At 39.6% G+C, this 72089-nt stretch overlaps 1 protein-coding gene across 1 annotated transcript; it reads right to left on the bottom strand.

Annotated features, from left to right (window-relative positions):
- Window positions 1-38381: 38381 nt before the first annotated feature.
- LOC122811554 (25-hydroxyvitamin D-1 alpha hydroxylase, mitochondrial) lies at window positions 38382-65403 on the bottom strand. Its single transcript, XM_044083470.1, has 9 exons — window positions 65094-65403; window positions 58085-58275; window positions 51239-51435; window positions 49597-49797; window positions 47778-47941; window positions 46917-47083; window positions 45296-45377; window positions 42962-43159; window positions 38382-42139 (listed from the first exon to the last, which is right to left on the bottom strand). Exons 1-9 carry the CDS (start codon window positions 65298-65300, stop codon window positions 42026-42028), a joined length of 1521 nt encoding a protein of 506 aa, XP_043939405.1. The 5' UTR covers window positions 65301-65403; the 3' UTR covers window positions 38382-42025.
- Window positions 65404-72089: the final 6686 nt, after the last annotated feature.

Below are 72089 nucleotides of genomic sequence, written 5' to 3'. Positions count from 1 at the left end.
CAAAGCTGAAAGCAGTTCTGCACTTTGTTTTTTTTGTGGTCTGCACCATCAGTGAGCTGGCAAACTCTGCCATGAACTTAAGTTAAGAATGTTCCTACATGGCTTTAACTTCACACACACAAAAAAGCATTATCATTCAAGACTACTGCTTATTCATTCCCTGAGTCACAGTGTGCAGTGGCTAATGCTTCATTTGAAATTATACCTAAACGTTAAATAAACTTCTGTATCACAATCGCACAACATAATTATAGGCATGCACTCTATACTTATACAGAAATAAGCAGTGTGAATGGCAGTTTTTTTTACACTTTGTAACGCCTGCCTCAATACTATGAATTACTATTCACTGTTACAAGAGAATAAAATCATTAAAATGGTCACCAATCCAAAATGGCAAATTAAATAATTATTCACGCATTTGCAGTGCTACAGAAAATAAAAATACTGACAAATGAATTAACAATGTCACGTATCAGTTTAGTTATCTGTGGAAAGAAAACATACTGAGGAAGAAGTAAATCTATAGAATCTGTCCAGTAAGTAAAAAGATGTTCATTTTGGGCAGAACTGAATGAATGTTTTACTCAAACTAATACTGTCTGTAAATACTGTTGTTGCTGATTGACTTTTATTGATTGTAAGAGATTATATGACAAACTTTTAAACAGAAATAGGTTCCACCTTTACATACCATTCCATAATCGATATCCTGTAGTTTTAAATATCTTGGAATACATTTCTGAAGTGCCATTTCACTTTGGGCTTTAACTGAGCTGTAGTAATTATGTGGAAGGGTGCTGTCTCCTGTCTTTCATTTCTTTCCTAGAGGTCAGAAGGTATGCTGTACTACAGACTAGACTGAAATTTTATACTGCTGCCTGAAGTGGAAAAAATGTGACAGCATAATTCTGAAATAGCCCCTCCTGGGAGCTGTAGGTACAACTGTGATCGTGTGTGAGTGGTACCCCTAGAGTGCAGCTGAAAGGGACACTTTTAAACACAGTTAGTAGCACAGCGCATTGGCATTGTTGGCAGGAGACTACAGCTTTGCTGCTTCCACTTCACTCTCAGATTGTATCAAATGGCAACAGCAAGAAATGTCAGAGCGATAGGCTGCCTGCCGTGCAACTGTTGCAGCTCCTTTGGGGCCAGGGTTATGGTTCGTTATATCTGCTCGTCACGAAGCATAACACAGAAACTGCAGCTTCTAAATGAAGTGAAAAATACCAATGTATGTGTCCTAAAAGTCAAGTTTTCTAAAAACAGATGGAAAAAAAAGAGACCTTTTTGCAATTTTAGCTTTATATTCTTATGCACAAAATTTCAAAAATGGAAATATAAGCCGTGCCTTCCATGCCTACTAATGGATTGATCTACCATTTCTATACATTCTGTATTTGATAGCTAAAAAGATATCAAACTATTTTTCCTCACCCTGTAAGGGCTTCCTTATGACTGTTCCATAAATCATACGTTGCTAATTTTGTCACATTTCTTTGACCTTTCTACCTCTCTGAGAAGGCTCTGCCAATCTTATACAATCTCATGTGTGAAGCAATACTACCTTCTATGGATGCTACCCCTCTGAACTATCCATTTTGTATTTTTCAGACTGTATTCTCTTGATTTTATTTATTTATTTTATTTATTTATTTATTTGCATTTGTTTACTGGGTGGTCTACTGGGCCAGAGTGAGCCCATTTTTCAGTATAGGCTAGGGCAGGAAAAGCTCCAAACAAACAAACAAACAAACATGAAAAGCTACAGAATCAAAACAAAATCAAACATCCATTATAGAGAATACAAAATTACAGATAGATGATACAATAAAATAGATAGTATACAAGTTATAGAAAGAATAGGTTACAGTTAGTAATAATAAGATGATTTTAAACATGCCAGACAAACACGAGTGCAATTGATGACATAGAAAATGAGTGTGTGTGAACATGCAGTATATCAGTAAAGACGAAATGACAGAGGGTAATAGTTAGACAGGCTGAGAGTAAGGTATGGGCTTAGAGAATCAACTACATTGCAGCAAGATTAAATATAAGATTTAATAGCTAAATGCTGTTAGAGTTTGTGTGGCTGGGTGGCACATACTGTATTAAGATCTAGTAAGTTGGAAGCAGTGACGTACTTCATTTATTTATTTGTATGATTATGTACGAAAGGTCGCTCACACTTGCTCTCCTTACCTTCATTTCAGGTACTAAATCTTTTGATCATGTGCCTTATCTGCTGTCTTTCTGTGCACGTTAGGTTATTCCTGTTGCCCTTTCATATATCTTTAGGTGTATGATGCACTATTTTGGTCACTTACATGCATGTGGGCACTTTACTAACAGAATAATAATAATCTCTAAAGTCTAACAGATTGTTGCAGCTATCAAACCACACTTACCCCCTCCCCACTGCTTTTGTTCAGAATTTTCCATTTCCATTTTCCACATTTTTAAGGCTTTGCCATCTATTCTTGAGCCATTCTAATTGAATATTATCCATTCTCTGAAGTAATATTTCCTTATGTCCAAACTAAACATGGACCACATCTAATTTAAAATTCAGTCCTCTCCTGCCCTCCAATCATTCCATTTCAGCTCATTTCCTTTGTAATTACATCTGAAAGCATGGCTCACCTAAATTATGCCCTCTTTTTCTTCCTAATCTCTAAGGAATTTATTTAATTATCTGTTCATGTTATGCAATACAGTCCCAACCTGTCCAGCTACTCCATATGTTATTCTCTCCATGCCTTAAACAGTACTAGTTACTTTTCTCTATATTGTCTCTGGAAGCTTAGTTTCATTATCCCTGTGTTCTGAAACTTGATTTAGTACAGGATCTGAAGCTTCATCATGAAGTTTGTTCTGTAGAGTTGAATATTACCTCCATGCCCCTGCAAGTTAGTTATTTTATTAAGCAGGCAAACATTTTATTAGTTTTATGTGCTGCTTTTTCAGTCTGGTATCTTACTCTTTATATATTAGTATTATTCACCTCTAATCAGAAGCCCCACACCCAAATACCACCACTAAATTGGTCCTCCCAGGGTGACACCCTATGTTTGTCAACACTGAACCTCATTCAGCCCAGGCTACTAGCCTCCTCAAAGCCTTTCTTAGTTTTGGCTCACCTACCTCAAGTTGTTGACCCTGTCTTCATATAACTTTAAGTGGTTTATGCACTTCTTTTTTTAGTGTCATTCAGATAGAATGAAGAGCATTGGTTCCGGAAGTGACCCATGCGGCATTCCACTACTTGCAGTACTCAACTTGAACAGTTCTCTTCCCTTACTACCACTCGCTTTCCTACCTTAATTCATTTTTATCTTTAATCATTTTATTATTAACATGTTTTGATTTGCTTAATAATCCTCATATGAGGGAGAAAATTGAAGGTATTGTTAAAATCCAGGAAAAATGATCTCCACCAGCTCTTCTATATCCATGTCCTTTGTCACCCAGTTTTATGTAACCCAATTTTTCTGGCCATAAACTCATTTTGGCAGCTGTGCAGCATGATGTTAGGCTCCAAAAACAGGTTCTCTCCTGAAATGTCTCATGCCCTTCTCTACTGTGTAGACCAGGCTTATCAGCCTGTAATTCCTAGGGATACTGTTGGTACTTATTTTTCCAGTGACTCCACTGTGACAGATTTCTTTTGTTTTATGTGTCTTCTTTGGGCTAGGAATCTGTCAAACAGGTCATTATGAAGATCTATCAAAACCTCAACTACTTCCTGAATATCTTGAAATGAGAATTACAAATCTGGCCCCAGAGATCTGTCCTTCTTTATTTGCAGGAGTCCCTTGACTACCTTCCCATAATTTATTTCTTCATTTGTCCATGTACCCCTCTACCCCTGCATTTCCCCTCTCTTGTAGGTACTCTACCTTCCTTCGCCTTTAAAAGCACAAATGCAAAGACTATGTCAGGAGTCTTTCCATGTTCTTCTACTTCCAACTATCATTTAGATATCTTTCCTTAACTAAATTATTTATGACCCCAAATCTTCTTGCCTTCTTCCTCAAGAGTCTGAAGAAATTCTTCTTTACTTCCTTAAACCATCTGTCAATATCCCTATCCATTCAAGACTAAAACTCCTGTCTTTCATAGTTGTTTTTTTTTATTTACTGAACTGTTTACCTTTTTTCACTTTTGTATGAGCATTTTATTTTGCTTTTAATAACACCTTAACTTTTCCTTTTAGCCAGATTGTCCACATTGTTCTTCTGTTCACTTTGGATTGTTTTTCCCTACAAGTCCTTCATTCATCCTCTTCCATAAAGCTCCTTTTTATGATTTTTCATGCTTCATTTACTTCTTTGGCTTTCCTGGTCTGGTTTCTCATGTTTCACTTACCCTTTTTGCTTTCCTGGTTTCTCAGGTTCATTTACCTTTTGTGGCTTTCTGCCATTCTGTCATGATGGAAGTCATTGTTCCTGCTACGTTATCATAGTCTGTGCCCTGTAATCCCCTGCTGATATCTTTGTTTCTGTCCTCACATATGTTCTTATGTTGAATAACACTTTAATATGATAGCTAATTGCTAGAGAGGTCTTCATCCCTGCTCCCTCTAATTATTCCGATTTACATGGTACAATGTTAGTAACTTTTTTTTCTGGTGTCCAATGCACACAACCCTCCTCTTATCTATTATCTTCAATATCTCATTTTCCATCCTTAATATTAGCTTTGGAATAGTCCAAAATTAGAACTTGATATAAGCATTAGTCTGTTCCTGACTTGCCATTTCCCTAGACTATACTTAAACTTGCTCCCTTGTCTAGGACAATTATCTAAGAACATGTACTGTGTCAGTCCAGCAACTATCCCTTTCTCACTATCCATCATAATAGCTAGATATCTGATACTTAAATACTCCCCCCCCTAGTTTTCTTTCCCTCTCTTCTCTTCCTGTTCAAGCCCTTCTTGAAACCCACATTTGGTTCCTTCCCTCAGATACATTGCTGTGCTTCTGCATTTTTTACCCATTCTTTCCCATCTAAAGAATCTACCTCTGGGTACTACCATGATCTAGTCATTTATCATGTTTACTCAGTCCTTCCACTATATACATTACTCCTGTTGATATAGTTGCTTTTAACTCACTCATTAGCTTCCCTAAGCTTTTTGCATTGTTAGCAGCATCACCCATCCTTAGTACCAGCTGCTTTTTCCCTTAACCTGTCCTGCTTCCTTCCTCCTCCTCCTTCTTTTTCTTCCTTACTCCTGTCCTGTCTTCCATTTTATCTGCTACTCCCCATTCCAAGTGCCTTCTCAGGTTTAAAGTTGTCCTTTTGTATCCAAACTATGGCACCACTGCCTGCTGTGGGCTAGATGGTGCTGATACCCCTTGCTTAAGTTATTTTTCTTCCTGTATTGCATGTCTAGTCTACCTCTTCCTCTCACTCCGTCATTGCTCTATACTTTACCTTCCAGACTTCTTTGGGTTCAGGCATTGATGAAAACTCTGAAAAGGCTACTTTGTTTCCTAATTCCATACATCTCACAGCTATCTCCATGAAGAGGAAAGAGAACATTGACACAAGCCAAGAGGCAAAGCTAGGGTAGGTGACCAGGGTGTGAGATAGCAGTGTGCCTTACAGATTTAAGCAGAGGAGCAGGGTGGTGTGGGGTTTGCTAAAGACTGTTTGGCCATTTCTTCTAATTTCCCTTCTGCTGAGTCTTTTGTGCACATATAAATAACTAGATGTGAGCACACCCTGCATTTTGTGGACATTCTGGCTTCCTCTAGATCTACTTTTCCTGTTCTCAGGCCTAGGATCATCTCATTCGTGGTATTATCTCCTCATTAATTAAAATATTTATTTTTCCCCTTCTGCTACATCTAATCCCTTGCATTCTTTCATTCATTGCCAGCAGTAAACTTGTCTTCTCCTGACAGATTCTCATTTCTCTCCCTGAATACATTTTTCCTCCTTGTTCATGCTAAGCTATCTCTGCTTACTTTCCCTCCAGTTTCCTTTTTTTCTGTGTTCTCCTTCACCTCTGCATCTACTGTTCTTCCACATTTGTCCTTCTCCTTTTTCACAGTTCCGTCTTGGCCACCCTCTTACCTGGTTCTTATCTGTATTTTCTTCTTTCCTTCTCCTGATTTCATATTTCCCTTCTAGGTCTTTCCTTTGTTTCTTCTTGTCACGTTTCCTACTCTACCTCACATTCTGTCCCCCTTTCACTACCTCCAACCATGACCTATAGTGTTATTTCTGCTTACCATTTGCCTGTGCATTGGTTTGCCACATTTGTATCCTTCACTCTTTAGACTCTGATGGCTTTCTTGGCCTGTTTCAACCTTCTCTATGGAGCCCTCCTGTCTTGCAGACAAACCTACTCACTCTCTCTCTTTGCTAGTTCCCTCAAACTCCTTGCTCTATTTCAGGGAGTCTACAAGTGTTTCTGAAAATATGGTTATATGTAAAACAGAAGAAAAGAAAGATAATAGTTATGACGAAGTATGTGTTATTAGACAATGTTTTAACATCAGGCATACCCCACCCTCCTCTTCTTCACTAGTCCTTAGGCCACATTGCTGTTGTATACCCTGATATTCTATCTCACCTTTCCCATTCTTCTTCTCCACACCTTGCTCCCCTCCATGTCAACCATTCTCCTTTCTGTGATTTCTTGAATGTCACTGGTTCTATTCTTGTGTATCCTTGTTAAGTTCTACTTCTACCTCATCTTCAGACAATTATCCTTGGTTTTCACATTTTCCTATGCCTACCTTTATTTATATTCTTGAGCTACCAACTCCCTTTAACCTGCTCCTTTTTACCTTTACTTATCTACATCCTGACACACCATTCATCCCCCTTTTGCCTTGTTTCTTGACCTTGTTTTTCCAAGCTTGTTTTTACACATTTTAACTTGCCAGGAGTGAAGTTCTTCCTACTTCCTATGCTCAGACATCCCAGAGGAGCTGTATATTAGGTGATGGCTCACAGAAGGAATAGGCTTTGTTGTTTTAAAGTGGCCTTGAGACCCCTTCTATAATTCATGCATGTACACTTAAGAACTCCAATATGGATGCAAATACTGAATACCATACTTATATGTTGATTACATTAGACATCAAAGTTCTTTACGCTTCTGTTTCTTACAACAATGATTTAGAATCAGTCTTTTTGTTTTTACAGAAAAAAATGTAAAAACACACACTTTTTATTTAAATTGTTAGCCTGGTATATTTGGAGCCTTACTTAAATAATATGTTCATGCTGTGGAAAATTACCTTTTCTTAACAATACACAGCTGTGTTCAACTCTGACTTACATTTGGACATTATTCTTGTTTTTTTTTTTTTTGCAGTATTTATTTGGGTCTTTGTGTAAAATAGGATTGTTTTAAATTATTAAAAGTTACTCTTTGCAGAATGCACTGTAAGAAAAATATTTTATATAGGAATAATATGTATATATGTCTTTCATGCTAAAATTAATATAACAAAATACAGCTTCAAGGGATAATCTTCTTTATTAAAATTAGAATGTAAAAAGCCTTGTTTTGTAAGCAACATTTTTTTGTTTGTTTGTTTTTGTTTTAGTACAGGCTATGTACAAGGACCCAGTGACTCAAGTACGAACAGTGTTTGGCCTCACTGAGGGGTTCCCAGTGGGAGTGAGTGTACACCAGGGTTCAGATCTGAGCCCACTGCTGTTCATACTGGTAATGGACTACATCAGCAAACAGGTTGGAGGGGTCAGAGCAACAAAGCTGCTGTATGCAGACGATGTGGCAGTACAGGCAGACTCTGATCTAGAACTTCAGCAAAGGATAGGAGAATGGAATGCAAATCTGAAGACACATGGGATGAAACTAAGCACAGATAAGACAGTGGTAATGGCAGCAGATTGGGGTAATCAGAAGAGCTGAGAATAGAGATAGATGGGAAGATAGTGGAACAGGTAAACAGCTTCAAGTATCTGGGAGGGGGTTGAGGAGAAGGGTAGTCTGAATGAAGAGGTCAAAGCTAGAATCAGAGGGGCTGCAGCCAACTGGCATAGAGTATCAGGTGTAGTCTATGACAGAAGAATGCCAAAGAAGCTGAAAAGTAAGGTGTACAAGACAGTGGTGCGACCAGTACTACTGTATGTTACAGAAACCTGGGCAGTAAAGGCAGAACAGTTGAAGAAGCTAGAGGTGATGGAAATGAAGTGCCTGAGAAAGGTGGTAGGATGCACACTGCGGGACAGGCAAAGAAATGAGGACATAAGAGCAGAAGCCAAAGTAGCTCCAATTGCAGAAAAGATCAAAGAGAACAGATTACGATGGTTTGGGCACAATGTGTAGAAAAGCAGAAGACAATCTGGTGAAGAAGATTTGGGACAGACAGGAAGAAGGTAAGAGGAAACGAGGATATCCAACAAAAAGGTGGATGGATTGTGTGAAAGAAGATCTGCGACAGTCAGGCATGATGAGTGTTGAAGAAGGCAGGAGAGTGGCACTGATTCGAGAGAGTTGGCGTCAGTTAATACGATACCCCGACCCTATGTAAATGGGAAAAAGGGGGATGATGATGATGATGATTTGTTTTTGTTTTCTGGAGAGGTAATAGGAACCGGTATTAGCCAAAAAAATGTACACACTGTTTTTGCTTTAGGATGTATTTATAGACATAATATACTGCTTCATGAAGTTCCTAGAATTATTTTAAGAAAAGTTTGTAGTCTATTCCTATGTACATTTAGGTATTAGATGAAAACAGATATAAAATTGCACTACAGTTTTAGGTTGATTCACTAATTATAGTTGAATTCATCATAAATATTCGCTACTATGGACAGAAAAGACTTAGAAGTTAGGATAAGTTACATGTGTTGTTGCTTCCTGTGATGTATGGAAAAATGAGCAAAAAATAAAGGACTGTATGACAGAGCATGTGTCTGAATTAAAAAGTTAATTAAGGAAATCCATTTGGTAGACATTAAGTAACCAGAATACCAAAAACAGTTCCCATTTGTACTTGCCGTACAGGAAAATTACTAGATTTATGAACTTTTCAGTGTGCGTTCTCTTGCTTGAATGGTATTTTGAAATACAGTAGTTTCTAGTTAAAATAATATTTTACATGCTCTACAGCGTGCTCTAGTTAAAACATATGATGATTAACACTTTAATGACTATGAATTTTTGCATACTAACATAATGTTAAGAGGATTTATATTTCTGTATGTAAATATTTGTCTTTTTTACCATATTGGCAGATATTCTATGAGTTAGTACTGTTACCCTCACTTGTGCAGCAGAAAGTAAAAATTAGCTTATCAACCCTACCTTCAAGAAATTGTATCTACTATGAATTTTGTATATAGTTTTTCTTTGTTTCACTTTGTTTATTTTGTTTGATTGTTGCTATGGTTGTTTATTTATACAATATACTTATTGTTTTGCTGATGGTATATACCTTTACAAAAAATGTAATAAAAAGTTATTAATAAAAAAGAACATTTATCATTCTCCCTTGTCTCCATCTCAGTGTTCTCCTTCACCATCTCTCCACCTGTTCTATTATATCTCGAATACAACTTTACAGTCTTTCTCTACCATCCATTTCAGGAGTCTCTACCATCCATTTCAGGTGTCTATTCCATGGGTCCATATTTCTATGAAAAAGTGCTTTTGCAGTTCCAGGCAGTAATGAAGCCATACAGTCTGCTCCTTATGGCCGCAAATACTCCCCTTCCTGTCAGTTTATGGTAACCCCTTCCCATTTCCTTGACATGATCCATATCATCCATATCATGGATCCCTGATTCTTCTGTTTTTTAGTGAGAAATGACTCATCTTATCTCATTTATGATCATTCTTGTTCCCCTCCATCCAGGCACATTTGTATTGGCTTTCTTCTGGATTCTTTTTAGTGGCATGATGTTATTCTTCTTGAATGGCCTTCAGAATTACCTTCAGTACATAGAGTGCAGCCTCATTAGAGGCCTAGTGGAGCAGAAACATTACAAATTTGCTTCTGAAGTTTATCCTCATGAGGATAGACTCCACATTCTGTTCATTGCTTTAACAGTCCTGTCACTCTGCTTCAGATGGTTTTGTCAAGTTGTAATAAACCTCCCCAAATCCTTCTGTTTTGCTATTCTTTTGACATCTGATTCGTTCATCCAGCTGATACTTCATTACTAGGTTATTGTGGCAGGAATGTAGTACTTTACACTTGTCTACAATGAATGTCAAATGACATCTTTCTGATGTAGTCAGCCTTTTAAATATGGGCTTTAGACACTTCCCTCATCCTCAGTGCTATACCCCTGTTCCTATAGTTTCTTAACAGCCTCCCATTTGGGCCAAGACTAAGGTCTTTGGGAAGCTTTGGCACATAATATTTATTGGTATTAAAAAGACAAAAAAAAATGGAATAAAAAAAGGTAAGATTACTCCCCCAAAATAAATAAATACATAAATGCATATGTACATACCAGAAGCTAAAAAGCAGGCAAATATTACTAATCACAGTAAGCATTTCATAACACAATGTCAAAATAAGCAATTAAGGCATTAATTAAGTTAGCTTCCATTTAGTCTGTTTTTCATCAACTGTTTGCATCATATGGTTGTTATTGAACCAGTGCGTTAAGAAATGCTTTCACAATCTGAAGATATCCAGTTTAGAACAAAAGTGCTTACTTTTATCATTACTAAAGTTTTTGCTATTGTGACTTCTTTGTTAGCCTCTTTGTTAACCAACCAGTATTCATTCTTAGCCTGGTCCATCTTTTCTATCTCCTACTTTTCCTTACACTCCTTTTTTTGTTTAATAACTTCCTGGACTTCTGCATTCCACCACTTCTGCATACTGCAGTACTGGTCGCAACATGGTCTGTTCTATAGTCATCACGTGACATTTTGAAACACTACCATTCTTCTTTGGCTCCATCTATTTCTTCTTCTTCTTTCTGATGTGCTAGACCCCTGAGTATTTCCTCCAGCTCTTATGCTTTTGCTCCAATCAACTTCCTGGTCTTCAACCTAGTCCCTGTTGACCTGACTGTGAATGACTTTGCAATGTCTAATTCTAAAATATCTTTTCCTTACTAGAAGGAAGTCTACCTGTGTTGCATGTTGGCCACTCTTGCATGTGATCTTGTGACTGTCTGCCTTGTTGAACCATGTGTTGGCCACTATCAAGTAATTTGCCAGACAGAAGTCTAGAATGGCCACCCCTCCTCCTTTATTCCTGTTGCCCCACTCATGTGGGCCCATATGGTCCTTATATCCTGTTCTGTCTATCCTAATATGAGCATTCAGATCCACCATTATCAATATCACCTTACTGTGTCCTGCTTTATCTAGTAGGTCCTGCAACTGCTGCATGAAATGCACTCTTTAACCACATCATCACAGCCATACTGTGGGGCATAGGCTGAGATTATAAATACTGCCTTGTCTTTACACTGGACTCTGCTTGCCATAAGTCTGTCACTAATTCTGATGACATCCTTCACTGTCTTAAGAAGACTTCCCTTCACCATGCTTCCCACATTGTTTCTAGCATGTCCATCCCCTGAGTAGTTGACTCAGAATCCGAAGCCACCTTGACTACTGGATACACAGGATGTCTCATCTTCTCTTTACCATCATGGCAGCCACTTCCAATTTGTATCCTATCTATGTATATAGTTTGACTGGTTGTACATTCAGATTTCACTAAACAGAGCTATCCTAGGTAATGCTGGCTTGGAAACTGGACACTGGCCAGCCAGTAGCTTATTGTATCAGGGCTGCTTGGCTTGTAGTGGGCACAAATAGAGGCACATAGAGCCCTCTCACCATTAATATGGTTTCGTAGCATAGGTCAGAGTATGACATGTTCCCTATCCACTTATCACTGGCAAATATCCATGTCCTTTTTTGTTGACATTAATCAATTTGACCAAACCACCTAGAGCAGTATGTGCTCCATATTCTCCTATCTGTAGGGTACGGGGCACCAAAGCTGATACCTAAAGAGTTTGGTCAACATAACTCTTCCCGAAAAGGCAACAACTAGTGTCGGTGTTACTGCCATAACTGTATTTAACTTTTTGGTGAGTTTGAGTTGGAAACACCCATTTTTAGGAAGTGAGGTCAGGTATGAGGTAAAGCTTGAACCCTAAATCTTGTGCTTGGGAGGCAAAGAACTTAACTGTCAGTCAACTGTATCCTATAGCAGCAGAAGTGAAGACACATATTTGCTTTTAAGAGTTTCAGTGCTTGGAGCTACAGAAATATAACATGTTCCAACTACAACAGCTCAGAATTCTCTCACTACAAGAAAACTTAATTGAAAACTGGAAGCTTTGGATAAAAAAAATTATTTAATCTTCACTGAAAGTGGATTAATTGAATAGCCTAAAAAGGTACCATCTGCTACATTCCTTTGTGTCACTTCGGGAGATGCTTTAACATTTTCTAACTATTTTACTTTCCTAAAAGAGGAAAATTATAAAATAGCAACAGTTAGAGGGAAGTTCTGGAATTACTGTGAGCCCAGAAAGAACTTGTTGCTTATCAGAGATTTGTTCTCTACAACAGTCCTAGACAAACTATAGATGAATATGTTACTGAGCTGAAGAAGACGGACAAGGATTGTGAATTTGGTGAGCTACATGCCTCATTAATAAAAGGTAGAATAGTTTATTCTATAAGAAATGATGAAGTAATTAAGAAAAACAGACATGAACTTAAGCTGCAAATATGTGAAGGGTAATTATGAGTGCTAGCACAGTTATTAGCTAAAGAAAAGGATATGTGTAAAACAAAATGGGAACAAAACAAGGCAATAATGAGAAATAAAGCAAGGATGTGTTGCAACACATCCTGAGGTAGTGTAGTAATTGCTTCATGCACACTGACAACCCTCTCCTCCTAGTCCACACAAACTCAACATGCGACAGATGAAACTATATTAAGAGCCCTGAATCCATGCTCTATCACACACCAGTCAGTACATCTGACACTAAGCAGGTTGTCAGCATGCACACCTCACCACCTACCCACCCAAACCCACATCACACATACCTACATATCATCAGAAACATATCTAAACACCAGAGATCTCCCAAATACAAACACAAGCACGCTACACGTAATACTTCCTCTGCAGGACACAATACACGTAATAGCTCATGCACCAGTGTCTTACCTGTCATGCCCACAAAGCAAAACATAAAAAACAAACATATTAGTCATAGATTACTCCATTGTGAGACACACAGATGTCCCTCTCACCAGGCTGGATACAGAAAACGTCATGGTCAGCTGTCTGTCAGGTGCCAGGATCTGCCACACAACACATGCACTCAAGTCTCTCAACAACAGGCACTGTTATGACTGCATCATACTCCATGTTGGTGTGAATGACTTGAGATGTACCTCACTCTCGGACTATGTGTCTCAGGCAGGAATGTCCCTAGCCTTATTAATCATTTTACCTTGTCCTAGGACGATACCTCAATACAGACAGAAAATGATTGACTTCAACAATCGGCTTAGTTTCTGGTGTCATTCTAAGGGGATCCAGTATCTGCCAGCCTTGGAATATATGATTGACAGACCTTGATGCTTTGCCACAGATGGTCCTCATCTGTCACCCCTGGGATTTTGGCTACTGGCAAAGGCTCTTGCAACCCCCATAGTGCCTTTTTTAGGCAGTGTCACAAGGACAAAATTCTCGATGTAAAAATTCCATCTAAAAACAACCCCAAGGTTTTGCTGCTAAATGCTAGGAGTCTTAACATGAAACTGCACTCACTGGAAGCAGTCCTCATCTTGGAAGACACAGACATCTGTGCAGTCATGGAGGCTTGATTCAAGGCTGTGGACAGCACCCCAGCCATACCACGTTACACCTCCTTACATATGTTCAGACCACAGCCTGAAGAAGTGAAAACTAGAGGAGGAGGTGTATCAATATTCATTAATGCTAAATACACCTCCAGATTGGTTAAACATTATGATTTCCTGGAGATACTTCAGGTGCAATTAACTGTTGGTAGGACACCTATTCAAGTCATTGCCAGCTACAGTACTCCCTCCATGAATCAGGACACCCACTCTGCCTATTTAGATCTAAGTGAGTCTATCAAGATACATCTGAACACCAAGGTAATGGATAACTTTAATTACCCATCCATTGACTGGGGAAATTACTCATGCTCAAACTCACTTGCCCAAAGGTTCCTCAACTTTGTTAACACCAATGCCCTGGACCAGCTGGTTGACACCCCCACAAGGGGTGCCAACATCCTGGATTGGGTGCTTACCAATATGGGAGACTGCTGTAGCATTCTCGCTGAGATGTCTTCACTGGTGGGATCTGACCACAAATCAGTTTAATTCGAAGTAACTATCACACCTGCGCCCCCCCCCCCCCCAGCAGCAACTAGTCTATAAAACTTCTCCAAAGCAGATTATAACCTCTTACAGGATGGTATAAATAGTTTCACTGCACCTCCCCCCTTCAGTTTGAACCGGCAACTATGCCAAGTTCTACACCAATACGTTATACAAATGCCTGTATAACTGCAATGACTTGGCTGTACCTGATAAGACCAAAACAAGCTCTTCAAGGAAGAGCAAACCTGTCTTGTGGACAACTGCCATTGACAGGCTTTACAATAACAGGAAGAAATTGCTGTCTAAGAGAAAGAGGGAATGAGCCCTAAACTGGAAATACTCCCTCCTCAGCTTAAACAAGCAAATAGGACTTCTTGTGAAGGCCTCCAAAGCAAACCATAATTCCAAATTAACTTCCTCAACTAAGGACAACCATAAGGTGTTCTTTAGTTATGTCCATAACCTAAAAGGAACGGCCAAGATTTGCACCAAACTGGTAATTATTGATACCAGATATATTGAGCCTGTGGATATTGCTAATCTCTTAACTGACAGATTCTGTGAAAACGTCACTCCCTAGTCCCCACCGCATGTACCCCATGACATTCCTACCACCTGTCCCCTACCTTGTATCTCTAAAGAGCAGGTCATAAACACCCTCTCTAAGGCCAAAAACACAGCATCTATGGGATATGATAACATCCCAGGTTGTGTCCTACATGGGATCCAACAGTAATTAGCAACACCATTGGGTACTCTTTTCAATGATAGTCTAAGCACTGGCTTCATTCCAGCTGAATGGAAAATGGCCACTGTTACCCCCTTGCACAAAGTTAGTGCTTCCACTGACCCCGGCAAGTATAGACCTATTATAGGTTCATAGGTTCATAGGTTGGTACTAGGCTAACAGTCCTAGGGCCTATACAAGCCTAGCCATAACAATTCCCTGGCTATTTCTTACCACAGTATTTACTTCCCTGGACCCCTGTCTAGCAGGGTGACTGATGTGATCCCCGGGGTGAATTCTCTATCTCCCATCCAACTATCAAGGTTCATTTTGAAGAGGGCCAAAGAGGCACTCTGCTTGACATGTATGGGCAGTCTATTCCAGAGTCTGCAGCGTCTCTGGGTCAGGAACCTATCCCTCCAGTATGTTTTGTTTATTGTGATGACAAGGTTTGGATCCTTGGAGCATGTGGCTCTGAGGGATTGGGATTTCCTTAAGTGTAGCATGTCCAACAGTTCTGGGTTTGACATGGCCTTGTATGTTAAGCAGAGATCGCCTCTGAGTAGACGATATGTGACAGAGTATAGCTGGAGTTTTTTTAGATGGTCAGCATAGGGCATCTGCTTTAGGCCTGTGATTCTTTTAGTGAGGTATTTCTGCGGCCTTTCCAGTTGTTGCAGATGTCTTGAGAGGTACATACCAAATGGGGCATTGTATTCTATAATGGGTCTAATGAGGGATGAGTACAGTGGGACAGTGACCTCCTTTTTTCTGGATGAAAAGCCGTTAGTGATGAGGTGTGCCACATAGAAGGATTTCCTGACTGTTGTGGTGATGTGGTTATTGAAGGTGAGACCACTGTCCACCTGTGCCCCTAAGTCTCTTATCACACTTTCGGTGTTTAGTGTACTGCCACTTATGTGGTAATTCACGGGTATGTGTTTTTTCCCAAAGAGGATAATTTTTATTTATTTTATTTTTATTTTACATTTGTTTACCGGGTTAGTCTGACTGGATACATATCCCTTTTCAGCAGAGACCCGGGGAGAAAAGCTCCACAATTAAATAGAACAAACAATACATAGTCTAAGATCAGAAACATTCAAAATACAGATAGATTGAATACAAGTATATTCTATTAAATTCCACAATTACAATGTTGAGTAGATACCCAAATATTTAGATAGGTTGAGAAGTAAAGAGGTTTGCGCTTTTAAGCACAAGGGAGAAGGCTATATCTACATAGACAAGTCGAATCTATGGTTATAGGAGAGGGCAGTCAAAGAGAAGAGGACATGTATAGAGAATAAGTTTAAGTGAAACCAGTGAGATTTGGGTGAGGAAGTCCTATAGATAATAAAGAGTGGGTTGTAACTATACATTTCTTGGCAATGAGCTTGAGCCCATGGCTCTGGCACCAAGCATCTGATTCTGTAAGGCCCTTTTGTAGAATATCCACATCATTTGGGGATTCAATAATGGCTCCCAGTTTGCAGTCATCTGCGAACTTTGTTAGCTAGAGTCCCTTAGTGTTGGCCTGTAGTTTAGAGAAGTAGATGGCAAACAAGAGCGGTCCCAGGACTGAACCCTGAGGTACTCCACTTGTCACTTGTCTGGAGGTGAATTTGGAGTCGGCTACTTTTACAGTGTGGGTTCTGTCAGTAAGCCAGTTGGCAACCCATCGAGTGACATAGAGATTAATGCCCAGCGTAGTAAGTTTATCTTTGATTCCAGAGTGGGGGATGGTGTCGAAGGCCTTGGTGAGGTCCAGATAGGTTGTGTGGACTGCCTTATCCTCATCCACAGCTCTGGAGATTGATTTGAAGAAGTCAATCAGGTTCAGGCGACAAGATCGCCCCTTCACAAACCCAAACTGGATGGGGTCTAGTGTTTGAAGGTTGCCACTGTCTTTGTTTATAAGTTCCACGATAATACGTGCCATGGCCTTGTAGATCAGGCTCGTCAGACTGATGGGGTGGTAGTTCCCAGGATCCAAGGTGAATCCCCCCTTAAGGAGTGGGATAACTGTAGCTGTGCACCACTCAGTAGGCACGAAGCCTGAGGTGAGGCTATGATTAAACATGACACTTAGGTGAGGTGCCAGTTCATTTTGTAGTTCATGTAGTACACAGCCTGGGATGTCGCCTGGGCCCATGGATGCTGTATTCTTAGCTTTGGAGAGTGCAGTTTTTACATGTGTGGCCATTATTACTGGAATTTAGCAATCTTTCAGTATTGAGATGGGCCCTCTAGATGGTGAGAATGGGGTGAAGTTGGCACTGAATTGATCTGCCAGGATATTGCATATATCCTTGGGATCAGTATATTTAATGCCATTCTGTTGTAGCTCAGAGCAGATCTGAGCATTGCCATTTAGATTCTTGAGATAGCTATAGAATGCCTTGTGGTTGTCTTTGGAATCTTTGGCAATTTTATTTTCATAACTAGCTTTGGAGGATTTTATGAGGGATCTCAGCTTCTTACTGAGGCTGGTAAGGGAGTTTTTGCATCCTGGGATTTTCCTCTTTTCTGCAACAGTTTCTTCCTTTTGTTGTAAAGTTTGTTTATTAGCCTGACTAGCCTTATCTGCAAGGCCATGGAGTGAATCATCATGGATCTTACCAACAAAGATAATGGTAATCTCCAAATACTTGACCCTACTCATTTTGGATTTGTCAAAGGGAGATCATGCCTGTTAAACCTGGTGGACTTCTTTGAGACAGTCACCAAGACCCTGGATGTGGGCAAATCTGTGCCTACAGCCTACCTAGACCTAGTCAAGGCTTTTGGCACTATCCCTCACTCAGGCATCATTGACAAACTCACTCAGCTATGTATCAATCCTTATATCATTAGGTGGGTCACTAACTGGCTCACTGATAGAACCCATATAGTCAAAATAGAGGAATCTACCTCCAACAGCAGACCCGTAACCAGTGGTGTTCCACAGGAATCAGTCCTGGGACCTCTACTGTTTGGAATCTATTTCTCCGAAGCACAAGCAAAATCTAAAGGTCTGTGACCGACAAAGTATGCTGATGACTGCAAACTGGGAGCAGTCATAGAATCACCAGACAATGTCAACATCCTACAAGAGGGTCTTACACAAACAAATGATTGGTGCCAAAGTCATGGACTTAAAGTCATGGACTTAAACTCAATAAGAAAAAATTAATTATCATTTCTTTCTGCAAGAGCAATATTTCTGCTAGCTACCACATCGATAGCAGCGCCCTAAGTACATACTTGTTGTGAGAGACCTGGCACACAGGTTGACAGCAACATTACCTTTTATAACCATGCCTCCACAGTGGTAAGAAAGACATTCTGTATTGCTCATCACATAAGTATAGACATTGCCTCCAGAAAAAAAGAAGTTATAGCCTCCCTGTACTCTTCCCTCATCAGGCCAATAACTGAGTACAATGTCCCTTTTGGTATGTACCTTTCCAAGCACATGCAGCAATTGGAGAGACCACAAAGGTTCCTCACAAGGAAAATTCAAGGTCTTCAGCATCTGTCCTGTGCGGATCATCTGAAATCACTGTCACTTTATTCTATTTCATATAGACTACGCAGAGGTGATCTCTGCCTTGTGTAAAAGGCAATCTCTGACCCTGCTTTACTGGAAATGCTGCAGATCCACAAGTCAAATGGCACATGGGTTACTCACTCTAAAGACCTTAACCTGATATGTGACATTAATAGAACCTAGAACCTGCTGGAGTGACAAATTTGTCTCCCAGAGGTTACCGCACCTTTGGAACAGACTCCCACTTCATGTCAAACAGGGAACCTCGTTAGCCCTCTTCAAACACAATCTGGACGATTGGATAGGTAATGGTAAATTTAACCCAAGTGTTCCACCTTTGTCTGTCTTGGACAGGGACAATAGTTGCTGATCATGGAAACAAGGATAGAACTTGGCTAGGCTTGTAAGGGCACTAGGGCCATTAGCCTTGTAACTTCCTATGAGCGTATGATCCTATGAACAGTAATGGATATGAAAAAGATAGCTATGTGGCAATTCAAACTGGAACCCAGATAACATGTATACAGTTCCAATTCATGCTTCTATATAGTACGGGTGGTTGTAAACATGACAGGAAATGTTGCTCTGTATTTATTAAATTCTGCAGACTTTGTTTTAGAAAAGGACATTTCTCTAGGATGTGTAAATAGAAAAACAGTTGTGTTCAAAGGAGTATACATGCTGAACAGATATTTGAAAACAAACCTATTGTTTATACTATTGAACTGAAAACAATTAATAATACAGCGATGTCTGGAATGCATTTGGGAGAGTAAAACAAGAGTGCAACAAAGACCGATGGCAAGAAATATTGAGAAGTAGTTCAGAGAAGTTTGAATTTAAACTGGGCACAGATATATTAGTGCAAATATTAGTCTGAGGATACCTTTAAAGAATTGGGACTAGAAAATATTCAAGAGAATTGTGTGCACATTGTTAACATATTATGGCCACTGGGTGTGAGCTTTATATCAGAAGCTGATAATGTGTGAATAACAATAAAAAGTACATGATTCTTTTGTAAGCTGAAATACATGTAGTAAATTCTTCTAATACTTTTAAGTTATTTGTCTTGATAGAAACTAGTAATTGTAAAATGAATTCACAGACTAAAAACAGAGTGCATATGCATACCATCAGTCAAGCATTTACAACAACATCTCATATACTGAACAGATCAGTAGCAATGATGTTTTACATGACTATGCTGATTTATTCACATGCTTAGGATGTTTTCAAGGCAAATATTACAAGACTTTATGCTGTGCTAGGGATTTGCCCTTCCTGTTATGTACCAGTAGTTCTCAGGACTAAAATAGAACATGAGCTGAAGTATGGAAAACGTATGTGCCATTAAGAAGCCGTAAGAGCTAGGAGAATAGGCAAATAACATTTTTAATTAACGTTTTGATTACTTGGCAAGTGGACTGATCAGCATACCCTTTTCAATCACAACTCAAGATCTTTTGTTACTATCATAAAATACAAAAATTACATTTATATTCAATCAAAAGACCTGAATAAAGTGCTTAAAAGAGAATTCTTAAGCTAAAGAAGAGAAAATAAAATAAGCGTGTCAAGTATGAAGTGCGAGAGTCATGCTATAGTTTCAGGGGGACTGATATAGTCAGAAGTTAAATCAATGGTACAAGTACCAAGACTGAAAATAAGCAGAAATTGCAGAGGTTTTTTTATGAATGATGCAGTATTTAGTAATGTTTGTAACAAATATGTTTGGGATAACCATACCTCGAGCCATTGTGGAAATGGAGCTATGAAGAGGTAAAAGGTTTTGAAATACTCAAGAAACTGCTTACAACACAGGATGCTACAACATTAATGTACTCGTCCATGAATAAATCGGTTTGAAAGTATTTAGAAATGCATAAAACAGATATACTCACACATAAAAGAAACTATTAGAAATAATGCATAGATGTGAAAAATTCCTTGCAAATTCCTACTGTAAGAAGCTCATGTTCAGAACAATCTTACCATAAGACATCTTAGAAATTGCAGAATATGTTACTTAAATTTAAACTGTATGAACTGAAAGTGAAATACAGACCAAGCAAAACATATGCGCACACACACACACACACACACACACACACACACACACACACACACACACACACACACACTCTAATGTTGCAAAATCAATGAACGTGAACAAATACTTTGCAAGGACTAATCAATAATGGTCACAAATATTCCTTCTAATTGAAATATCTCTATCCTTTGAGCAGAACCTTCATGTTTAGTTAATAATAAATTTTGTTCTAATGACCTGCTTTGAGAATCTTACCTGACAGGTAGTTGCCTACCTCAAAGGAAGCTTAGATCTAAGTGTATAGTTCCACTTTGCTAATGCCAGGACTGCACAAAGCTATAAATATTTGCTCAAATTATCCAACTCAATGTTTCTATAAATATAGACCCTAGGATTAACTAATCTTCCATGCAGAACTAGCTTAGTCCTGCACAGAAGCGACCGTTTAAGAGCAGGACGGCAACGTGCCATGCATATTAATGATGCGCACTGCCCGAGCTCCTAGGTTTACACAAAGCGTGTAAGAGTGCAGGGGGCGTGTCTGGGAGCAGAGCTCTCAGAATAAATACGTCCCTGCAATGTAGAATAGCAGAAAGGGAAATACAATGAGCAAGACCGCTCACAGGTGACCGCATGTCCTCACCAACAGTCCCCCTTGTGTATAACAGCAACAGAATATAGAAATAAAATGAAGAAACCTTTTATTTTTTTTAACAATCTGATTACAGCTAACCGTAGGTGTGCGAGGTGTGCCCATCGCTTAGCTATGGTTAAAGCAGCTTAAAAGGCTGAAGAGGATAACAAGGAAGATATATGCAAATGAAGCAGCACAGCAATAGTGTAGTGGGCAAGCATTTGCCTTATGAGCAGGCATTCCTGGTTCGAGTCCTACTACAGCCAACCAATTTTACATGTCAAAGCACATTATGACCAATATTTTTGTTGCATAACCCACTAAATAAAATATATTTATGAACTGAAGTACTGCAGTAAATGCACATGTGAGGTGTCAGTGTCAGAAGCTAACTGGGTATAAGAAACTGTAACCAGAAATTAGCAGGGCTTACCTCTGCGCAAACCCACTTACACCTGCTTTAAAGTGCCCTAATCACTCTGTATCCAACAGCCCTTGTTCTGCCCAGCAACAAAATAAACAGCATCTGCAAGGTTAGAACCCAGGCCCCTGCACACCATAAATAAAGTGATTTAGCACTAAGCCATGCCAGATATACATAACCCTGAGGATTTCAAAAACATATCATCCAGCCTAGTTATTAAACAGTACAGAGAATGTAGTCCAACATTTAGATGTATGTGGGTGTGTAAATATATTAATATCTAAACAGATGCAACATATCTATATATGTAGACATATATATATATATATATATATATATATATATATATATATATATATATATATATGAACATATATTCATGCGAATGCCTACATCAGCACATATATATGTCTACACCTATATGTCTACATATACACAGCAAGTTACATATATGTAAGCAGATATATATCTATATAGGTATATACGGACATAGTTATAAATATGTATGCAGATATATATAGCCATATAGGTATATATGGGCATACATGTGTAGATATCAATGGGAGATTAACTAAATCATATATGTCCACATGCACCATTAATGGGGTTGAGAGGCCCCAAATGATATACGTCTTGTACGACTAGGTATACCCACCCCCCCACAGCCAAACACGTCCACCCTGCAATATACTACCAAGTGTTGCAGAACCCATAACCAGGTCCTGACATGACATGGGCACAAGATGTTAACAGTACTGCATCCCACCTCTATGATGTCAGGCTGGTATTGGTAACATATCATACAGTACAGTCTGGCTCCCATAGGAAATGTAAAATGTGGAAGCTATCAGCATCCCCAGGATACATATACACATATATATAGATATACATGCAACTACACATACACTTGCAGAGATATGTACAGTAAGATACTTGTTTAGTAGGCACACACAATATGGAACAGCCACTATGCCTACAGTTAACACCCTAACAACTGCACACTGGATGAGCCACCCATAGAAATGACATTCGGTGCCTGCAACATATACCCACAGAGAGGACATAGGATAAAACACCACACACAGGTTTGCAGAAATGGAATACCTTTATTTGTGTACTATTACACATGTGTATGCCATGTCACACAGCTGTTCAGACACTGACATCCATATCAACAAAGTAATGCAAATGTGAAACAGTTATACTAATACAGTAGTCTGGAAAGGTCCACAACTGTTGCTGTCCAGGCCAAGCCCTCCAAATCATACAATAGTGAAGACAGACTGGGCCACAAGATACCACACAATCAACAGTAAGTGATGCAGGTGTACAGTCCAGCGGCCTCTATCTACACTCTGTACATAATCACTAGGTGGTAAAGACTTTAGTTGACCAAATGGGATGTAACTGTTACATAACAAGGCATAACTGACACCATCACAGGCACACTGGCAAACAGAACAGTCTGTATGGCAGTAGGCCTGTGGTAACACACTTTATATAAGTAATGTCAAGATAGGTGAAATATATGGTACTGTACATCCAGATACCTTAAGGCAGCTCACCCCTGATACCCCCACATTTTGTAACAGCCTAGGTTATGTATGATGCATCCCCCAGACTCAATAATACAGGGCCATATACCTCTGTTACATACACTGGCCTCAGGAGTGCATATGGGCACACATGTTATGTGTAGGTGAAGCCCACACATATATGGCCCCAACCCCACTGTATGTGTGGGGGATACAACAACAGTGGACTGCTGGCAGGAATATCAGCGTGGTATACGTATATGTTCATATGTATCACTGTATATGTGTAGACATATGCTCTGTATATGTATATATCTGGATGTGTATATGCATATCTATGTACATATACACAACCATCTATATATGTCAATATGTACATGTGTAATTATCTATATAGATATCTGGATAATAGTATGTACATATATATTCACCATATGTCTTGAACATGGGGTGTAGCCCTACCTCAGCCCCTATAGTCCCAACTTCATAGTGCAAGTGGATGTCAGGTATGTATAGCGGGTATATTAGTAGACTATTGCTACTGTTACTGGGATTGTCTTCACAGACATGGTTTGTGTGGGAGTAGGTCACATCTGCTTTTCACGTGTATGCCATTGGCTATTGACAGACATCCTAAGGACATCATAGTACAGTACTGCTGCAAGCACATAAGCAGATAATGCTCCTCTGGACTACAGCAGAGATATTGGCCAATAGATGTGGACATTCTGACACACTCTGTACAGTCCAGAGGTATACACAGAACTCCTTAGTGCAGAACATGTGGACCAAGCCTGGCAATATGGAAGTTAACAGCCATGTAGATGAGTATAACACATAATGACTGGTATACATTCACCCCCATAGGTTATGCATTCACACACCCCTGTCTATTCTGACACATAATAACTGCTGGTACAGAGGTGCCATGGCTACATACTACCCACTAGATATTGACATACATCTGTACAGCATCCCACCGTCTGACAAACAGGACTGTTAAGGGAGGCCCAGCAGCAGTGCATCTGGCAAGTATCTGGACATGACATCTCACTGGGTAAGTACACTAAGTTGCTAGGCATGTAACAAAGCACTGTGCAGGCTACAGGCAGACTGGTTTAACACTGGCCTACATCTCCTATGGGGAAATGCACATGTACCTACATATATGGCATATATAGACAGGCATGTCACAGCACAGGGTAAGATACACCTGTGTGAAAGTGCATGACCACAACCAATGTGAACACAGCTACAGCCACATATGGTAAGCTAGCATAATATTACAGTATAGGGACTATCTGTTCAACACCATCTTCATATGTGCCACTCACACACTAACCCTACATATACTGGGCCACTACACAGTGTGGCCTGATGCCTGTCTGTGGTATGGGACATGTGTGTATGGCCCTACAAACATGTAAGCCAATATGCTAACATACAGTGGAGCAGCATGTAACATCAGATAGGACGGGACCTAGAATGATGACATCTACCACAGTCTGTACACAGGCCAAGGTACATATTAACAATACACACACTGTCAACATTCACAATAAGTGCACAGACCTCAGTACTGTACAAACAACCACAGAATGTCCAGATTATGTCATCAAATATGACCCCTACCGTACATAACATGTGCAGCAGTCTGATATCTCACTGGCTTGCTATCAGATATAACACTAATTATGGTGTACACACATACACAGGGCCAATATTGACATGTTGCTGTGATAACATTATGCATTTACTGTTGTAACTGGGTTTGTCGCAACATATGTCCTATGAGGGATATGAAGTCAGTAACTGTCACAGCTTCCACTATCTACAGACTGCAATCCTCACACTACTTTTTGGAGTTCACAGATACATGCTCTGTGGGTAATACATGAAACCAAGGGCAACACACACTGCCCAGTCTACAGATGATCCTACAGATGGGGAGTCCTCATAAACGTAGAACTGACATGGCAGGTATTAATACATGTAGGACAGCCATATCCGCACACACCCTGTTAAACCAACATTACTCTGAATGCGGTATAGCAGCACTTACAGTCTGTAGTCAGGTTAGGCACATCCCCCTCCTGTGTGTTGGCCTGTTTTCACAGTGTATGCTGTTAGAGGTAAATCCCCAATCCATCTGACATGCTCTTTGCCAAACAATAGATCGAGTTCCTGCTCATAGTGAATGAAAAGGCGCAACACCAACATGACGTTTCTAGATATTGGAGTGTATTTCCATGCAATTGGCTATGGGAATGTTACCACAGCTGTTCCACATGCAATCAGCTAGGGGAGGGCTGCAATTCATGCAGAGGCCATTAGCTGATCATGAGCATTACCTAAAATAGACATGCTGCTGCCTAAGCAAAGCAGGTGTATGTCTCCACATCCACCAGTGAGGGAGTGAGAGAGGCAGACAGAGGCAAAGACAAATCAGGGAGGGGTGGGAAAGTAAAACTTAAGCACGTTTGTGTCACACACCTACTAGCACAGGGTATCAAACACCTAACAACTATGTAGTGCCATCACAGTTCTATGCAGTTACTGGATGCACAACATAGGTTACCTGCTGTGGAGCCCTCAGAACATATATGTGATAATGAGTGACATCTGCAACAGGGATATGGTAGCTATATGGTAGGTGAAGTACACATGACTGTCTGCATGAACAGGTGCCAGCGTCAACACAGCCACACTCTCACAGGGACGCACACACGGTGACACACATGGCAGGACCAAGATTACAACTCATCACTAGTGAGATTGCCAAAACACATTACTGTGCAGGTATGACATGCACCACATGGGTCATACAGAGGTTATATCGGAAAAGTTTATGGGGAGGTGTCTGACATCAAGACAGCATGCTTCCGTATGCCAATGGGGGTTATAGTGAGTGTGGATGTGATAATATGCATAATCCAACACACACAAACACACAGGGTGCCAGTACTGACATGCATGGGTGCATTTCTGCATGGCTGTGTGGTGGTCAACTCGACTGTGTCAGATGGCTATACAAGGCTAGGTGATGGGTATACCTTGGCATCAGGCTACATGACAATGATCTGCATTGTGGTTCAGGGCTGTAGTTTCTGCATTTGCCCACACAGGTGGGTATTGTATCCCCCATCCAGTCACCTGGGTGACTATTGTGTGTGGCCAATGCTGTGCATCACTTGCCATGTATGTGTTCCTTAGTCCATGACATGGACGGTGTCTGGGATGTGCACAACTCCCACATGTATGTACAGTGACATGTGTAACTGTACCTGGGGTGTCTGGCCCATGTTGTGTACACAGATTATCATCAGATGTGCCAGGCTTGACCACCTGTGGTGGAAACTGGTAATGCACAGCAGGTTTTCCCTGCATCTACATTGACAGCATGCTAATGGCATTTCATAGTGTGAGTGGCATCTGTCCAAACAGGCATGTTTTCAGGCATGGTATGTTCTTTGTGGGTCACATGTGATGGCACCACATGTGTTGCAGGTGTCCAGTGGGGAACATGGGGAAGGTGCACTGTCTGCATGTACGTACCTATTGGACAGATGGACAAGGTGCCATGCCCTATGTAGCCCACTACAATCACTCCATAGTTACTATCAGTGGCCAATATGGAGTGTACTACCCACATATTGGCTGTTGCCTAGGCATGTGTGTGTGTGTGTGTGTGTGTGTGTGTGTGTGTGTGTGTGTGTGTGTGCGCGTGTGTGCGTGTGTGCGTGTGTGCGTGTGTGTGTATGAAACATGGGTTGAGAGTGTGCTCTGGGTAATACTGGGGTTGCTAACTGTGATTGCTGGCCTTGATATTACATGTATGGGCATGGAATTGCACCCCAGCCTCTCGGCTATTTCACATCTGTCATCCCTGTACGGTGGACATTGTGATATATACTAGGGCCACCATATAAGAAATTTGCAAAACCCATTCCACATTGGGCCCAGGTGTCACACACTCACACCCACCTCCACACAGGATATGGGTCTGACACACACACACACACACACCTGTTTGGGAGTAGAACCCCTACTTAACTAGTTTATTACACTACAGCACTATGCAGTTATAGTATACGCCATGGAGATTACTGGCATACTCTTTCCCCAAAGGTGTATATCACATTGGATGACATCAGCAGGATTGCCAAAGTAGGACATTCAAATTGTAGTGAACACTGAAGAAGGCTGATAATTTATTGAGCCAAAATCGGTCTGTTTATCATGCTTTAAGACAAACTAAAAATATTACACAGCTTGCCCTGATCTGCTGGCTTTGTTTGATTTTTAAAATGCATTGCTCTCTACACAGACAGTGACACACACACAAAACATCCACAACTGACATGTCTGGGTATAGAACCCCTAACAGAGGTCTATATCTCACTATAGCATGGAGCTGTTATAGGGCACACCATGGGGATTAGTGGAGATCTCCTTCCCCAAAGGTGTATTTCACAATAAATGACATCAGCAAGATTGCCAAAGTAGGGCATTTGAAATGTACTGAGTGTAACTAGCCTAAAGTGCATTGCTCCCTACACAGACATTGAAACACACACAAAACATCTAGAACTGTCATGGGCAGGAATAGAACCCTACCAGAGTTCAATTTCACACTACAGCAGTACGCAGTTACAGCACACGCTACAGAGATTACTGGACTACAATCTTCACAGATGTGTACTTCTAGGTGGATGACATCAGCAGCCTTGCCAAAGTTGAGCATTTAAATTCTAGGGAGTGTGACTACCCTACAAAAGATTGCTCTTTGCACAGACTGACACACAAACACTTGCCAGGTCTGGGATTAGAACACCTACCTAATGAATTTATCACACTACAGCAGTACACAGTTACAGGACATGCTACGGAGATTACTGGGCTACAATTTTCACAGAGGTGTATTTCTAGGTGGATGGCATCAGCAGCCTTACCAAAGTAGTGCATTTCAATTGTAGGGAGTGTGACTATGCTAAAAGGCATTGCTCTCTACACAGACAGACGCACAAACACACACACTTGCCAAGTCTAGGATTAGAACTCCTACCTAACTAGTTTATCACACTACAGCAGTACACAGTTATGGGCCACACCACAGAGATTACTGTTCTACAGCTCTCCCAAAGGCATATTTCACAGTGGATTACCTCAGCAGGCTTGTCATAGTAGGGCTATGGGAAGGGCAGTGTGTGTGCATGGGCCATAACCCATTCATCTAGAGGTTAACACACCACATGCGGGCACACACAGGGTCATATTTCACGAGGTACATGTTTACAGATGCTAGATGACACCTTCCTTGTACAGTCATGTTGCACAGCTATCACGTGCACCACAGAGTCTGTACTGCTGACAGATACCTGTGGCTAGTATCTACAGTGAGTGACATCTGAACCTCATGTGGTTGTGGCCCTTTGGCTGTGTGCTAGGTGGGACAGGCCTGGATGGCTCCTTGTCACAGTCACCCTCTTCCACACATCTATGTACGTCTACCTTTGGCTTATCATAGCATGTTGTCCTTAGATATATGTCTGTATTCATGTCCATTGTGTCTGCAAAGCTTGTGTGGAGCATACTGAGGAGTGTCTGCACTAACATCTGCGACTGCCAGTTATGTCTGGGCCACTGGTGTTTGCAGACAGGTCCTTCATGTGTTTAAGTTTGTGAGCATGCCTAGTATGACCTTTCAGTGTGTTGTTGACTGACATTGCCTCTCATTTCTCTAAGTGTGTGAGCATGCCCAGTATTCCCATCTGTATTGAATGTGTGGATCAAGTCCAGGTAGTCTGTATTGCAGTGCTGACCTATGTGTTGTAAACCTACAGGTAGCATACCATTTCTGCAGGGTGTCCGTCAATGACATGGCACTGACTGTTACTACATTTCTACATGGGATGGGGGGCACACATGCCTATTTCTACATTTCTTCACAGGATTGGGAGGGCACACCTGACTGTTACTACATTTCTAAGTAGGATGGGGTGGGGTACACCTGACTATTTCTACATTTCTACACAGGCTTTGGAGGGCACACCTGACTGTCACTACATTTCTACATAGGATGGGGGCACACCTGACTATTTCTACATGTCTACACAGGACTGGGGAGGCACACCTGCCTGTTACTACATGTCTACGTAGGATGGGGGGGCACACCTGACACTTGTACACATTTGCTATGACTGTACTGGTATGTCAGTTACTCCAATTCATTCTGTAATCTTACCTAGAGGCATACCAGTGTACTACAGATCTTAGCTTTTATTTACCTACATATTAGTTTCAGACTTCCTACCCTTCAGAACTGACATCACACTGCCTAACCTGCTGTCATCTGTCTGTGTAAGCCTGGGGGGAGGTTACCCATAGGCATCATTCAGAGGCCATAGCACAGCCTTTGTTTGTGTTTGTCTACACCTGTCCTGCTGGCTGTGACTGTTGTTAGGTATGTGAACCCCCCCTAACTGGCATGTGTGAGTCACTTACCTTGTGGGTGTCCCAGTATTGAGGGTGGTGCTGCAGGGCTGCCTGTGTCGGATGCACATAGTACACTCCCTACACATGGTTGAGCACAGGTAGTGTAATGTTTGGCATCCCTTTTATTGTGTGTGAGAGTCGGAGAGAGTTGTCATTCCCTGGGTCCCTCCTGTGTCAGTGTATGTGCTATGCGTTGCCTCTTTGCCAAGGCCATGGCCTACTGGGCATGCCTCCTTCTGCCTACTGAGGCAGGCTCAGGTTGTTCCTCTTCTGAGTCACTCTGTGCCTGCACAGGCCTTTGCAATGGTGGGGGGCTGTGTGGCCCTGCCCTGTGCTGTTCCTGCTGCAGCTGTTTCCACAGGATCATATTGTGCAGCATGGCACATACGAGGACAATTTGAGTACATGTAGCTGGTGAGTACTGCAAGTCTCTACCGGATGTATCCAGGCACCAGAACCGTGACTTGAGCATCCCAAACACATGCTCTACTATAATTCTGGTCTGTGTGTGTGCCTCATTATGGAGTTCTTGTTCAGGTGTATGTGCATTTCTGATGGGTGTCATCAGCCACGGCTCCAGTGCATATCCAGCAACTCCCACTAGGTGACCATCAGGGATATCCCCACTGGTAAATCTCTGGTACAGCTACATCAGATGCCAGACGTAGGAATTGTGATAGCTTCCAGGGGAGCCAGCACACACATTCATTATTATGCTCTGGGTATTGCACATGACCTGGCAGTTGAAGGGGAAACCCTTGAAGTTGATGTAGACCATCCCTGCTCACCGGGTGGTGCTTTGATGCATATGTGCATGCAGTCTATAGCACCCACTACCTCAGGGAATTCTGTTATTTGGTGGAACAGTTGCATATTGCTGACCAACGCCTCACAAATGTTGGGGAAATATATGTGCTCACTGACATGTGCTGACATGGCATCCAGGAACTGGTGGAGTACCCTGGATGCTGATGCCTGTGAGATCCTCATCATATCCCCAGTTAGCCTTTGGAAGGTACCTGTAACTAGTATTCTTTGGCCTACACATACCTTGGTATCCACTGGGATGGGTTCTCCTCTGTTAGTTCTGTGTGTCAGGCATGGCCGGCACAGCTCAACAATTTGCTGTAGGAGGTCCCTGTCCACCCTATAGTGCTCCACTGTCTCCAGCTCATGAAGCCCCTGGTAGGTTACCCTGGGTCTGTACACTCTTCTCCGTCTCCTCACTGTGGGTTGGTCGACAGCATTCACATCCTCACCACCCTCAGCCTCTTCCACAAGTTGTATGATAGCTATTGCAGCCCCTATCATTTTGCTGTTGTGAGTGTTAAAAGTTCCCCACTTGTTTACACCGGTGGTGTAGAGTGTGGGAAAAGCCAGAGTGGAAAGTGTTTGCATAGTTTATAGTAGTGTTCTGGGATGGGCTGGTCTGCTGCCTGTGTAATTGTCTGATTCTGATACATTTCACATGCCAGCTATGCTAGTTTTCCTTGATTAGCTTCCTACTGCTGTTTTCCCTTCCCATTGCCTTCCTGTTTAAGCCCAGGGGCGTGCCATGCAAACAGAGTGCTCAAATGTACACAGTGCTGTTATTTCCTGGTTTAGCTTTTGTTTTCTGCCTTTAAAACCTGGTGCACAGCGCGCACACCTGCTTAGGCATTTTAAAGAGTGCTAGGCAAGTTTAGACACACACCCCTAGTTTTTAGCTGTGCTACGCTAGGAGCAAACCCAAGCCACAGGGCTCCAATCCACTTAGAGTATGCCTGACACACACACCCATGATGTCACCTAACTCCTAGGCTTGCACCAAGCTATTCCTACTCTTACACTGTTGGGACCTGACCCACATGCTGGGTAAGACTGGGATTCACTATCCTTCCCCTCATTTGCATAGGATTGCCTGCTAATGCATAGTTATATGTCTCACACTGAGCCTCGCCCCCTTAGCAACCACTACTCACTGGCCATGTTGTCTTCTGCCTGCCATTGACTTGCATGTCAGAATACTGATTTTAGTTAGAATGCTTAGTTTAGGTTCATTTTGTTATTTTCCCCCTGATCCCATTTGCACGCCGCTGCCCTATGCTTAAACAGCCGAGATTGGCTAAAAAAAATAAAAGTTGATTTTTTTTTTATTTTACTGTTTGCAATGCCAATGGCCTTATGCCTGGCCATTGGCATGCTTACTACATGATATGTAGCCTTTATCTGGAGCTGTCACAGCTCCGGTTTGGATTTTGCAGAAATGTACTCAAGTTACTAACCAAGTACATTTCTGCAGATAGCACTAGTCCTGCACAGACGGTTGCAAGCTTCCTGGATTGCAAAATCACCTCATTTGCATAGATTTCTCCTGCAAATGGGGTGATTTGCATACAAGGGCTTAGTCTGTGCAGGATTAGTGCAGGAGTGCTCGTGCACGCCCATGCAGGCTGTTTCTTGTTTGCACAGCAGACATATTACCTGCTGGAGCTCCTGCACTGATCTTGCATGCCATGCAAGCTTTAGAGAATCCGGGGGAGAGTCGATCTCCATTCTCTAATATTTAATCTTCTCTATATGGTGACAATGTCCTTTCCTAGATAAAGCTAGTTAGGACTGTTCATATCTCCCAGTCTATAGTACCTAAAGAAGGTGACCACATTCATTTCTGGTTACCCTCTTCCATCAATTTTTAATGGTTGTGTTGAATGCTAAAAGACTAAATGTGTATTTCTTCTGTTAAATGGGTTCACCCCCATCTCATCTTATTCATGCATACTAATCATATCCATGATCCCACCCCTAATCCTACAGATTAATTTACAAAAACAAAATTTCCTAATTGTATCACTACACAACACACATACACTCACACACACACACACACACACACACACACACACACACACACACACACACACACACACAGCTTTTTATGAGTATAACACAAGAATCAGTGCTGTAACTATTGTTGTTTTGATGAAACATTGGTTATGTGTTGAGAGGCTGCAATGTAGTCTGGGATCAGGGAAAAGAAAATGTCTTAGAAACAAACCATTTCAAATCTAAAACTGTACTGTTTAAATCTAATCATTACATGGTGTTATATCCATCCATCCTGACCTTCTGTAAACCTAAAAGCAACAACTAGGAAGATTATCACAATCTGACTTTTTATGGGTGAAGCAAGATCACCAGAGGTTGAGTTTGGCATAATAGTTAAGGTCTTCACCTCATAAACTCAAGGCATAGGGTTTGATTTTAATACCAGGTTACCACCTAGGCTCAAAATATCTCTTTATAGTTTTGGGACTGCCGGAAGCTTGAAAACAAAGCATTTGAACTACATTTTGTATCCAGGAAAGTACATTTAAAATACTGCATTTATCTTACCATTTAAATCTGTTTTGTGTTTTTGTTTTACTCACCTTTCACACAGTATCCATTGTTATTTTTCTGAGCTCTTAAGTGGATTATTAACATTGCTCATGTAATTCTGTATAATAGCCACTTTTCAAAAGTCTAACCCAGCCCCCCCCCCCATATTTTACATTATACAATCAGTCTGCCATCTTAGTCTTGAGACTGCTAAAAGCTTGGAAGCTTGAAAACAAACCACGTGGACTATATTGTGCATCCAGGGAAGTGTATTTAAACTACATTTAAAATACGGCACCTATCTTACCATTTAAATAATTTGTTTGTTGTGTTTGCTCTTTATCTGAAGCTAAAGCTATTAATCTAAGGTGTTTTTATAGTCTGCGGTAGTCTTTAAGTGGTTTCTGTGCATAGATGTACTGGGTGGGCCTCATTTTACTGCATTTTTACTTGCTCACTTATAAATTAGCATATCTGGCCTTGGAAGCTCCACCCATTATCATGTTCTGTATACCTGCTGCTAAAAGCGTCTCCCAGTATTATTTCTTCTGCTCATCTTATTGGCTACAGACACCAGAAAGTGGGAAGGCCCTCCCCTTAGACTGTTAGTGCACTTTAAAATTGCCTTAAAGTGTGTGTATTCCATATTGCTGGCTTGTCAGCCTTTGAATTACCTTATAATTACTCATAACTAGTTGGTAGATTGGTTTCTGGGATCGTTTCACTTTTGGTTAACTAAAGTGTACTTTTACAATAGGAAGACTGGGACTGCAATTCTAGTTGGACTAGAAAGGTAGCCTGACCTGTCTGAGTTGCATCTAGGGAAGTGTATTTAAACTACATTTAAAATACTGCCCCTATCTTACCGTTTAAATCAGTTTCGATTGTCGTGTTTGCTCTTTAGCTGAAGCTAAAGCTATTAATCGAAGGTGTTTTTATAGTCTGTGGTACTTTTCAAATGGTTTCTGTTTATAGGTGTTCTGGGTAGGCCCTCATTTTATTGCATTTTTACTTGCTCCTCTTATTAAATAGTTCCACACACACCCTTTTCCTACTGAGCTTTTAAATTTGGAGGATTTTGAGCTGCCTGCCTCTACTGTATATCTGGCCTTGGAAGCTCCACCCATTCTCATCTTCTGTATATCTGCCACTAGGAGCTCCTCCCAGTTTTATCTCCTCAGCTCATCTTATTGGCTACAGACATCAGAAAGTGGGAAGGTCCACCCCTTAGACTGTTAGTGCACTTCAAAATTGCCTTAAAGTGTGTGTGTGCCTCACTGCTGGCTTGCCTTTGAATTACCTTCTAATTACTTGTAGTTAGTTGTTAGATTTGTTTCTGGAACTTTTTCACTTTTGGATAACTAAAGTATGTTTTTTACATTAAGAAGACTGAGACTGCAATTCTAGTGGGAGTAGGAAGGTAGGCTGGCCCGTCTGAGCTGGGAAGCACATGGGGAGGTTTCAAGTGAGATTGTTTCATCAGCCAGAGGACTTTTTTATGGACTGGTGTTAATCTCTCCTTGACAGCTACTTTTGCTGTGCTTTTACAACAAGAAGTTGCAGGATCACCAATTTTGTGACAAAAGGTGTTTACCTAGTTGCTCTAAGTTGAAAAGCACTATAGAGAGCCCAAAGTGCAGTTATTTCTTGGCAACAGGGCAAGGAAGTTAGTTTTTTTCAACTTTTTTTCTATTTGTTATAAATTAGGAGCATTTGCGCAGACCTGTTCACCATGTAGTGGTAGTTAGCAGTACCTTGTATAGTTGCAAGGATATAAAGCTAGCATTTAGGACTTTAATCTATAACCAGAAAAAGGCTTTATGTGTAGCTACGTAGTGTGTCAAATAGCACTAAAACCAGATCATAGCACTATCCAACATCTAGCCTTAACCAGACGCCAGTGAGGTGACCCCTTTAAACACAAGTTCCTAAACCATAATAGCTCAGCCCTAATACAGGTCCTGACAACATGGATTTTCAATTTCCTAATGTCTCTGTGGCCAGCTTGGTAAATCAGAGCATCCTGATGCAATGTAGCAATTGTCTCATATACTGAGACATTATTTTACTCTTATGTGAGAGATGTACATACATAACTTCCTTGGAGGCAAAAATCTCGCTTACAACCAAGGTTGTCAAGAACACACACAGACACACACACACACACACACACACACACACACACACACACACACACACACACACACACACACACACACACACACACACGCAAACACACACACAAACATGCACACACACACTACATCCTTTATCCGTAGCACTCACCACACACATGAATGTTCTTATGCTGAGGCACTTAAAAGGAAACATTCCAAGCCACAAAGACCTCCTTCTGATTTAAGCACTATTAAAGGATTCTACATGTTCATATGTTCATAGGTAGGTACTAGGCTATTGGCCCTAGGGTCTATATAAGCCTAGCCAAAAAGGTACCCTGACTTTCGCCACCCAAGAAAATTATTTTCCTGTGCCCCTGTCGAGCAGAGCCACAGAGGTGATCCCCGGTGTGAATTTCCTATTTCTCATCCAATCATCAAGATTTTTCTTGAAAAGTGCTAATAAGGAGCAGTTTGTTCCAGAGTATGGGAAGTCTCTGGGACAGGAATCTATCCCTCCAGCATGTTCTGTTTATTGTAGTGACAAGGTTTAGGTCCCTAAAGCTTGTAGCATGTCCAACAGCTCTGGGTTTGGCATAGCTTTGTATGTTAGGCAGAGATTGCCTCTGAGTAGGTGATATGCAATGGAGTAAAGCTGGAGTTTTTTTAAACAGTCTGCATAGGGCATCTGTTTGAGTCCAGTAATCCTCTTTGTGAGGTATTTCTGCGGCCTTTCCAGTTGTTGTGGATGTCTTGTGAGGTACATACCAAAAGGGGCATTGTACTCTATAATGGGTCTAATAAGTGATCGGTAGAAGGGAACAATTTCCTAGATGAGAAACCATTTGTGATGATGTGTGCCACGTAGAAGGATTTCCTGACTACTGTGGTGATGTGATTATCAAAGGAGAGACTATTGTCCGCCTGTGTCCCAAGGTCTCTTATCACACTTTCGGTGTTAAGTAGATTAGGTAGCTCATGGGTACAGTGTTTTTACTGAAGGGGATGACAATGCACTTTTTGGCATTGAGCTGGAGGCCATGGCTTTGACACCAGGCATCTGTCTCAGTGAGGCCCTTTTGTAGGATGTCCACATTGTTAGGAGTTTTGATTATGGCTCCTAGTTTGCAATCATCTGCGAACGTCATTAGCCAAAGACCTTCTGTGTTATCCTGCACTTCAGAAAAGTAGATACCAAACAGGAGAGGACCCAGGACTGAACCCTGTAGTACTCCACTTGTCACTGGTCTGAAGTCGGATTTGGAGTCTACTACTTTTACAGTGTGGGTTCTGTCAGTGAGCCAGTTGGCAACCCATCTTGTGACATAGGGATTTATACCTAGTTTAGTGAGCTTATCTATAATTCCAGAGTGGGTGATGGTGTCAAAAGCCTTGGTGAGATCTAGATAGGCTGTGTGAACTATCTTACCCTTGTCTACAGCTTTGGTGACTGCTTCAAAGAAGTCTATCAGGTTTAGGAGACATGATCTGCCTTTTACAAACCCGAACTGGGTGAGGTCCAGAGTTTGGAGATTACCGATGTCTTTGTTTATAAGTTCCATGATGATACGTTCCATGGCCTTGCAGACCAGGCTCGTCAGGCTAATGGGGTGGTATTTCCCAGGGTCCATGGTGGCTCCCCCTTTGTGGAGTGGGATAACCATTGCTGTGTGCTATTCAGTGGGCACAAAGCCTGAGGTGAGGCTTGAACATGGTGCTTAGGTGGGGTGCCAGTTCATTCTGTAGTTCATGTAAAACGCAGCCTGGGATGTTATTAGGTCCCATGGATGCTATGTTCTTGGCTTTGGAAAGTGTGATTTTTACCTGTGCAGCCATGATTACAAGATGGGCCCTTTAGGGGGTGAGAGGGGGGTAAAGTTAGCACTGAACCTATCTGCCAGGATGTTGGCAATATAAGTTGGTTCTGTATATTTAGTGCCATTGTGCTGTAACTCAGAGCAGATCTGAACGTTGCCATTGAGATTCTTGACATAGCTACAGAATGTTTTGTGGCTGTCTTTAGAATCAGTGGCGATTTTGTTTTCATAACTAGCTTTGGAGGATTTTATGAGGGATCTCAGCTTCTTACTGAGGCTGACCAGGGAGTTCCTCCAATCATGGGATTTTACTCTTTTTTGCAACAGTTTCTTTCTTCTGTTGTAGAGTTTGTTTATGGCAGGGGACCACCAAACTGGCTACCTTTTTTTGGAGGATAGCATCTTGGTTCTGTTAGAGATAGCACGATCCATGCACTTGTGTAAGTACTTATAGAGTGCATTTGTGTAGGATTCAGCAGTCGTACCTCTATTGTCCATCTGCATGGGTGTCGTGAAGTTTGCCACTTCTGTCTTAAGAAGCGTGAATTTGGCTTTCGAGAAATTTTTTACAGTGTTTTCCCTAATGGGGGTGGGGTCAGGATGTGGATGTCTAGGGTGATTAGCTTGTGGTCGGATCTGACCAATGAGGAATTGACCTCTGGTGTGGAACACCGGTCGCCCATGTTGGTAATGACCAGGTCTAGAATATTGCTGTCCCTGGTGGGGGTGTGGATAAGTTGATCCAAGGCTTTGGAATTTATGAATTCCAGAAAACGTTGAGCAAAAGAGTTGGTACATGAGTAGTTTTCCAAGTTAATGGTGGAGTACTTGAAATCGCCTATTATTAGGGTGTTCAGTTGTACCCTAATATTTTCCAATGTATCAAGAAGTGAGGAGAGGGAATCCTAGGGCATGGTAGGGGATCTGTAGCAAGTTACAATTTGGATTGCGGTCTTGCCCAGAGTTAGTTGCACTTTGATAATCTTGTATGCATTATGCTGAGCAACTAGCCTGGAGGTATGGATATCCTTAATGAATATGGACACACCTCCGCCTTTAGTGTTTCGGTCCAGGTTAGGTGGCCGAAAGGTGTGGTATGAATTGTAGCCTGGTAATGCAGGGGTGCTCTCTGGAGCCTTGAACCAGGTCTCAGTCACGGTGGTGAATTTGTCATTTGAACCTTGCCTAAAAAAGTCACTGCACAGATGTTCTCCATTTTAAGGAGTGCCTCGAGTGAATGCATTTTGAGGTTTAGGCTTCTAGCATTGAGTAGCATTACCCTCAGATTTTGCTTTGTAGAGAATACAAGATAAAAAACACAAGCAAACATACAAAACAGGTTATTTTTTAATATGACAAATAAATAATTGTATAAAAACATCAAAAGTTTTTACAATACCATGTATAGTATTTCAAATAAAAACTGTACTGTTGGTCTTACATTGCTTAAGACATTATTAAAACCTTGCTTAAGACATTATTAAAACCGGACAGAAAAGAAACCATCCTTCCTTCCCCCATAGTAGATGTTTTTTTTTTTTTTTTTTTTTTTAATAAACAAGAATTATAAAACAGTGCTTCTAAGTAAAAAAGTAATTAAAATAATGGGCCATAAAGATTATATTTCTTAAAATTGGTCATAGTACTAGATATTTCAACAGAAAAATCCATCTATGACTTCATATATAAAAAAACACGTTTAAAAAAATTATAAAATACTCACTATGCTCAACCTTGATAACGTCATATATAAAAAGTTACAATGGAAATTATGGAGTTTATATCTTTTATCACATTTTATTAATCATCTCTACTAGTTTATATTGAAATGGAAAGGACTGCTCAGCAAAAAACACAAAACAACCAGAACAATCTTCAGTGGAAATGATGTAAGATTATGGCTACAGTGACACCCTATTAACATTTTAAGGATGACTGTACACACTAAGTACTGTAGCATATGAATAAATCAGAAACCACAGCCAAGCAGTTCTCACATGAGAATATGATTTATTTTACCTTCAATGTCTGCCAGCTTGATACAGCCTTTTGTAATTTTTCAATTACATATTACAGTTCACTGGCAGGACTAGGAAACCCAATTCAGACCGTACTGACTTATGTTTATTTGTACAAATTTGAATAATTCTACAAGACATTTTCCATCCAAAGCTATCCATTTAGATTGCACAATGACACAAACTTTTATGCCAAGTTTATTATTAGAGAGGCAGACAACGGCCACTGAAATAGGCAGGTCTATTTGCCATGTCTGCATGCTCTTTTAATTATTCTGCAGTGAGCTGATAATCAGAAAAGCTCAGTCTTCAGGTTTGCTATCTTAACAATAAAACTCAGAGCAGTCATGCAGACTAGAGGTCAGTATTGCAGTACTGAGAAATGCTTGTCAGTAACAGTACTTCTAAAAAAGGGCAGAACCTACGTTTGTACAAAGTGTCCAGGACAATAGCTTATAAAATGCTCCATCCATAAAAGATAATGCTTCAGGCAGAGGAAATACATATCTTGTCTCATAAAACCCACCATGACCTTTCCACATATACACAAGCTCTCTAACAAAGCATTTGCAATGTTGTGGATGAGAAGTTTCAACATCAGTTTGTGCTTACTTAATATTCTAAAGTCTATACTTTGCATACAATAATGTAAACACTATGTAGTGATTTTGATCTACAATTATTACCCATTGCATATCAAAAAACTGGAGAGAAGTATACAACAAAAATATTTCTAAAGCCTAGCATTATTGAAGCTTCGTGACACTCTTTATTTTCTACAGCAAACTAAAGAGTTAAAGCTGCTAAATAAAACCCTGTCATAGTTCAGCAAACTAGACCTCCTGCCTGCTCTTTCTGGTCCTAATCGTGTACATTTCATCGGCCATCAGTACTACATACTCTTGCCAGACATCTACCAGAACCTGAGAATTTTACATCCATCCATATATACCATTCCTTTGTTATATTTCACCAGATACACCACCCCTTCATTTTTGCTTTGAAGGAAACTCTAACTTCAGCAACCTTGCAAATTTCATTGCACTATCCAGGTGTCCCTTTATTCAAGCATTTGCTGAGCTATTAGGTACATATTTTCAGAGGTAAGTACTAGGCTATCTACCCTTTCAGGCCATTTTAAGCCTAGCCAATTTCCATTCAAAGGTGTGAATCAAACCATGTACCTTGTGTCTGAGAGCTAAACACCTTAACCGTTATGCAAACCACAACCCCCAACGTTATTCCCAGAAATCTAGAAAGTGTACCAAGATATTGCTTGCACTGCATAATAAGGTGTGCAGATATGTGTCGCTTGACTCCCACTACAGAGAGGTAGACAATTAGTAATTTAATCTGGTGATCGAGGTCACATGATGCCCCTGCACCACCTGACAATGATAGCAGTGCCCCTACTCCACTGCTACTTACATATACAAACTCTGAGATTATTGTGCTTTAAAGTAAAGAAATTCTTCACGACACCACAGTCCCAATGTTAATATATAAATCACACCACCTGCACTATTGTGATCACACTTTTAAGTGCTGGTCACAAGCAGATTGCATTTCTGTCTGACACCCATGAGATAATGTTTATTTCACATTACTTCTATGAACACTGATACGTCAAAGTCCACAGCCTAATATTGAGCTTAGCTTCTCAGCTGTTGATTGGAAGGGATTGTATTTTGCTGGAGGCCAGTGATTGTGATCGATCTACAACAAAATTCTGTACACAAAATGGGGATTCATCAGTGCAATTACAACCGACATTTCGTCATGAAGCAACCCATTTAAATCCTAAAAAACTAAGGTAAGAAAGCAGATCTCTGTTTCTGCATTAGATGTCTAGTTAATCGTGCACCTACAATTCAGTCAGACAGAAAGTATTACTGACACTTCTTCTTGTACTGACACTATAGACCTTATTCCATCTCCTAATTTCAAGCGTAACCACAAATGCTATTTCTGTGTTACATAGCTGGCTGTAACTCATTTAGTATCAAACAACAGCACCAGCCTCTGGTTAGGGGAATGCAACTAAATGCTGTAGGAAACAGTGCCCTTTCCTGATAAACTTGAACCAATCAAAAAAGAGAATCAAATGTCACAAGCACAGTATACCACAGTTGCTGAAGCAGACATTTTCAACCCTTTGGCAAAAATATTTTGCCTAAAATACTAACAGCTGTACCTTGGCATATGGTAATCTTGAATTTTCCACAGTTAGGATCTTAATGGTTAATGAAATCAGTAACAAATGTCCCATTAAGGTCATTTTAACACTGAAAAAGCAATGACGTCTGTAACAGTATATCACTGACTACATAACACTTCTAAACCACTTGAGAACAGCGATTTATGCACATCTTGGGGGAGGGGCAATTCAAAGCTGTTAGAAGACAAAAATAATTTCTTTCCATTAATTTTTGCTTTTATTGTTAGCCCTTCGATGATTCATTATACAGCCAGTCAGCATAGGTATAAAGGGCATCTTTATTCCTGGAGATGGTTAATCTGAATAATGTGGCATATAATGCAGTGACTATGGACTTGTGCAGCCACCCAGGCAGAATGTATTTCAGAAAGAAGGAACACAACCATTCCTTTATTTGTTAGTTCATAAAGCAGTACCTACTACTGCTAAGTGACAGAAGAATAAAGTGAAGGATTTACAGCACGCATCTGCACCTGACAAGCAGAGCACGACACACTTCTCCTCTGCAAGTCAGCCACTCAGGAAATGACATGAAGCACCATGTATCACATTTCTACATGTCCCTCTTGTCTACACTGCGTCATCTGTCCATTTTGAACCTCTAGACCACTAGTAGAGAAATGGACCTTTGTTCCAGAGGTTTGCTAAGGCCATCCATATGTGGGTCCCAGCTCCTTCTGCAGATGTGGATATACAGATATTTATCACAGCATCAACCAGTATCCATCAGCAATGCATCATCGATCCACAAACAGTAGGCTGATTTCTTTCTCAGGAACTAAAAGGGTCCTTGTCATTGGTTTCACAATGCTGTCCTCTAATGCTGGTTTCACTTCAAAGTGCATCAGTATCTGCAAAGTAATAAAAGAAAATCATCTAAATTAGTACAAGCAGGAATTACATCAAACATAACACTGAGGTTAGCTCACCCAGTCCACCCATAAATAAAATGAGAAAGTACAATGAATGAATGCCGATACAGACAAATACTTCTGCCCTCATTAGATGCAAACTACGTGATAGATCAGCTCACTTTTCACAGTAATCAACACATGTACCTAATACGTCTTTATCTGGGGGGGTGTAATTACTATAAAATGAGTGTGTTTTCTGAGGAATAAAGGCACAAAAACAAAGTTACACTAATTCCAGTAATAACCATGGACACTAATGATGAAGTACAGCAAACTATACATGTACAGCAGATATAAAAAGTCTACATACACACCCCTATTAAAATGCTAGGTTTTTGTGATATAAAAAAAATCTCAAGCCCTGACCTACAGACAGAAAATGTACATCCGCACTCCAGGAATGCAAAGTCTCAAGCCCTCGCCGACCAACAGAAAATGCACACCCGCACACCATGAATGCAATACAAATGCCAAACTCCATGTTGTACTTGAGATGCCTGCCTTTATTTCTAAATGTGACTATCCTAGCCTGCATCTGAGGAAATGCTTATTACATTAAAAGAGTAGATTATGCTTGTGGGGAGAGGTATTATGCTGCTTTTGCACCCTAGCTCCTAGCTGTTCACTGTCTCTGGTAGCAACAGTGATAACTGACACCTAGCAAGCCTGATACACCCAAAGGAACGCTAAATAAAAAGCAGCAGCTGATGCCCCCAAAACCCTTCTCTGCAGACGAGTGGTTAAGCTGTGTTTACTTACCCTAGCTAATGCGAGGTAGATCTCCAGTTCAGCTATGCGTCTCCCAATACAACTCCTCTTCCCGAATCCAAAGGGGATTGAGGCATATGGGTGGTGTGAGACATTTTTATTTAACCAGCGCTCTGGCTGAAAACGATGTGGGTTTGAGAAGTTCTTCTCACCTCTGGATGTGGCATAATGGCACAGTGTGATTAAGGTCTACAAAAAAAAAAATCCAGAAATATGCACATTTTTAAAACCTGCTTGAAAAAAAGATGTGTATTAATTACAAAGCAGTAGGCGTATATTTCTGTCCAATGACTACAGAAACATTTCAGCTGTAAACATGTTTTAATACAAAACTATTTTGTCTTTCTTGCTTATGCTATTTTACTATGCATATCTTAGTTCTGTGTAATAACATAACAGACACCTAATAATTTCAGGGAGCAGTTTGAAGCCTCTGCTCTGAAACAGTGCTTTTACTTTCAGCACTCTATACTAAAGATATATGCTTTGATTTATGTTTTTACTAGGCTATCTGCCCTAATGGGCCATTTTAAGCTTAGCCTTTCCCATCACAGAGGTAAGAATCAAACCCTGTACCTTGTGTCTGTAAGGTGATCGCCTTAACCATTATGCCAATCCCCAACTTTAATTCCATATACTCCACTGTTTAGGGTTTATCTGAGATGCTACCAAAGGACATGCTCATAAATGTATGAGGAATATTGAGATACCATCTGTTTCTTTCCAAACTCAGTAGTCAAAAATCATTACAGTTGGTTAGGATAAATGTTGGCTAACTCTTAGAACTGGATTCCATACTTGTAACATCAGTGTGGAACAATGCTAGAAAAATCTGCAGCTATCCCATGAGCATCCAGTGTTTTTTAGGGGGGATTGTGGCTCATAAGAAACGAACATATAAACTCTCAAATCTTAGACTTCCTAATATGACAGTTTACTTAAAGCACTAAAGATTAAATAAGTTGCAAAAAGGTGTAAAATACCATATGTACCGTCAGCTTACTAAATAAGCTCTTGTCTTGAATGCAATAAAGGTACTTCTACTGGAAATAGCATCCAATTTCTATGTTGTTAAAGTTTTGTCAGGCTAGATACAGCACACGTACAAAAAAGCACAGCTCATATGAATACGCAGTATTTTGTTTTAATATACAGTTATGTCTCAAAGAGTGAGATTCTATCAGTTACTTCCAGAATCAGCAACTCATTTTAACAGTGCATCAGCTCTATAACTGGATTAGCTAGCATTTTACCAGTTTAACAACAATGTTGGGCTTCACTAGAAAAATCATTTTATTTAAGAATGAGTGTCTCCAAAGCATGCATTTACCCCCCCCCCCCCCTAAAGGTAATAACTTGGAGACTGGTGGGACTTACTGCACACAAATTATGTACAGCAAAACTCCCAGAATGTTTGGTGAATCTAATGAACACCAGGTTTCATTATTCTCAGTCTGATGATGTCATTCTCTGGAGGAAATGCTCTTTGCTGCATCATATTACCTCCAGTTTTTAACAACCACAAAATGATAATTCAAGCAAATAATGCACGTAAATGAGAATCCTCACAAATATCACTATTATACACAGCAAAACAAATCTAAACATGTTACATTTTCCCTCCTATGACTGGATGTCAGTTTCACCTTACCTGACACACCAATGTAATACAGAAGTAGCAATGCCATTTACCTGTAAGGATGGATGACCTTCCAATTGCTGTATGTCATGATATAAGACAGACACCAGACCTTTCACCTCAGTCTCTTTTCTACTAATATGTTGCAGCCATGGCTCCCACCAAATAGCCACATAGCTCATCTGTTACCTTCCTCAGTAATGCCCCTCCAGTGAGGTGGGATCCAGGCCTCACCACATTGCAGGGCTTGAAGGTTTAACCCTATCTCACCCCTCAAAAGGCAAACATGCAAATTTCCAAAACATACAGCATTCACATGAGTCCAGCAACTCACACAGAAGTCTGCTATGTGCTGCGTACTCCTGAGTTCTGAATTGCAGTCTCTGTAATCTCAAGAACAGTAAACAAACTTCATTCAAGTTAAATGAAGTTGTTATAAAACCCAAATAAACTTGTGGTGGTCATTGCAAGTACTGTTTTATTGTGCAACAAAACCATAATTACTGGGGTGCTATGCTTATTATGATTCCATCTATTTCTATATGAAGAAAACTGGGCCTTCACCTTTCTGACCCCATCCCAATATTCCACACATGAAATTAGATATGAATAAATAATAGAAAGAAAGAATGAAGATGCCTATGTCACAATTGCAGTAATTACAAGTGTCAGCCTGCCAGGATTACCTGTTTGGGAATGACGTATCCACCCACTTCAATATCTCGGTCAGCAACAACACGTGCATTGCCAGGAATTACTGGATACAATCTGTAACAGAAAATAAACTGAGTGTTTAGCTGTATATTTCTCACCTTAAAACCAGAAGGAACAAAAGAATTCATAAAATAAATAGTGGTAAATGGTGATGGTACATTATGCATCCAAGCTAATATATTATCTCTTTTTAACCCCAAATTATCTGTCTTCTGCCTCACACTGGGTTGCCCTGCAAATACCTATCTGTTTTATATGATAAATATAGGTCTTTCAGATCAGTTATTCACCTGAGATATGCAAACGTTTGAATCACATCCCCTCCCCCTTCCTTGAGAGTGCCTATACTACATTCCCAAAGAATGCTACATATTTGTGCTGGACTTTTGGGGCTCCTCCTTTACCAGCTCCATTACCTCTCTGTAACATCTTTAACCTGCTGATGCCCTTGTGGCGCTAGGTCTCCAAAGCTGTAAAAGATCATCTACATTTTTCTGATGCACTGCGCATGATTATGGGACTTGTGTTCCCATACTTACACAGTGCATCAGTGCTGTGCAGAGGTAGCAACGGAGAAAGGAAGATCTCCGTTGTTTTTTTTTTTACTAGAAAATAAAAAAGAAATAGTGAGACTTTTTAAGTTCGTGAGAGCCAGGACAGACAAAATAAAAGGATAATCAGGAATGTACCTGATCATCCTCTTATTTTTGTCTGCACCATCTCCCTTGTTCATTTCAGGTCTTCCGTTTTCTTTTTTTTGTGCAAAAAGGAAAGAAAAGTAAAAAAAAAAAAATACGACATATACTAATGTGAAAAATCTGGATGACCAGTCCTTTTTCCGTTAGTATATTCTCGGATTTACAATAGGCACGCTGGTTGGGCTGGCCAATCAGTGTGCTTGTTTTTGAATATTAATGGACAAAATTTGTATATATTTTAATCAGAAACAGTAAACTCTTTTATTCTGCAGCTCACACTATCTGTTGTTCCTTATACTTGACAGTACATACCCCCTCAGTATTCTTCATTAACTCATGAACTGAAGGAACAACACTTTTTATCTTCTGAAATACAAAATGCCATGGGAGACCGCAAATAAAAGACACAATATAGAGCATTATAGCAGTGTGTCATTGACTAGCAGTACCAGTAATCCACAGGTAGTATGCTTCTGTTGATGGCAGGAAGAAAGATAGTTGTGGATTGTATCCCCATACAATTTATTTGGATTCATTTTACAACAGTGACGATATAATGTATCATGAGGGGCACTGAATTCTAAATGGGACATTTTTCAACTGAAACATCAAACTGAAGTCCTCTCTTCCTGACATAGTAGTTCAGGTATTTGTTAAGGATGTTATGGCACTTAACAGAATAGCAGGAAAATATTCCCAGAATCATGGGCAAACTTTCCTTACCTGGTACAAATGCCACGTGTCATTGACTCCAGTACAGGCTAATTGGTTACTCAATGAGTTAATTATTAAATAACCAGTTAATTAATTAATTATTAATTAATTAAAACACTCTGCTCTTCCATAGCATGACTTAATCTAACTAATCACCTCATGGTTTTGACATATTCCTTACCTGAGCACTTCCTTTACCACAGCTTTCATCAGTGGCATTCTGGCAACATCAGCTGCTGAGGGAATTTTTCCAGAACTGACAACACTTGTAACTTCCTGATATAGTGCTGTTTGTACTTCAGGATGTTGGGCCAGTTCATACAGTGTCCATGACATAGTACTTGAAATCTGGAGAAAGTAAACAGGACATGAGGTAATTCTGAGGGATGACAAACATGCTTTTATACAGACAAGCATTTCCATGTACAAAGGCAATCACCCATTACTGGTAAAATGTATTTAATAAAACACAAGAACTGATAAAAAGAGAAAAATATAGGTTGCCAAAGCATGTGGATGACAGTCTAATGACTACACTGATGGGACATGAAAAAAAAATTCATAATAAACCCACAAGAAATGGATATATATTATATCATGCCAACACAGAGTTGGGAAACTCTAAAGAAAACATTACAATCTTAAGAACTTTCTAGAACTTAGTAAGTAAGCTGATACATAGGATTTTCAATTATTATACTGTGACGTGCAATATTATAGCTCCAAGGATAGAATGTTGAGCTACAAATTAGCCTGGTACACCCAGCAAAACTAGATTCAACATGCATAACATTAAAACAAGTATGATGTGCAAGTCTCAAAAATAACTTGGGACAGGAAGGAATCCAGTGGTCAAGAATGGTGACCATCTTGTATAACCCTGTCACAGCAACAGCATCAGATGGGGGCCACTGTCTGTAATACATGATCATACCTTAAACGCATGTGCAGAAGTGTAGTGGACGGTGATTTAAGGTACATCAGGAGGGTTTGACGGTAGCTTGGTAAAACAAAGTAAGACTACAGATTAAAAAAAACATACCGTGTCTACTCCAGCCAGAAGAAGTTCAGTAACATTCCCATAGATTGTCTTCATAGACAGATTTTCCCGGGCCAGGAAATAGGTAAGATACTTCCCTTCAATCAGTTCTCCTTTTGCAATCTTTTCAGCTGTCTCTGCCATCCTTTTATCAATGTGAACTTTAGCTAAAAGAAACAGAAAAAAAAACAGAATAACATGATTTGAAGCTAGGCATTTACATTTTCAGTTCACTATGTAAACAATTCAGCAGATTATCTGAAAATATGTAGTATGTTATATCAAACTCTAATCATATATGAGGTATACCTATGTGGGGGACAGTATGCTAGATTCATTCTAATAAGCTTCATAGGATTGTCTTTTTTCCAATAATATAACAACATAACAATACAGTGTACAGATACAACAAAAACACAATACAGCAATATAACAGTACAGTGTGCAGGTACAGTAAAAACAAATACAACAATATAACAGTACTGTGTGTAGGTACAGCACAAATACAATACAACAATATAACAGTACAGTGTGCAGGTACAGCACAAACACAATACAAAACATAACAGTACAGAGTGCAGGTACATCAAAAACACAATATAACAGTACAGTGTGAAAGTACAGCACAAACACAACACAACAACATAACAGTACAGTATGCAAGTACAGCGCAAACACAATACAACAATATAACAGTGCAGTGTGCAGGTACAGTAAAAACAAACACAATATAACAGTACAGTATGTAGATACAACAAAAACAGCACAGTGTGCAGGTACGACTAATCACAAGACAATAATATAACAGTACAATGTGCAGGTAAAGCACAAACACAATACAAAACATAACAGTACAGAGTTCAGGTACATCAAAAAGACAATATAACAATATAACAATACAGTGTGCGGGTACAGCACAAACACAACACAATAATATAACAGTACAGTGTGCAATTACAGTGCAAACACAGTACAACAATATAACAGTACAGTGTGCAGGTACAGCGCAAACACAATACAACAATTTAACAGTGCAATGTGTAGGTTCAGCACAAACACAATACAAAAACATGACAGTACAGAGTGCAGGTACATCAAAAACACAATATAACAATGTACCAGTACAGTGTGTAGGTACAGCAAAAACAATACAACAATATAACACTACAGAGTGCAGGTAGGACAAAAACACAATACAACAATATAACAGCACAGTATGCAGGTACAATTAATCACAAGACAATAATATAATAGTACAGTGTGCAGGACCAGTAAAAACACAATACAACAGTACAGTGTGCAAGTCCAGCAAAAACACAATACAATAATATGTAACAATACAATGTGCAGGAACAACAAAAACACTATGCAACAGTATAACACTACAGAATGCAGATATAGCAAAAGTAATAGCGAGGTGGCAGTATATCTGAAATTCAGCATAGTAAACCAGGGTCAACCTAATAATAATTCTTGTCTATCCAAGGAGACCCCCATCAAAGAGAAGTGATAGTGCACTGCACTCTAAACACATCACCATCTATAGAAATGTGATAATACAAGTACGGTTCCAGAATAAGAAGGTAAACTCTAACTCTCAAAAGATACTGTATTTATAGCATAGTGTCATCAGACAAACAGCACTACAGAGCTTCCAGTGGCTGGATCTCAGCAGTACATATCAACAGGTGAAAGGTTCATACCTACGCATCACCTATCAGGAATAGATACGTTTGATACACTAATAAGCAGAACATGCATTAAGTGATTAACCAGCACTGTTATAAAGCATTCTGTTCATGATTTCAAAAGTCAAACCTACCAAACTCAAACATGTAATCCCAGCATTCACAAAACTTCTGCCACGGCTTCTTGAATATGCGGTGAAGGAACTTTGGCATCGCCATGGTGAGCAATGTCATGACAAACATGGTATTAATGGACTGGATGAACATCTCTGTCTCCTTAGGTACATTAGGCTCCAGACAGCCAAGACGGGCCTCAAAAAGTACAGCTGATATTCCTGTAAAATGTTAAGAGAAACAAAGCATTGAACAATGCCCATTACATTTACAGAATGTCATGGCATGTTTTATGAAGCTCAAATTAATCAACCACAAGTCACAAAAAAGTGAGTTAGTCAAATAACTTAAATAAAAAAAAATAGATCCAACTTCAGACAGACTCACACCCACTAATGAGTACTGCTTACAAAAGAAATGGAATTGCTGCCCTGTTTATTTTGTCATTGTTACTTCTCCACAAATAATTCACAATACTTAAATCACCCAGCTTACTAACAAATATACTTTCCAAACTGAATGAATAATAAGTATACTGTACTCCACTTATCTAGTACAGCCACAACTGCAGAGACTTAACAAAATATGATATTTGCAGTACTATAAAAATATCCAGTCACAAAGCCGTCATCATTGTAAAATATGCTTTCAGATGCAGATTTGAAATTAAACCAACATGCTCTGTATAAAAGGCATACCATGGGATTCGATAACACTTACACTGAGTGTACATCTTTCTGAGTGAACAGACAATACAAGCATAACTCACACCGTCTTCCTCTTAATTTCTTTTTTCCTATTGATTTTCTTGCAGCCTTAAGTAGTGAGGGGGATTCATAAAGGTTACCACAAAGTATAGGCTACATATACACTTAGTTTAATCTTTCTGAGTGACAAGAAAACACAAAACATGTGGTAGTGATGTTCTTGAATACAGATTGCATACACTTAGTGTAGGTGTTAATGAATCTGACCCTAGTTTTGTATGACCTTAATTGCACAAACTTGTCCTTTAATCCTTTCTATGTATAAAGTATTGCAAACTAAAATAATAACTTTTTCTTACAATAAACTACAGGCAGAGACTACCAGGGACAGCAGCCCACAAAAACTGAACAAACCGTGCTTATGCTACAAAACATACAGTGTTAGTTATTGTATGAAAGACAAAAGCAAAAACCTGGAACCCCAATATGTCTTCTAATAACAAAATAGAAAAGAATCTCAATATGGTTTATCGAGTTACAACTCTGTGAAAAACCAACTTGTCAGGAATTCAATCTGAAGAAAAATTTAGTGCAAGCATTTTTTGTAGGGGTGCAAGACCCCTGCATCCCTCATGAGCGCCAAAACCCCAAACATATATATACCATCTTCTTAGTTGCACTGACCATAAAGAAAATTGTAATCTGTGAAAACAACTGAATCTCTGCATATACAGAAACTACACCAACAGTGATTTTCTACAGAAAACATTAACTGGATACTTCAGCACTGATAAGTCGAACTCAGTCAGATGGAAGCGGATTCAGTTTGAACTCAATGAGGTGTAGGAAAAAAAAAAAAACAAGTGATAACTGTTTGGTATGTGTGCATGTATGCCAGTAAAGGGGACCAATATGGTTCGAGCATTAAGGCTAGAAGTGAAATAATCTGACTCACCTTCCAGTCCAAATTTGTAGAATTCATCTGCAATATCCTTTATCAGCATGCCACCATTTCTGCTCCTCTGATATTTGAGTTTCTTGATGCAGTCTGTTACAACATTATTCAGAACGTCAGTGTATGCTTCCACTTCTTTTGGCTTCAGCATGTGCTTTCCCAATATGCTCCGAATATTCTGCCACTCCTCTCCTTCACTGAAAGAATCACAGGCAGCAATGTCAAGTATGCATATTAACATGTCATAATCATATACACCACCTGCTCTTTGACTAAGTGCTTCCTAACACCATTATAACCCACCACTAAGCTTAACTTGTCCTATGTTATGGATTTCCATTTAGCTTAAAAGGAAACAATATTAAAGTAGCATCAACAATTCAGCACTTGAGTCCTGTTCCCTTTTCTAAATTGTAAAATATGTCATCTGTGAAGCCTGTACAATAACTTCTGGAAACGAGTGACTCCAGTAATGCTAGCTCCTACTACACATGGATGTCCTCTGTACCATCTCACTACCCTGACTTGCTCTTGTACTTATGATGAAAGTGAAACTTCTAGAAGGCCAGGTATGTGCAATGATGCGCATCTTCACTGTTTTGTGTCCAAAGGTAATTTAAAATATTCACTGTTTTGTGTCCAAAGGTAATTTAAAATAAACATAATAATCCAAAAGGTTGTGGAAATACTGGAAGTCTTTTGGTGAAACACAGTTTTATTGATTCACGTCACATAAAGAACGCTGACAACACAGAAATAACGAACTGGAACAAGTATAAAATAACATCCACATCAAGCAAAAGCATTAACGCTGTTCTTCCCATATGTTAAGAGCACTTTATGTGAAGTGCCCTGTTGTCAGCGTTCTTTATGTGAAGTGCCGTGTTGTCAGCGTTCTTTATGTGAAGTGCCGTGTTGTCAGCGTTCTTTATGTGAAGTGCCGTGTTGTCAGCGTTCTTTATGTGAAGTGAATCAATAAAACTGTGTTTCACCAAAAGACTTCCAGTATTTCCACAACCTTTTGGATTATTCAGTTACTTTGCGCTTTCTTGTTTATCTTGGTTTAAAATAAACATAGACTTCACAAACAGTGCCTTTCAGTATTTACAGAATATCAGATGAAAACAGAAGTGCTAAGCTGCTGATATGGGACATACTAGTTTAGCATTATTCTTCTTCAAAAAGTGTTCATTTTATCAACCTCATTTCACATCTTTTAATGTTAAATAAAGTTATCATATACCAGTGAAAACAGAGAACAGTTTCTATTCACATACAACAAAAATAAAGCATGCACTAATTAAATGGTCATTAAAAAAGAAACGTTGAAAAAAATAATTTATTCAAAACAGAAAATATTTAGGAAAACAAATGATAAAAAATGATAGAGTCCATTTTGCACCAAATTATACTGCACACCTTAATATACTGAAATATTATAATATTCAAATACAAAAGAAGGAAGCACTGTAATCTATGCAATATAAAATTTATAATGCTAATTTACTACATTATACAATAAACAGTATCACATAATGTGGATAATGTTACATAATACAAAGATATAAAACACTATGACAAATATGCAAAAAAATAAACAAAAATAAATAAGTGAAATGATTTTACTTTTAAGCAGTGGTACCTGGTGGCAGCTACTTATCCTGTCAGAATGATGTAAGAAGCTGTTTTTATAATGTGTGGAAGAGAATAAGTGGAAATGGATTTTGCAACAGCATACATTACAGCAGTTCTTCATGCTTGTGACATAAGCCAGGTATGACTACAAGAAGCTTGATTTGTTTGGCTGGCTTAGCACAGCAGGATGTGTTATAATGGCTGTGGCAAGTGGCATTATTTCTCACACTTTGATTTCCAGGAACTGCATTTATGCCCCAGAGCAGATAAGGTGTTCCCTTTGCAGGTAATGAACAGGTACTTGGCATGCCCTTTCTTGTCTCTGCTAGAGCCCATGTCAGTTCTTTAATAACTTAGGCCATGGTGAGCACAGAAAAAAAACAGCCTTAAAGGAAACAAAAAGAACTTTATATTTCTTAAAAATAGACCTTAATACCAGTACCGTGTCCAACTAACATCAGCCTCAGGACTATTCTCAGGGTCGCTCATTTATATTGTATGCTGTGCAGTGAATTATGCAGCGAATGGGGCGATTAAGTGCATGTTCTTGCATCAGCACCTGCACCCCCAGCTACAAGAGCATCTGCATAGAATAAAAAGCTGACACTGCAAATGGCACTGCCTGAATCACTACCTATTCATCCACACCTGCAGCCAGGTAATAGAAGTCTGAACCAATGCCCTTACATCACAGCTTGGCTCTTTTCAGCAAGAATATTCTAGTAAAAAGAGTTACAACTACAAGTGTAAATGATATAAAATATAATCACAATTAAAGAACGGTATTTCTAGACGACCTACAAAGCAACAACTGAGTACCTAATGATAACGACTTCACAAACAGTGCCTTTCAGTATTTACAGAATATCAGATGAAAACAGAAGTGCTAAGCTGCTAATCTGGGACATACTAGTTTAGCATTATTCTTCTTCAAAAAGTGTTCATTTTATCAACCTCATTTCACATCTTTTAATGTTAAATAAAGTTATCATATACCAGTGAAAACAGAGAACAGTTTCTATTCACATACAACAAAAATAAAGCATGCACTAATTAAATGGTCATTAAAAAAGAAACGTTGAAAAAAATAATTTATTCAAAACAGAAAATATTTAGGAAAACAAATGATAAAAAATGATAGAGTCCATTTTGCACCAAATTATACTGCACACCTTAATATACTGAAATATTATAATATTCAAATACAAAAGAAGGAAGCACTGTAATCTATGCAATATAAAATTTATAATGCTAATTTACTACATTATACAATAAACAGTATCACATAATGTGGATAATGTTACATAATACAAAGATATAAAACACTATGACAAATATGCAAAAAAATAAACAAAAATAAATAAGTGAAATGATTTTACTTTTAAGCAGTGGTACCTGGTGGCAGCTACTTATCCTGTCAGAATGATGTAAGAAGCTGTTTTTATAATGTGTGGAAGAGAATAAGTGGAAATGGATTTTGCAACAGCATACATTACAGCAGTTCTTCATGCTTGTGACATAAGCCAGGTATGACTACAAGAAGCTTGATTTGTTTGGCTGGCTTAGCACAGCAGGATGTGTTATAATGGCTGTGGCAAGTGGCATTATTTCTCACACTTTGATTTCCAGGAACTGCATTTATGCCCCAGAGCAGATAAGGTGTTCCCTTTGCAGGTAATGAACAGGTACTTGGCATGCCCTTTCTTGTCTCTGCTAGAGCCCATGTCAGTTCTTTAATAACTTAGGCCATGGTGAGCACAGAAAAAAAACAGCCTTAAAGGAAACAAAAAGAACTTTATATTTCTTAAAAATAGAGCTTAATACCAGTACCGTGTCCAACTAACATCAGCCTCAGGACTATTCTCAGGGTCGCTCATTTATATTGTATGCTGTGCAGTGAAGTATGCAGCGAATGGGGCGATTAAGTGCATGTTCTTGCATCAGCACCTGCACCCCCAGCTACAAGAGCATCTGCATAGAATAAAAAGCTGACACTGCAAATGGCACTGCCTGAATCACTACCTATTCATCCACACCTGCAGCCAGGTAATAGAAGTCTGAACCAATGCCCTTACATCACAGCTTGGCTCTTTTCAGCAAGAATATTCTAGTAAAAAGAGTTACAACTACAAGTGTAAATGATATAAAATATAATCACAATTAAAGAACGGTATTTCTAGACGACCTACAAAGCAACAACTGAGTACCTAATGATAAATGTGATGGAGTATGTTGGTTTGAATACAGGAAGCTGAAAGCCTAAAGAAAGATAGGTCAAGTCTTACAACTGCTATAATGCCAGTGTTTATCTTATCTGAGCTTTCCTATGTCCCTACATGAGAATCAAATTAAAGCACATATTATCCATGTCAGAGTGGCATAACATTTTTTAAATGGTATATTAAGGAATATTATACCTTACTGCATGCTAAAGGATGACTCTGTAAAGCTGTATTTCTTGGAACTTGTACCCTATTCCCTGTATCACTGTCAGTTCAACAGAAAGCTAATGAGCATTCCATTGTGCTGTTGTGTAGAAACTCAGGATACACAAAAGATAAGGGTTGTGCTGCGGCACACACAGTCAGAATACAAAAAGTGTAGGGGCTGTGTTATGCTATAGTATACACACTCAGCATACACAAAGAATAAGGTATAAATTCTGTACATTCAGGAATCACAAAAATAGGGTTGTTTTAGTTTTACACTGTACACATTCAGGATACACAAAAGAATGGGGCTGGGTTGTCCTGTACTGTGCACACTCAAAATACATAAAAGCTAGGGGTTGTGCTGTGCTGTTGTGTACACGCTCATAACATACAAAGAAATGGAGTTGTGCTATGCTGGGGTTAGATATGCACATTTTTTTCACCAAGTAAGGTGCAATGGCCCAAGCAGCAGAGCAGTCCATCTCCTTCAGGATGACAGATGCAGCACATCTCTGGTCAGGAAATCTGCATATACGGGAGCCTGTTATGTCTCTTGACCCCTTTTCAGCATTTTTGCAGCTGACAAAGCATTCAGCTGGACTGCTTCACACTGCACAAGACACACACACTACAGTGGTGACGGGTGTATATTACACCACGAAAAGTCAGTTCAGCAAACGGCTTTTACATTGAAAATAACATTCATTGAACTTGCTCTTGTGGGGAGCACAGCCCCCTATGCCCCCCGCTAATTATATATGCCAACTACGAGCTCACACTACAGTGAGGAAAGGGCAAATTTTCCGATCTTCACTGTACCGAGATCTCATTATAACAGTTCGCTGAATGACATTTTTCATGTAAAATGCTGTTCGCTGAACTGACTTTTTGTGGTTGCAATATAGACCCAGTGGTGACTCACTGGTATGCTACTAAACTGTAGAACGAGCTGATTTGCAAGAATTGCAAACTGATTGCAAACAGCACTAGGGTGTAACTTGGCAATTCAGCATAGTGATTCCATGGAGTTAGTGTAACTTACTGGATATTCTGTTATGTTACAGCACTCTGTCTGACATGAAGCTATACTGAACAGTAAACAGCACAACTGTACAGTGCAGAATAACCTTAAACAATGGAAAAAGCATGCTTTATGAATTCCAGACAGAAATGTAATATAATATAATATAACATAATACGTGAGTGCATGCAACCTCTGCTGTTTTTCCCCTATGTGATAGCTGCTACTGTAACCGTACATGAGCACCTACCAACTGTTGATGCTGAACAATTCTTTTACACAGCTTAGATAGCATAGACAAACAAAAGGTGGTACGCATTTACTATGATGTGACACGCTGGCAAATTGCTGCTCCAGACGGTAAATACATTCTGTGGTTCCTGCTGCATGACTGCATCCAAAAGTGTACAAGTCATACAAAAACAATGAAATAAAGCTGAAATCTGCACAATGATACCAGTGAAGTTAAATATAACTTTTGCCATACAACATTACCATTATAATTTTAATACAACTATGTACAAAATTTAAAGAAATATTCTAGGTACAGAACCGTGAATAAAATGAGTTTCATAAACAGTAAATATAAAAACTCTGTGCAACTGATACTAAACAGTGACAGTATAAAGGAAACTCTTACAAGCGTTTAGCTTGTTTAATTTTTCTACACGTCACAGTGTATGATAACACTGAACACTTGCAGCCCACTTTTTTGGCAACTAAAGCTAAAGTTTCTGATGCTACAAAACAATTATGTAGTAATAAAGGCAGAGCATGGAAAAGAATGATGTTCAATACTTTTATGTGGTTATCACTGCATACATTTTGGCCCGGATTCATAAATACCTGCACTCATTTTACACTAAGTGCCCACTAAGTGTATATGATCTGTATTCAAGAACATCAATTCCACATTTTTTGTGCTGTCTACTCACTCAGAAAGATAAGGTTAAGTGAAGTTGTAGTCTACATATTGTGGTAACCTTTATGAATTCCCCTTGATATTTAAAGTTGCAAGAAAATCAGTAGAAAAACTAAACTTAGGTGGAGGAAGGTGGGAGTTCTGCTTGTGCTGTCTGTTCATTCAGAATGGTTAACATTTAGTGCACACTTAGTGGAAGCATTAATAAATCTGGCCCTGAGTTTTTTGTTTTTGCCACATTTAAAATCCATCTGACTATTCAAATGCTACAACAATAATTCTATTAATATCTGTAAACATCCACATTTGAGCCAGACATGTCACAGTTTAATGGGATCATCAATGCCTCTGAAAAACATACCTCTGTACGCATCAGTTAGACATTAGTCCTGATTCCTGAACAAATGTAAACTGTGCCAGCATATTCTACACAAACCGGTAAAGACAACATTTCAAACAATAAACTATCAAAATACAAGCAAGTTTCCAGTTATATGGGCACCTAATTCTTCACATTTTAACTCTGTTTCAAAACTGTGATATGATTATCCTGGAACTTTAAATGGCAACTCATGGGTGCTGGTTACTCTATTTCCTTGAAGTTCTGTGTTTGATGCTTCAGTCTCTCACAACCTGAATTAAAATGTCACAGGGCTCAGATGTTAAAACAGACATGCTGAAGTTCTGTCACATGGCCCAACTTCCAAATGTAACATGAATAGTGAGCACTACACAATTTTTTTGGAAACACTGCAGTACAATCCTTCTACAAGACAAATACAAGAAACAAAGTTCCTAGTTAGAGATGCTACACAGAAAAAGCAATGTGTACTCACGCTGTAAGAAGGCCATAGGCATGCCCTCTGCACTGCCGGTAATCTTTCCAAGAGGACAAGTCGGATCTGATTGGGTGCTTTCCTTCCTGTCTAAGGACTTGCTCAATTAGCTCTGGCTCCGCCACATGTACTGTCAAAATGGGACCAAAACTTGCCTTCCACATGGGACCGTATTTTGCTCGTCCCTCCATCTAAACAATAAAAACAAACATGGTTCAGACAGAATTAACAGTAACCGTGTTCTCTCTCCCTCCTCGTTTGTGGTTATAGCTAATCCTAAACCCAGAATAAACAGCTGACAATGTCAATTTAAGTGCACCACTTCAACCTATCTAAGCAGAAGCAGCTGGTCTCAGTATGCTTAACAATGTGTAGTTTTTGTGATAACACTGCTCTTTTGCATAGTGAGACATAGCCTTAAGAGCCTGATGTTCTAGCATTTACTAAAACTTACCTGCACCCCTACATAAGCAAATCAAAGGTCAAGAATGAATCAAAACACTAAAGAGCTCATGGAGTGGTAATCATTGTATCGTATTGCCTATTAGCATACGTCTTCCCACAATTACTGCCTGATTCAACAATAAAAGAAGCAATTCCCAACTTTGTTAGGATTAAAAGAATTTGACCACTGCTGATGTACACATATATCCAGACTTTCCAGAGAAACAAAAGATACCCTCTCCTGGCTAACTAATAAGATTAATACAAGACTGCTAATCCTAGGTCTTTCAAAGCAGAGTTGAAGTTAGTCACAGATGAGTATGTATACCCAGTTCTACAATTATCTGGACTTGTTCAACTCATCTCAATTACCTCTACAATTGATAAGGTCACGAAAAAGGAAAGCATACTGGAGTGCATACTCTTTTCTTACCTCCATAACATCTCTTCTGCAGGAAGTCTGCTGGATATCTTTAATGATCCCCTACCAATATTCACATGCTGGTCCAAAAACAAAGAACCCTCCCCCCTCACCTATGTTTTTCTTATGCAAATCACTGGATGCATCTGCTGATCTTACAGCTTGATTAACCAAATCTGTATACCAGTGCTTAATGGCATAACTTTTATCAGATGGTGAAGGACAACAACAAACACTTATCTGAGATTACAAATGGAATTATACATTTAACAAAGCAATGTAATAGACTTTGAAAGGAATCTGTGCAACTTCAAACACGCTATGAACTAACACGTACCAGACTTAAGGATGAGACTTCAAGGAACAAGGGGTCTTCTTCCTAGCACAGCAGCTGGATCAAACGCATGGTACAGGGATGACTTCTCAGAGCCGTACAGTTTACAGTTGTTGTAAGTGATGTATATGGCTACATTCTGTGCTACTACAGTATATTGATGATTCTACACACTACTTGTCAAATAACACTACATATGTCACAAAATGTCTACGGACAAGTTTCTCAAGTATGAATCTTGGATAAAGTAATCGGTACTCTCAACTTAATTCCTCTAAAACCAATGCAATGCCCCTCTCCATCAGTCATAAAAGTCATGTCGATCCTCCATAATGTACAATATGCATATAATAGTGTGCAAAGGTATGTGTTCTATATCTACACACAAAATTATACGTGCACAACTGTGCATGTGTGTCTGTGTCTATACAGACATTTACTCTCACAGAAATTACCTTGGAACCCAACTCAACAATTACAGCTCTTTGACAACATGCACTGGGGAAGGAGGGCTTCCCCCACTCCATCCCCTGGGCTTGTGGTGACATTAGAAAGAGAGTTATGCTGGTTTGGGAATCACTGTAACTCGTTCGGTGCTTTTGGATCTGACAATGTGCTTGTTCAACAAAGTATTATACATACACACACACACACACACACACACACACACACACATATATATATATATACGTGTGTGGGTGTGTGTGTGTGTATCTACTTCAAAGGATCAAAATTTCACATCAAACTTCTGATCATCAAAGACTAGATGATGTCTTCTTTCTTGTTTTTGCAGGGGGCAAAACACCCCTGCACGCCCCACACCCCCTTGCCACTTAAATATACCAACTCTGACATCACACTACAGTGAACAGAACAGTAAATTTCCCGTTCCATACTGTACAACAATCTCCATTCACAATGTTCAATATTTCACAGCTTCAATCATCTGATGTTCACTGATAAGAGGTTCAAAGTTGTGAAATTTTGATCCCTTGAAGTAGACCCCTATATCTGTGTGTGTGTGTGTGTGTGTGTGTATATACACACACACAGGTGTGTGTGGGGTATTAGCAGCAGCTGAAGTACACTACTGCCAACAGTCACTCTGCTGAGCATGCTCCACTGAATACATATACAGCTGAATGTGCATTAAATTAATGAGAAATCTTTGCCTGTTTTTACAGGGGCTCAACCTCCCCTGTTCCCTCCACACTCCTGACATGTATATATATATATATAGAGAGAGAGACGGAGATATAGATATAGATATATATATATATATATATATATATATATATATATATATATCAAAGTCCAAGTTTGGTAAACTGTTAACTGATGAAAAAGTCAGCATTCACAGGTGAACAAAATACACATTCAATAAAAGAAACTGCTACTACATGCTTGTGCATGAACATGAATATGCATGTATGTATCATAAATATATGTGTTTGTCTATATAAACACATATCTACACCACACACACACACACACTTATATTTACAGGGTCTATATTATATATTCGAACTTTCTAAACTTCGAATTCCATCGGTTCGACAACACATGATGAAAGTTTAAAAGTTCAAATATATAATAAAAAAAAAATTACCTTAACGGTGCACCCGCCATCCCCCATACTTTAATATACCAACTCCGAGATCGCACTTCAGTGCAGAAAAGGGAAATTCTCCCATTCTGCACCGAATGGCGCCGTTATGTTTACCCTTCGATCGAACTCTTAAAATTTCGATCATATGGTGTCGACCATATGCCATTCAAAATTTCAAGCGTTCGTGATTCTAATAGGAACCATATTGACAGACACACACACACACCTACACATATATGCCAATACTTTATTTCACTGAAACACATTCTCTTGAACATATCTAAAGAGAACATTTTCCACTGGAATTTGTATGTAAGTTTGTGTTGTAGTTTACTTATTTCATCACTACAACTGTTTGATGTTGATCTTCACTTTGTTCACTGTTATGCAATGCTGCAGTTACTATTGACACACATATATATATATATATATATATATATATATATATATATATGTATATTAGTGGGACCCTCTGTGTAAGTTCAGTACACATTTATTTTTTAATTTGCATTAAATGCTTTTTAAATCACTTAGGAAAGGCAGATGAGTAACTGTAGCATTAGATTAGGTGATGTTTTATGGAGTTCAATACTGTGTGGCTTGTTTCATCTCTTTTTTATGTTTATGGTGGTTTGTGCTTACAATGTACTATATGTTTGATGAATCACTTCGGAATATCACAGTTTCAATGAATCATTCTGTCACTGATTAGCCCCCCCCCCCACACACACACACACACACACACGTATATGCAGAGGGATGTCCTCTACCTGTCCTTACTAAGGTATATAAACCCTAACCATGCCCCTATTCCCAGTCCTGTACCTTACTTTAGGAACAAACCTTTCCATAACGCCAACAATATTCAAAGTGTGTCAGAAGTTAGCAGTAACTTTCAAGTATTTTCACGTAAATAATTTCAATGAATTTACTTTTCAGCGAAATTACATTTTGATGAAAAGTTTTCAGTGAATTGTAATGCAATAAAATGTAGATTCAGTGATTTATGCCCAACTAACATAAATATGCGCGCGTGTTTGTATGTGTGTGTATATATATATACATATATATATATATATATATATATATATATATATATATATACATATATATATATATATATATATATATACACAGACACATACATGTGTATATATATATATATATATATATATATACATATATATATTGATAGATATAGAATTGATACACAAAATATACATTTACATACTTTGATACTTGATTTCATGAAAAATATGCGAATTCAGTTTAAAACCTATAATTTCCCATGCCTGACAAAAGATGTGAATTAAATTTAAAGGCCTGCCATTTCTCAAGGCTGACATTCTTTTTTTTCTAAATACTTACGTCTTTTTGGCATCAATTTCTTTTGAATGCATCACGAGCAGAACTGGCTATAATTGAAACAATCGCTAAAAAGGATATTGGTAATGCTGGAAATGAGGATGACTCACCTTTAATTCCCACCCACAGGAATGCTTTGTCGTCAAAAGAAACTGCTAATAAAATAAATAGGCTGATGCACAAATAAGCTTCCCAGGACACAGCAAAATCATCTTTTTTTGTGGGAAAGCATTATACTGTCTTTATGACTAATTTGAAGAGTTCAGTGTTGGGTTTCAACTGGTTTTGGAATATCAAAAGGAAAAATAAAATATGTTAATTTCTGTTTAGATAAAGAAAGAACTTTGACGATCTTACTTTGCGCCATCCTGTAAAGTTTGGCCTGGGGTTTACCTCTGAATTTCCAGGATAGAAAATAAGTCTGAAATACAAAACGATACTGCGTGGGACAAAGGAATAAAGCCATGGCTGTAACTCTGATCTCCCAGGAGACTTAGGTACTGTAAGAACCAGCAAGGGAGGGTGGGAATGAAGGACTGATACTGGCAAATCCATCTTGGGGGTTTGAGGACCCCCTGCCGAGTACAAGTACACCATGAAGCTGTGTACCCAACTCCCCCTTCTCCTCATATACATGCAAATTTTAGCAAACATAAAGAACATTCTTCATTTACCAGTTACATCGACACTATTTAGACAGTGGTGTGGGTCCCTATCAGATGATCGAGTTTTCAGAAATATATATATGATCGAGTTTTTTGAAAATTGGAAGGTTCTGAATGAAGATCGTGATATAGTGCGGATCGGGAAACATACCCTTTTCTTCACTGTAGTGCCATCTCCGAGTTGGTATGCATCATTTTCGGAGGGTGTGGGGTGCGCAGGGGAGCTCCCCTCCATGCAAAAACATAAAAAGGTAGATTTTTTGGGATGCTCGAGTTTTCAGAAACTCTATTAATTCCTAGTTTCTGAAAACTCGATCATCTGATAGGAATCCGTGCGCACAAATGGACACACAAGTCGCCACTATAATAGGAGGAATATACTCGTTATTTGCTTTCTTGACATCTCTTACAGGTCATGCCTAAGCATTCACTACATATTCTACTGCACAGTGCTTTTTTTGTTTTATATGCTTTTCACATTATATTGTGTTTGCACTTGACAATCAAATCTCTAGCTTGTCAAACCTCTTTAATAGTTCAACAATTTCCAGTTTGCAACTGTTGCTAAACCTCTCAAAAATCTTCAAGATGTCTCACAATTTCATAGATGAGCCTGAGTAGGCACTTAGTTCTTGTTGTCTGAGCATTTGCCAGCACTGCCAGCTGCATTTACATGACACTCTCTGCAGACATCTTGTGTGCATTAAATCACTTGGACAAATTATCTATCCAGAATATCTTTAGTGCTGGCATAAACTCTTGCAACAGCTCTAGGCATGCATCTAATTACTTACTTGGAAAACACAACTGTCATCAGTGGCCTAGTCTTCTACATTGTATTCTCCACAAGATATTCCATGTACATGCCTTCTTGTCATGGGGTACTAACCAATCAGGTGCAGGGATTTCGCCAAAATAGAGAATGCCACCTCTCCCTTACCTGCATCTATGTAACTCTAACTAAATACATTATGGTGTTAAAACATATCCCCAAAGTGTGACCTTAGCTTTCTAGTATAATATATGTAGCACTGGTAGTCATGACACTGAATAAATGCATAATCTCTCGTTGCATATTACTAATTTACAGGGTGTGGCTAGTTCCTTAGAATGTAGCTAAAGGCAGCAGTGCCCTACAATATTATTCTTACTCACCACGTTTTAGGCGGTATAAATTTATAGTGGTCAGTAGTAATGTTACTGAACTCCTTAGCATGTCAAGTGTCTACAGTTACATATTATTATAAAGTAGTATAGCAGGGACATTATGCAAAGGAACAAGCCATTTTTAACTTGGCCCAATCGACTAACATTCAAAAAAGATCATTTGGCCAAAACAATCATCCAAAACGTTTAAGCAAGATTTGTTTTTAAATATAAGCATGCCTGCATACTTTTACAGTTCAGAGCCACACTGTACACACAAATTCATAAAAGGAGAAAGTCTCTCTCTCTCACACACACACACACACACACACACACATATATATATATATATATATATATATATATATATATATATATATATATATATTACCAATGCAGAAATTATTCTAACTGATCTTATGCTAATGTACTAACATTTTATTGCCAACTGTTCACGAGCATACCTATCCACTGTTAATATCCCACTGTGCCCTCAGTTTTTATCGTTTTTGTAACCATTGTAAGTAGTTCTAATTAGTTTAATGTATATTATGTTCTAACATTGACTTAACCTTGCTACTGCGTCCATTGTGTACGGGTGGAGTTGTTTTCCTATGAATTAGGCATCCCCTGATCTCCATAACTGCATTTTACTGAACATCTATGTTTAATACATAAATGTTTCACGTTTTCTTTGGAGATAATAATGGTTGAAATCCCATTCCTATGAAATATCATAACCAGCTGAATTTAACGCATGATAACGTTTATTTCTGAGAGGGGATACGTGTGCATGGCAAATTATGCTACCTGTGGATTTCATTTCAATCAGACTAATTTATCCACCAGTACTAGCTAAAATTAAGTTTTAAGCGTATGTACAAGACGTTACATTTTCTGCAAAATAAATAAACAGAACACTACAAAGCCTCAATACATTATTCATTTTAGAATAATAAACTATCATACCCTGTTAACAGCACCACGAAAAATAGTCAGGGATTAGCTACAGAACTTCTATTTACCTGCAACTCATGCAGCCTAGACAGACCTCTCCGGCAGAACAGATCATAAATAAAAGTAGAGGTGCTTGGACCTGGCATATCTGCCAGGGTTTTCGGTGCCACCTTCTTCGTTTGCGGGCAAATTACCTCGGCACTCAAATCAGTGAAGTACTTCACGAGCTGGGGAACACGGCTGCCGATTTTCAGTGTTTGTGTCATTTTTCGCATTGACAAAAATTAGGACCCTAACGAGCGCTGAATAGTTATGGAGCATATTTGGGGTGCCCAACAGCAGCTTTTATCCCCAAATCAACTTGACTGCGCTCACCTCCGCCCCGTTGCCGGCTGCTGGATTTCGAGCAGTTTGGCACGCCCTCCTAATTTGCATGAACTCTTTTCCAATGGCAAATTCAGAAAAGCCTACAGCGTGTGTATATCAATAAAGGGGTTTGCCCAATCACTGCATAGAGATCGTGAATAAAGAGGTGTGCCCAATCAACAATTTTGAGGGCGGCTCATATTAGCCACGCGGTAGCGGCGTGTTAAGGGTTTGGGCTGTGCACGTGGAACCTGAATGTAAATCCATTACTCCAATGGGGTTACTGACATACCTTGTCTTAAGTTCTTCCAGTGGTGGTTTTGAAAGATCTGCATAATTTGCTTTTTACAACCCTGGGTGCGAGTTTTTTATCGATTATGCAGAAAGCCTGAAACTAATTACAGAGAAATACATACTTTAAATTTGTGCCCCATAAAATTTCAGGAAATCCGAAAAATATGTTTAAAAATGCTTACAGCTTAGACGTGTGTGTTTTAGAAAGCTCTGTTAATTAAACAAATCTATACATGATAATTCGATGCATAAAGTCAAGATTTTGTTTTCAGAAATACTGACAGACCATAGGAAGGCAGCAGAACACATTTTAATTAAGATGTATGGTAAAGAAGTTTTATCTTTATTGCTGGTGTTGGGGTTACATTTTGCGATTCAGCACTATTTTGTGTTCAAGGAGTTGGAAAATGACGGTACAAGCATTTGAAATGTTTGCCATCCACTTATACTTTACACACACACACACACACACACACACACACACACACACACGTGATTAACTGGTGGAGGTGAATTAGCCAAATACTTCCCCATTTGGCTTATGTGAAAACCGATATGGAAGTTATGACAGCTGGCCAAAACTGTAAAGCATGCAGATAATGACATTAATAATGTAAAGTTAAACAAAAACGTAGTGTAAAGGGCACTGTGATCAATGATCTTGATATAATCCCAACATAAAATTGGGTTACCACCTGTCCCACTTTGCGATGGACAGTCCCTCTTTGGGCAGTTGTGTCCTGCAAAAAAATTGAAAAAATGGCCTGAGATTTTAGGACAAAAATATTTCCTATATTTCTTTTAATGCTTGCATAAAACAGTTATTTTGTCTCTGAAACACCTAAATGTTATAATAAACAGAATAAGCAACTAAATGCTACAAGAATAAGCTTTTATTTAGGCAAAAAGTAAAGTTATATCCTTTGTATTGGCCATGGGTATCTTTTGCCATGCAAAATATAACGTTTCTACAAAAAATGTCCCACTTTAGGCATTTGAAAAGGTGGCAACCCTAAATAAAAGCCTAAGATCTCCTTGTACCCTTAGGATGACAACTTTTTGTTAAGTGGTACACCTTCTTGGTTCTTCACTACATGCAGTTTTATACAGACATGCCTCCATGGACACTGTTTAGAACATACACAGCAACAGTTGTCTACCTGAAAAAAGAAAACAAAACAATGACATTTCTAACTAAAAAAATGCATATGAGGTTTTCAGGGAAGACATGAAACAAAAAAAAAAAGAAGAAAAGAAAAATAGGAGGTAAAATATATATTTTGTATTGTTCCCATCATTAGTTATCCAGGCATTAAAAAGTGTAATACATCAGGGCAGAATAACAACTCAGTTCTGTTTATTTCCTCAGTTATTGGCAGTTCTTTACTTTAGCGTTCTATTATTGCTGTTAACTCTTCAATAGACACTTGAATGCTTTCAATACAATAGAAGCGTACTTGCCTTCTGGGTTATTGCTCCGTTCTGACTCTTCTACAGGAAGAGTAATCAATCATCTATATCTCAGCATCAGTAATTATGTTTTCATCTGTGGAGTACCGAAAGCTGGCTCAGCCTGTCCACCACCTTTTCCAGGTACATAAAGCTCTTCCTTAATGTGCCCCTTGCCCAACCTTTCATTCCATTATTTCATTTGAGTACTTCAGGATTTATTCTGAAAGCTACTCCCTATGTTTCTTCTCTGAGGAGTTTTTAGCCTGTCTTTTTTTTTCTTACAATTAGATGATCTGCAAACAGTTTTCAGACTGGCGATTCATCTATGACATACACATTATCGTCTCCCAGTCTGCAAATCTGTATTAACAAGCAGTGCACCTAAGTATTGAAAAGGGGACTATTTTCCAACATTAAGGTGCTAAAGAAATTGAGATCAAAGTCAGCACCAAATTATATGATTCAGGGGAGAAGCCATAAGTGCAGAAGCTGTAGCACAAGGATTCCAGGATGCTGAAGATAAGCCATAAATTCAGGAAGTGTGGTGTGAGGATTTTGTGATGCTGGGGATAAGACATGACTGCGCAGTGTGGCATGAGGATTCTGTGATGCTGATGGATAAGCCATGACTGCAGACAGCATGATGTGAGGATTCTGTGATGCTGGGAATAAGTCACAACTGCAGATAGTGTGATGTGTGGATTATTTGATGCTGGGAATAAGGCATGACTGCAGGAAAGGTTGTGTGAGAATTCTATGATGCTAATGGATGACTGCAGGCATGGTGAATCAATGATGCTGGTGGATAAGCCATGATTGCAGGTACTGTGGTATGAGGATTCTGTAAAGCTGGTAGATAAGCAATGTCTGCAGACAGTGTGATATGATGATTATGTGATGCCAATGGATAACTTATAACTGCAGACACTATGGCATGAGCATTTTTTGATGCTGGTAGATAACTCATGACTATAGATAATGTGGAGTGAGGATTCTGATGTGGTGGACAAGCCATAAATGCAGGCAGTGTGGCATGAGAATTCTATGTTGCTGGTAGATAAGCCATGATTATAGATAGGTGCTGGTCGACAAGCCATGACAGCAGGAATGGTGATATAAGAGCACTATGACCAATGAGCTTGCCTTTCTTTATTATAGGCTATGCCTTCTTGATTTTACAGCCAGTGAACTGGCTGCCCATTTCCAGCCTTAGGATCTCATCTGTTATGTCATTTTATGGGATGTTGTCTTTTGTATTATGACATTTCAAATTATAGTAACAAGATGCTTACAAGACCTGTAAAAGAAAGCATTAAAATGCTAATAGCCCTTGTATGCCCCACCACTGTCCCAGTAATCAAGGAGCCTCAATCCTCACTGGCAACAGTAGGGGATGTACATTGGAAGGATGACAGGTAAACACACAGTATTTCCAGATGCAACTTTCTGCATCAAGTGCAATTTCCCTTAAGAGTACACAGAGACCACTGTCAGTCCTGGGCTGGTTTCTCCCTCTTTCTCCAGATTCCCAATAAGACGTCCCACTGGCACAGCTATAGGGCTGAGATCTCAGCTAACTGGCCAAGCCAAGACCTCCAACACTCTCTCTGTCCAACCAGTGCTTTGTGTCCCTGCCCAAGTAGCTGACAAACACACTCTTGGAGATTTGTTTTACACACAAACACACACACACACACACACACACACACACACACACACACACACACACACCTGGGAAAGGTTGGCACAGGTTTACTAGCTATGCCCCCTTCTGCCCAGACTATAAGGTAGTTATTACTGCCACTAACCGGCTCCTTATCAGCTACTTTAAGGCCCTTAACAAAGGATGTCCAATCTTACTGTTTAATGCTACTATCAATACAAATGGTAGTTTGACAAGAGTAAGGCTATTAGAAGTAACCTAGACAATGTCACCAAATAAATATGCAAGTACTCTCAGAACTTAGATATCTCTAGACAGATCAGCCACAATGAAAGGTTTAAATGTATTTAATAATAAATAATAAAAGAACAAGAAAATACTCAGTATGCAGTCACAGTAACATCTGAGTTCAAAAGCACAGGAAATATTTAAAACAACATCACAGGACAGTCTCAAATAAAGAAAAACATTGAAATTAAGATTTGCTATATTCCTGACTGTTTCTAAGAGAATTACTGTACCCTAATAACTTACTTAATTAGAGCAGCAAAGCAGATGTGGTGAGTGTATCTTGATGTTGTTAAGTCAAAGACAGACTGCATAATGCTCTGTCTCTTTCAGAAAGTTTTTACATTAATATATCAAATATTACTGCTGGGATAGCTTGCAGAATGACATAATTTCTTGTTATCTGATTCCATCCCAGGTAAAACACCCACAGCTGAAAGCTAGCAGTATTTAGCATTTGCCCGTGAAAATACATACACAAGGGCTTTTCCTCAGATCTTGGTACTTGCTGGAAATCATAAAACAATGAAACACTTACAAGGCAATACAGAAGGTTTCCTAGCTTTAGACATTCCCCAGGATTCATGAACCTTGCGCCAGGCACACGCATAGCGTAGGCGTTACAACGCCAAATATGGCCACCGAGCGATTCAGGTATGATCCAATTCCACGTGCACTACTGGCGTGTGCCAGATCTGCGCAGCCCCCAGCGTAGGTATGCTAAGCACCCCATGTGCGGTGTGCCACCATGCAAATGAAGGCATATAGCGATTCACGAAGTGGTGCAGGCGTAGCATAAGCCCACGGCAATGTAAACCAAAAAAAACGGTTTACATTTTCCCAAACATAACATCGGAGTAATGGAAGTGTCAGACCCAGGTATCACACTGTTAACATATGCCAATGGCGAAATACACAGACAATGGCAAAAGAAAACATGCACAACACGTAAATAACAACTTAAATGGCATGTCCACAGTAACTCACATCAGAACCGCAGGACATGTGTGCGGAAGGTGCAACATAATGAAATAATATAGCAATGTTATAAAACAGCATAGTAGTAGACATCAGGTCCACAGCATAATACACCATGGTATGCATGGAACGCCACAACCATGGTGCAAGGGTTGCCAAGGACTCGCGGCAGTCTTCGGCATGGTAACTATGAATTAGTAGTCAATGCCATGCAAATGAGGCAGATAATACTGAATCGCAAATTCCCCGCCGGAGTAAGGTTGTACCAAACGGCGCAGCGGTAATACACCGAGGAGTGGCTCAAAGGGAATACATGACATCTGCAGAGGGGTGTGCCACCATAGCAGTAAGCACATTGGAGCACAGCAAACCTGGGCTGTACATCACAAACCAAAGCTGCAGGACCGGGGTGTGGGGTAATAGTTTAGCTGAGAGCACACAATGCATGCAAAAGTGCATGTGTACGAGGATGACAACGTTCCCGGAACCTAGTCATGTGACGCACGCCCCGCAAACAATATTGGAAACAGGAAGGTGATGTGAAGAATATAAGGAAATGCGGAAGAAGTGTAATTGAAGTACTAATGAGCAATCAACACTAATCAACCCACGAAGGCCAATCGGCGGCAGCTGACAACTCTGCATGCAGAAACCTGCAAAACGGGATAGGGGAGGCATATGAATGCAAAGAAAGTAGGGGAGGTAGCAGACTGCAAAGATAGAAGACCTAACACAGCAGAGCAAAGCAGACAGGCAGCACAATGGCAGTAGCACACAAAACGCATGATATGCCATGTCCATGAAAGTAGAAATGACAGTGCTCTGCAGGATGCATGCCAGAAAATGGTAGGTGCAATGTGCAGAAATAGTAAGGGAAGGTCGAAAGGTAATCCATGGCAGGCAAGAGTAATGCAACACCAAAGGCAACACCGTTGTAGTTCCATCTGTAAAACACGGAAGATAACCCTTAGATACGGCCGTACAAACACACCCTATGATATCATCGGTGTGCACAGCACAATAGTATAAAGTGTGAATGCACACAACACACAGCTGTGAATTCCCAAATGCCGCACCATAGGTGTAAACACACGGGGAACTTTTAAAATGTGCATGTTGGGTGCTGCCGTAGCTGTGATCCATCAGCATGTGTTAGAGACAGACGGTGTTGTGGAGGAGGATGCCGACAACCACCGCAGGCCTCAGAGGAGAAGGAGAGTGTTCAGACCAAGGGTAACCTACCAGGGGCTACATGACCAGGAGATAGTAGAGCATTACAGGGTGGACAGGGACATGTTACAGCAAATAGTGGAGCTGTGCTGGCCATGCCTGAGAACAAGAAACAACAGAGGGGAACCCATCCCAGTGGACACAAAGGTATGTGTAAGCTTGCGAATACTGGCCACAGGTACCTTTCAAAGGCCAACTGGAGATATAATGGACATCTCACAGGCATCAGCATCCAGGGTACTACACCAGTTCCTGGATGCCATGTTACCACATGCCAATGAGCATATATACTTCCCCAGATCTCAGGAGGAGTTGGCTAGCAATATGCGCCACTTCCACCGTTTGGCACAATACCCGGAGGTACTGGGTGCGATAGACTGTACGCACATACAAATCAAGTCACCACCTGGCGAGCAGGGTAGACGCTACATAAACTGCAAGGGATTCCACTCCATCAATTGCCAGGTCATGTGCAATGCCCAGGGCATTATCATGGATGTGTGTGCTGGCAGCCCTGGAAGTTACCACGACTCCCATATCTGGCATGCCTCACAGCTGTACCAGGTATTTGTCAGGGGGGACATCCCACAAGGCCATCTCGTGGGGGATGCTGGCTATGCACTGGAGCCGTGGATGATGACTCCCATCAGAAATGCACACACACACATGCAAGAACACCATAATTAGGCACACGCACAAACCAGAATAATCATAGAGCGTGTGTTTGGGATGCTGAAATCACGGTTCCGGTGCTTGGATACATCTGGTGGAGCCTTGCAGTACTCTCCAGGCA

The sequence above is a fragment of the Protopterus annectens genome, chromosome 9.part0 (assembly GCF_019279795.1).
Source record: "Protopterus annectens isolate FY-2018-M chromosome 9.part0, PAN1.0, whole genome shotgun sequence".
In the NCBI taxonomy this organism is placed as follows: domain Eukaryota; kingdom Metazoa; phylum Chordata; order Ceratodontiformes; family Protopteridae; genus Protopterus; species Protopterus annectens.
This window is presented reverse-complemented; position numbering and strand designations above follow the sequence as displayed.

What these genes read in the sequence shown, in the direction of transcription:
- LOC122811554 (XM_044083470.1), bottom strand. Translation starts at nt 65,300, where the DNA reads ATGCGAAAAATGACACAAACACTGAAAATCGGCAGCCGTGTTCCCCAG. An exon ending in GTGGTAAAGGAAGTGCTCAG is followed by an intron (nt 45,378 to 46,916) that starts GTAAGGAATATG and finishes TTTCTGTTACAG; the next exon opens with ATTGTATCCAGTAATTCCTG. An exon ending in TCTACCTCGCATTAGCTAGG is followed by an intron (nt 42,140 to 42,961) that starts GTAAGTAAACAC and finishes ATTACTTTGCAG; the next exon opens with ATACTGATGCACTTTGAAGT.